The sequence below is a fragment of the Zingiber officinale genome, chromosome 7A, assembly GCF_018446385.1.
Source record: "Zingiber officinale cultivar Zhangliang chromosome 7A, Zo_v1.1, whole genome shotgun sequence".
Lineage (NCBI taxonomy): Eukaryota > Viridiplantae > Streptophyta > Magnoliopsida > Zingiberales > Zingiberaceae > Zingiber > Zingiber officinale.
This window is the reverse complement of record NC_055998.1, coordinates 67440363-67512451: the sequence shown is the minus strand read 5'-3', so window position 1 is coordinate 67512451 and position 72089 is coordinate 67440363. Positions and strand designations below refer to the sequence as shown.

General features: G+C 38.2%; 1 protein-coding gene across 1 annotated transcript; it reads right to left on the bottom strand.

Annotated features, from left to right (window-relative positions):
- Positions 1-19518: 19518 nt before the first annotated feature.
- Positions 19519-46417, bottom strand: LOC122001466 (small ubiquitin-related modifier 1). The gene is made up of 3 exons (XM_042556223.1): positions 46251-46417; positions 19785-19934; positions 19519-19698 (listed from the first exon to the last, which is right to left on the bottom strand). The coding sequence occupies exons 1-3, from the start codon at positions 46320-46322 to the stop codon at positions 19630-19632; spliced, it is 291 nt and encodes a 96-aa protein (XP_042412157.1). The 5' UTR covers positions 46323-46417; the 3' UTR covers positions 19519-19629.
- Between the last annotated feature and the right edge of the window lie 25672 nt (positions 46418-72089).

The following is a 72089-nucleotide window of genomic DNA, read 5'->3' as shown; positions in this document are numbered from 1 at the left end:
ACCAAGTTTCTTCTTTTTGTGTTAAATAGCACTTAATGGAAGAAATGGTTAAGTTGATGACATAGATGTTGTCTTTTCTAAAACCTTTTAGGCTTATGGTAGGATTATCTAGATGTTTGATTGAGCATTCTGTAGATAGAAACTTGATCTTATACCTAGCATCACACAATTGACTTATACTTAGAAGATTACATTTAAAGTTTTCAACAAGTAAAACATTTGTAATTATAAAGTCTGATTTTAATTCAATATTACCTATACCAATTACCTTGAGTTTGCCGTTGTTTCCAAAGGCAACTGTTCCTAGGCTTTTGTAAGTGAGTTGAGTGAACTTGGTGTGATCTCCAGTCATATGTTTGGAGCAACCACTGTCCAAAATCCACTTGGTTTCCTACAGTAAGTAGGATTTAAAGTTAGTCTTTTGAGCATGCATTAATTTAAGTTTAAAATTAAGATTTTGAAAATAATTTTTAAGTTTAAAATTAAAATTTTGAAAATAATTTTTAAGTTTAAAATTAAAATTTTGAAAATAATTTTTAAGTTTAAAATTAAAATTTTGAAAATAATTTTTTAAGTTTAAAATTAAAATTTTGAAAATAATTTTTAAGTTTAAAATTAAAATTTTGAAAATAACTTTTAAGTTTAAAAATAAAATTTTGAAAATAATTTTTAAGTTTAAAATTAATATTTTGAAAATAATTTTTAAGTTTAAAATTAATATTTTGAAAATAATTTTTAAGTTTAAAATTAAAATTTTGAAAATAATTTTTTAAGTTTAAAATTAAAATTTTGAAAATAATTTTTAAGTTTAAAATTAAAATTTTGAAATTATTTTTTTAAGTTTAAAATTAAAATTTTGAAAATAATTTTTAATTTTAAAATTAAAATTTTGAAAATAATTTTTTTAAGTTTAAAATTAAAATTTTGAAATTAATTTTTTTAAGTTTAAAATTAAAATTTTGAAAATGATTTTTAAGTTTAAAATTAAAATTTTGAAAATCATTTTTAAGTTTAAAATTAAAATTTTGAAAATCATTTTTAAGTTTGAAATTAAAACATAATTTTTAAGTTTAAAATTAAAATTTTGAAAATAATTTTTAAGTTTAAAATTAAAATTTTGAAAATAATTTTTAAGTTTAAAATTAAAATTTTGAAATTAATTTTTTTTTAAGTTTAAAATTAAAATTTTGAAAATAATTTTTAAGTTTAAAATTAAAATTTTGAAAATAATTTTTAAGTTTAAAATTAAAATTTTGAAAATAATTTTTAAGTTTAAAATTAAAATTTTGAAAATAATTTTTAAGTTTAAAATTAAAATTTTGAAAATAATTTTTAAGTTTAAAATTAAAATTTTGAAAATAATTTTTAAGTTTAAAATTAAAATTTTGAAAATAATTTTTTTTTTAAGTTTAAAATTAAAATTTTGAAAATAATTTTTAAGTTTAAAATTAAAATTTTGAAAATAATTTTTAAGTTTAAAATTAAAATTTTGAAAATAATTTTTAAGTTTAAAATTAATTTAAGTTTAAAATTAATTTAAGTTTAAAATTAATTTAAGTTTAAAATTTTAAAATTAATTTTTAAGCCTTATTCATCTCACCCGATCTATATTATCAATCAGGGAATTCTATGATTTTGTGAGATGAAATTGGTTTGATTACAGAGTTTTGGTTTAACTTGTGTTAGATTCAGACTTATCTTTGGTTTCCACAAATAGGCATTCTTCGGATAAACTTCTAAGCTTGGTGAGTCACAAGGACATCATTAGAAGTAACCAACCTTTCAAGGTTTTCCGAATAGTCCTATCCATAGAACTTAGTACTAAATCTTGGTCTAACTGGTTAGGATTCGTTTAAGGGTAGCTTCGGTCAGTTCCACTTGGCCAAATGCACCAGATCGAACCCATATCTTTCTAGACATGCGATGCCCAAGTTTCCTTAACGTACTATCATCCAAAAATTTCACCAATACCATGATTCAAGTTAAACTTGGTCTCTAATTCTAATTGCCCTGCCGGGTTTGTTAGTTTTGGGTTACCCTGTCGGGTAAGTTAGTTTTGGAGGTGCCAGCTATTCTGGAGCCTCCCCCTGAATTATTGGCCATTAATTTAAGTTTTGATTTTAGGCTTGTGTCGATTCTTTTTATAGTTATAGTTAACTTGGTGATAATTTTGTTGTTTTTTAAACTGTTTAGATTTTGAATTTGATTTAGGTTTGTATTTTGGATTTTGGTTTGGTTTATTTAATTTTATATAATGTATTTTTTCTTTAGGTATATAATATTGATTAAGTCCTACTTGCGTGGTCAAACACGCTTTCGGAACCCAAGCTAGATTGGTTGACTTGTATTGGGTTATTAATGATTTGAAGGTTTTATTTGAATTCGACTTATATCCTAGTCCGGTTTTATTATAACATGCTTTTTGATTATTTAGGATTAAGTCTAAATTTTTTGATCTTGTTGTGAATTTTTCTAACATCTCCTTTAAATTGTTTATTTCATTTTTTAATGATAAATTCTCCTCCTCAAGTGTTAGATCTTGAGTTGGATTTGAATTTTTTAATTGTTCCTTGAGGTTTTGATTTTCCTCAAGAAGTAATTTGTTTTCATTTTCTACTTTGGTTAATTTACTATTTAAACAAGAAATGATTCTAAAAAACTTTTTGTTTAAATTAAAATATACCTCATTCGAGCCTTCGGAAACGAGTACGGACTCGTGGCATCTTCCGACTCATTTTCTGTTTCGGCTTCGCGGGCCATCAGTGCGAGGTGGCTCTGATGTTTCTGCTCTTCTTCCTCCGATTCGTCCGAGGAGTCGTCCCACGTTGCTTTGAGTGCTTTCTTTTTGGTTGGCTTTGGTTTGTCGAACTTTAGTTTTGGGCATTCGTTCTTGTAATGTCCCTTTTTGTTGCAGCCGTAGCAAGTCACGTTCTTTTGTTCTGAGGGAGAGCTGATCTTTTGAAGATCCTTTTTGCTGAAGCTCCTCTTTCTCCTGGTGAACATTTTTCTTACCAAGTTCACCAGGTGTTCTTCGTCTTCGGAGTCTTGGTCAGATTCTTCTTCAAATTCAGGCTTGCTTTTCTTTTCTTTGGAGGACCCTGCAAATAGAGCTATACCTTTCTCGGCTCCAGCATTAGTTTGTTCGTGTAATTCTAATTCACAGAAAAGCTCATCTAATTTTAAGTTAGAAAGATCCTTAGAAATTTTGTAGGCATCCACTATTGATGCCCACAAACTATTACGTGGAAAGGCGTTTAATGCGTACCTTATTAAGTCTCTGTTCTCCATCTGGTGGCCTATCGCATGGAGCCCGTTGAGGATGTCCTTGATCCTCGCGTGTAGTTGATTCGCCGTTTCACCTTCCTGCATTTTTATATTAAAAATTTTATTTTGTTACCTTGGCGTCGCTCGTTCCCTCGTGCAGCTCGATCAACTTGTCCCATAGCTCTTTAGCGTTTTTGTGTGGACCGACTCTGTTCAGTTCTTCTCTTGTCAATCCGCATTGTAGAGTGTTGATCGCCTTATTTTCTGTTGATGCTTTTTTCTTGAGATCTGCTGTCCAGTCTTCAGGATCCACTAGATTCCCGGCGTTGTCCACTGGAATTTTGTAGGGTCTCGTGATGCTCATCCACTGGTCGAAGTCTGTTTTGAGGTAGACCTCCATGCGCTTCTTCCAGTAAGGGAAGTCGTCCCCGTTGAAGAGTGGAGGTCGCACTGTGCTGAATCCTTCTTGTTGGGACATTCTGTGCACAGGTAAATAACAAAAAAAAACCCAAGACTTGGTCTTGGATTAGTAGTGCGGGAAGAGAAAAATAGAAAGGAATCTAGATTCGTGTTGCACTAATTTAAATTGATTAGAGAAATATTAAGTTAACGAAACAACAGTTTTAAAGTTAAAAAAAAATTCACCCCCTGTCTGATTGGTGGTTGCACCAAATCAGAGCGGTACCTGCTCTGATACCACTTGTGGGACCGTTAGATTCGATAGAGGGGGGGTGAATATCGATTCGAAAAAGACGAGTATAAACGCAGCGGAAAAGTAAAATAGACACAGATGTTTTTTACTTCGTTCGGAGCCTGTGACGACTCCTACTCGAAGGCCCGTGGTCCTTGACCACTTTCGTTGGGCAATCACTAACAAGTCGAAATATGATTACAGAATAAGTACAGGAAATGCTAGTAATAATAAAGCAATACCGACAAAGAAAATTAAATAAAAACCGGAGGAGCACTTTTGTCGGAGCTTTGTTGACGTCGCACTTGAACGTCGAGCAGCAAGACCAGCAGTAGAAGAGTTCTCAGTAAAAATTGATTTTGAAGCTCCTGCCTGGGGCTTCTTTTATATGCTGTTCCGGGCGCCTGGATCCCTTCCGGGCGCCTGGAGTGTGACGTAACTGCTCAAACCAAGATGCTCCACGTGGCGACGACTTGGCTGGATAAAATTCGCCTTCCGGGCGCCCGGATCCCTTCCGGGCGCCCGGACCACCTTGTTCCAGAAAGACTCCTTTTTCCTGCAAAACAAAGTTAGTCCGAGGCAAATATACATCCTGTAAAATAAATTGTTAGCACAGTTAAAGTTCAACAGATGGATAAAAAGAGTATGACTTAGATTCCGTCTTTCCGAGACCGGAATCTAGTCACGATCTCGACTTAGACATCCGAAATGGATCTAAGCCGGATCGACGCCTAATGTCCCCTTCCCGGGAACGCGTCCTCACAGTCACTCCCCTCCAGTGACTTACCTCACTTACCTGCCAGACGTCCGGTCAGCCCGTCGACCCGTCTGGACTTCTCGCCAAGCGTTCGGTCAGCCCGTCGACCCGCTTGGACTTCTCGCCAGCTATCCGGTCAGCCCGTCGACCTAGCTGGACTTCTCGCCAAGCGTCCGGTCAGCCCGTCGACCCGCTTGGACTTCTCGCCAGCTATCCGGTCAGCCCGTCGACCTAGTTGGACTTCTCCTGCACACTCGATCAAAGTGTCAGACAACAACAAGACTAACTTAACATATTTGTCATTCATCAAAACCTAGGTTAAATCGTTAGTGCTAGCCGCACCAACAATGTATCCTTCGGAGATGAATCAAAGATTGAGGTAAAAGGCAAAGGTAACATTCTCATCCGTTTGAAGAATGGAAAACATGAATTTATCTCAAATGTTTTCTTTGTACCAAATATGAAGAGCAACATCCTAAGCTTAGGACAACTTTTGGCAAAAGGGTATGATATTCATCTAAAAGATGGTATGCTCATCTTGAAAGATCATATTGGTTGCTTAATTGCTAAGGTGCCTATGTCAAAAAATAGAATGTTCTTACTTAATATTCAAAATGATGTCATCAACTGTCTCAAAGCTTGTTACAAAGACATCACTTGGCTATGGCATCTTCGATTTGGACATCTGAATTTCGGAGGACTAGAACTGCTTTCAAAGAAAGAGATGGTGAGAGGACTACCTTACATCAAACATCCTGATCAAGTATGTGAAGCATGTCTACGTGGGAAGTAATTTAGAAGAGGTTTTCCAAAGGAGTCAAGTTCAAGAGCTCAAAAGCCTCTTGAACTTATACATACAGATGTTTGCGGTCCGATAAAGCCAAGTTCACTTGGTAAGAGTAATTATTTCATTCTTTTCATAGATGATTTTTCTCGAAAAACTTGGGTATACTTCTTGAAGCAAAAATCGGAGGCCTTCGGCATATTCAAGAAATTTAAAGCTACCATAGAAAAGGAGAGCGGTCTCGAGGTCAAAGCTATGTGTTCCGATCGAGGAGGAGAATTTACCTCAAATGAGTTTCAAGAATTTTGTGAAGCCAACGGAATACGACGACCCTTGACAGTTCCAAGATCCCCTCAACAAAATGGAGTGGCAGAAAGAAAGAATCGAACCATCCTTGACATGGCAAGGAGCATTCTCAAAAGCAAGAGGCTACCAAAGGAACTTTGGGCAGAAGCGGTTGCATGTGCAGTATACTCATCCAACCGATCACCAACTAGGAGTGTGTGGGGCAAGACACCACAAGAAGCGTGGAGCGGAAGGAAACCTGGAATTTCTCATCTAAGAGTTTTTGGGAGTATAGCACACGTTCATGTGCCTGATGAAGCAAGAAGCAAACTAGATGATAAAAGTAAGAAATTTATTTTTATTGGCTATGATACTAACTCAAAAGGGTATAAGTTATACAATCCAGATACTGGGAAGACAATCATCAGCCGAGATGTCATATTTAATGAAGAAGAAGAATGGAATTGGGAATCTCAAAATAATGATTACAACTTCTTCCCATACTTTGAAGAAGAAAATGTGGAGCAACCAAGGGTAGAGCAAACAAGAGAGGAGCCTACTGTTGGTGCAACCTTAGGTCAAGGTTGACCTGGTTGACCTGACTCGAGTTGACCTGACTCGAGTTGTGTTTTGATGTTTGACGATGTTTGACGAGAAGAGAGTTGTATTCTTGATGTTTGACAAGAATAGGTGTTTGGGAGATTGTAGGTGCAACCTTAGGTCAAGGTTGATCTGGTTGACCTGATTCGGGAAAAGTCCAAGTACGGAGACTTGGCACGGGGAAAAGTCCAAGCAGGTAGCTTGGCACGCGGAAAGTCCAAGTATGGAGACTTGGCACGGGGAAAGTCCAAACAGGGAGTTTGGCACGGGGAAAAGTCCTGGTGAGTGAAGCCAGGCAGTCGGAGAAGTCTTGGTGAGTGAAGCTAGGCAGTCGGGAAATCCTGGTGAGTGAAGCCAGGTGAAAATCCTAGTGAGTGAAGCTAGGTGAAAGTGGAAGTCCTGGTGAGTGAAGCCAGGCAGTGGGAAAGTCCTAACTGGGATGTTAGGCAGTGTGGAAAGTCCTGGTGAGTGAAGCCAGGCAGTGGGAAAGTCCTAACTGGGATGTTAGGCAGTTGGAAAGTCCTGGTGAGTGAAGCCAGGCAGTGAGAAAGTCCTAACTGAGATGTTAGGCAATGTGGAAATCCTGGTGAGTGAAGCCAGGCAAGGGAAAATCCAGATGGATCAGGGATGATCGGACATCCGTGTTGAGGAAAGTCCAAGTAGGTCAAAGGGATTGACCGGACACTTGGCGGGGAATTCTAGTAGGTCAAGGGAGTGACCAGATGCTAGGAATGAAGTACCAACAGGTCGAGGTTGACCGAATGTTGGTTAGGAAGGCTTGGGACTTAGTTTGGGCAAAACCAAGTCACTAGTTATCTGATCGGTCCGGTGACCGATCAGTGTGCTACTGTCTGAATTTCCGGAAGGGGAAATCAGAAATTCTGATTTCAGTGGCTGGATCGGTCCGTGGACCGATCCAGGGAAGCTCTGATCGGCCTGCGGACCGATCAGTGACGATCCAGTGCGATCGGTGAAGCGTGGATCGGTCCGTGGACCGATCGAGGGAAGGTTAGGGATGGATCGGTCTGTGGACCGATCCACATGGAGCCTGATCGGTCTGTGGACCGATCCAGGAACTAGCCGTTGCGACGCAACGGCTAGATTTCTTCTGTGTTTCTTCGCTTTCTTCGCAGGATATAAAAGGAGGGCTGCTGCTGCGAGCCTCTCCTCTTTTCCTTCTCCTTCTTCCTGTCCCTAAGTGCTGTTGTGCTTGAGCTTTGTTGAGCTCCTCCAAAGCTTCGTGTGAGCTTCCGGCTGGATCATCTGCTGTTGTAGGCGCTTGGAGCTGTTGCTTCTTCCAGTCGACGAGAAGGCAAGATTGCTTTTACACTTGTATTGTCTTCTGCGTTCTTGTATTTCTTGTACATTCATCTTGCTGTTGCAAGAGTATTGTGGCGAGGTTTCTCCACCCATAATGAGTTATTTTTAGCCGGTTTTCCGGGGACTCATCCACCGACGGATTGACTGGACTCGTCCACCTTACGTGTAACGACCCGACTCCTGGGTACCAGGCTGTGAGCCGGATCGCTACATTAACTACTGAAGCTACTGTACGGAAAACTGGGTAAAATAAAATTTCACTAACTGACTCGGTTAGTCTGACAACTGATACACCCATGCTGTTATAAGGAAGGATTCAAGACCCTTTCCTGTTGGTGTACACGTGCTAAGGAGAATACTTGATCTCCCATCTGAGCTAGGAACTCAGAATTTACTTCCCAGCTAGCTGCTGATCGATCCACGGATCGATCAAACTTACTACAATTCTGTGCCTTGCTGGATCGGTCTGCGGACCGAACCAACAAAGGCTGGATCGGTCGGTAGACCGATCCAGGTGTGTCTGGATCGGTCTGCAGACCGATCCAGGAACCTGGAAATCTCCTCCGAGGCTACTGTATCGAGCTGGATCGGTCGGCTGACCGATCCAGGAGGATACAGTAGCATACTGTATCTCTCTGGATCGGTCGGCTGACCGATCCAGTGGCACAGCTCAGACCCTGATCGGTCTGGGGACCGATCAGTAGCTGATTTCACTCGAGAGTTCTGATTTCAGCACTTTGGCGTGCCAAAACATCACACAATAGTTCTAAAACAATGGAAACACATATAAGCACATAAGTACCAATGTTCTAAACGTGATAAGCTAAACCAAACATAGTTACTAAGCTAGAACAATTAGTAACAAGACTAAATATGAAACTAGACATGTTAAGTACTAAAACTGAATTAAAAGCGTGTAGATCCCAAGGATCTTTATTCCAGACCCCTTGCACACACACATCATTGTAGCATCGCCCTCCAGCCTCCGCTAGTCCACTTTTCTTTTACCTGTATCTGCAGTATAAGAAAAGTAGTACCTGTAAGCTTAAAGCTTAGTAAGAAACCATCTACCTCACTAAATCATGCATACGATGCAATTATGATTTTAAATCATGTTGTTTGAAAAAAACATACTGAACATGCAAGCATGGCATGGCATATCAAACAAAGCATAAACTGGAACTGAAACATGGCATAACATATAAACTGAGCATGAAACTGAACTAGTCATGCATATGTCTAAATCTATACATGAACTCAAATCATGTAAATTGAACCTGAACTGAACTGAAAGCTAAATTAGTGTTTTCATCACTGGTTTCAAATTTGAAAACTATACATATAATAGATGAAAATACTAAACATGCTGCTGGGGCCCTGGCAACTGTACTTACTGTGCGCGCATCCCTACGAGACCCGGGATTGCAAGTTCCGAATCCAGCAGGGTTACTAGGTTATCTGAACCTAGGGACGACTGTGGGAGTCCAGCCCATGGATATCTGATCCAAGCACGATGCCAACTGAATAAAAGTAAAATACTGAATACTGTTTAATTTTACTTTGTTCTAGGTTATCTGAACCTAGAGCTAGGTTATCTGAACCTAGAGGCTACTGTGGGAGCCCACCCAATGGATATCTGATCCATATAGCTGTAATAACTAATAATAAACTGAATAAAATGTTTCTATTACATTTTATATGCTGTTAGGACGCCTATTGGTACATCCTTCTGAACTGGGCATTCTACCGAATGCTTGGTGTGCACTAAAAGCATGCCCTAAAACTGAAAACTATAAAATTACTGAACTAACGCCAAAACGAACAAGCGAGAGCAATTATACGGCAGGTGAGGGTTTCTTACCTCAATCGTAAGGTTTCTTACGATTCTATTCGCTAGGTGTTTCCGGAAAACTGTCCGCTCGACGAACCGCTTCCGTCCTCGCGTTCCTCTTCGTGTTGGAGTCGTCGCCGGAAGATGATCCTATGGACCCTTGCCTTGGTGTGCCGTGCGTGAGGAAGAGGAGAAGAAGGGAGAGGCGGCGGTGAGGTTTTGGAAGGGAAAGTGTCGTGAGGTGAAGAGGTGCCGAACCAAAATAAACCAAACCCCACTTAAGTTTATTATTTATATTAAGTGGTTTAATGAACCCAACTCTAATATAAATATATTTGGTTCTCCTTCCTTTCAGCACGGCCCTGCTGGGTTCAACTGGTTACTAACATTATCCCTTACACCATAGGTCTCGGGTTCGATTCCCGCCTAAGCTATTTTGCGACCTATTTGTTTTTTGCTACTCCCGCTACTCGGAAAATTCCGGAAAAATATCTAATAATTCCAGAAAAATCATAGAATAATTCTAAAATAAATTTGGGAATTTTTCGGGCTTTACATTACGGACACACCGAGGAGTAGGAGCCCTAATCTCCGAACCTCATTACATCGGTTTGTTTGAGGTTTGTTTTTTCTTCTCCTTAGTTTCTTCCTTGTATTTCCGCTGCGACTAACCCTAACTGTTGGAGATGGGAGAATTTGGGGCGGCTATTCACACCCCCCCCTCTCTAGCAGTGTACGAACGATCCCAATAAGTGGTATCAGAGCGAGGCCGCTCTTCGACGGATCAACACCCGGGGGAGCACGGGCTAGAGATGGATCTCTATGGAGAAGATTTCACGATTCAACCCTTCTACGAGTCTCACGACAACTTCACATATTGGAAGGTAAGGATGATGTATTTTCTTAGGACTAATATGTTAAATTGGTTTTGTGTACAAGAAGGGTTTTCCCCTCCGATGGATGAGGAAGGAAAACCTATCAAGAAGAAGGAGTGGACGAAAGAGCAAATCCGACAATCCGAAATCAATGACGAGGTAACAAAAATTATTGAATTTGCTTTACCTAATAATGTTTTGTGCAAGATAGATAGGTACAACAACGCCAAGGAATTGTGGAACAATTTGGCAAAATTCCATGAAGAGGAGCCTAGTGAGCCAAGTAGCTCACATCATGGAGGAAGCGAATTGGGAGTTGAGGGCTACTCAACATCCAAGGAAGAAGAGGAGAGCTCTTGTTCAAGATCGGAGCAAGAAGAGGCATCTACCTCCGGAAGGGATGAAGAAGAAAGCTCATCTACATCCACAACCCTAGGTAACTCAAACACTGTGATTTCAAGCAAATTACACATAATGTGTTTTGAGTGTAGGAAGTTTGGGCACTACAAGAGTAAGTGTCCAAAGAGGGTTAGAAAGACTCCACCGGCACCAAAGGTCAAGGAAGCCGGAGTCCTGACATGCAAGAGCAAGAAGCACGTGGTGTGCTTCCAATGCAAGCAACGGGGACACTATAGGAGTCAATGTCCAAGGGGGAGGCAACCTCACAAGGACAAGAGGCCAAACACGTGTAAAGGGGGAGCTAAGGCAAACCCTAAGGTAACATTTAAAGCTCATTCTTGCAATTCTAGTAGGATGCATGCTAGTAGTCTTATTGCCATTGTCAATAATGATAAGCATGTTAACACTAGAAATCGATACATGTGCTTAGGAGCCAAGCATGTTGGCCTAGATAAGAACAATTCTAGAAATGCTAACCCTAGAATTAACTCATCTAAGGCTAAGGAAAATCTAGGTAGAAACCCCAAGACAACTAGACATTTGCCTAGGAACACCTCAAGAAAGAATGATAAGTTAAAACTTGAGGTTTTAGAGAAAGAAAATCAAGTCTTGAGGTCAAGACTTAACACTCTAGAAAAGGCCCTAAAGAATTTAGAGAAGTCAACTCTAGGGTCTAAGGGTCAAATTTCAAAGCCCAAGGACAAGAAAGGTTTGGGTCACAAACCTAAGTCCCAAATGGTCAAGCCCACCTATCATAATGTTCCATTCGATTATGGAACAAAAACTAGGGCTAGGGAGACCACCACCAAGGTCACAAGGGGAGTCACCCCTAGAGTTGATCTTGATGAGTCCCAAATGATCAAGGCTTTAAAGCCTAGGAGGGTCATTAGGAGGGTTGCTAGGGAAGTTATCCCTAGTGAATATTTAGTGAACCCAATGAGCTCTAATAGGTATTGGGTTCCTAGGAGCATCTTCTCTACCCCATAGATGGGTTAGAGAGCGTCAACTCCGATTAGAATGGTAGTTAACCCAACTTTGAGGAAATTGACACTCAAGGAGCATTTTCAAGGTTTTTGGGAACCTTTGAAAATGAAATGAAACAATCATTAATATTTACTCCTTGGAAGAGTAAAATGTGTCATCATGGAAAATGATGATGTTAATTTCAATTGGCACAATTTGGGAAAATCTAGAGAACTCTTGAGGAAAAATGAAACATGCCAAGATTTGAGGATAAATTTGATCTTTAAGTTGCATGAATGAATCTAGAGTTCAAGAAGCGTCAAAATTAGGATTTTGGCATATTAGGGCAATCAAGGGTTAAAGCTTAAGTATTAGCTAAGGCTAAGGATACTTAGATAGGTAATCTAGGTATGTCTTATTCATGCTAAATCTTGCCATGATTGTTTGCCCTCACATGTCATGACATTATATTTAAGTTTATCTTTTGAAATGTCATGATAATGCTTAGGTTAGTTTTATGTCATGTTTATTTAAGTTTCAAACTTTATGCCATGACATCATGACATTGGCACATGCTTCTATTTATGATATTATTTCATGTCATGTCATCATCTCTTGCATTAATGATCAATTTAAATTGATTTAAGGATAGAAACACAATTTGATATTGAGATCAAATTGATGTTTAGAAAATGCATGAGAATCTAGCCTAAGATAACCTAAACCCATATCTCACATCAAAATTGACTTGGATGTGTTTGATACACCTTAGATGTGTGTGAGATATTAGGATCATGAGTTAGGATCAAGGTACATAGTTCTTGTACCTAGATGAGACTAATTCAAGAAGGAGGATCATAGGGAAAACTTGTGTACAAGTCATGTACATATAGTCCTAAGATTATGGTCCTAAATTAAAGGGTTTAAAATCATTTTAAAATTGATTTGAAAAACCTTGATGAAGCTTTTCTAGTAATAGCATTCATCATTGAGCAAATTGATACAAAGTTTACTTAACTTTGAACTATTTCAAAGTCTTTTGAACTTTGTATCAAGATTGAAAAATGGAATCTATTTTCATAGAAAACTATTTTTCCTTGATAGTATATGTTATGAGGAATGAATCCTCAAAATTTCACAATTTTTGAAATTTTCTGGGATTTTCTAGGAGTTTCTGAATTTCTCCCGGGGAGAAAAATCAGAAATCTCTGATTTCAGAGGCTGGATCGGTCACCGGACCGATCCAGAAGGCCTGATCGGTCCGGGGACCGATCCAGAGGGGTCCTGATCGGTCCGGTGACCGATCAGGCGTGCTGGATTTGCTGAATTTCGACTGTGGTCTGAAATTTCAGCTGTGGGAGTTGAGTTTCGGGTTTCTAAAGGTTTGAAACTCTCCAAGACATTGTTGGTGCAATGGTCAAGGGGGAGTTGACCTTTAGGGGGAGTCTTAACTAATTGTCAAGGGGGAGTTGACTTTTATGGGGAGTTTTTACTCCTTAAGACTTTTGAGGATTAGTGACATAGGATTGTCACTAAGTTGATTGTTGAGTTTAGTATCAAGGGGGAAATTAAGAGTTTCAATGAAAGGTATGGGACTTTCATTAGGAAGAAACTCTTGACCTTGATTCCCTCTTTTTGATGTGTGTCAAAAAGGGGGAGAGATGTCCCAAGGGGGAGAGTGTAGGTTTTGGAAGAATGTTCAAGGAAGAACATTGGAAAACCTAAGTTAGGTTATCGGGTTAACCTAACTTGATTTTGGATTTTGTCAAACATCAAAAAGGGGGAGATTGTTGGTGCAACCTTAGGTCAAGGTTGACCTGGTTGACCTGACTCGAGTTGACCTGACTCGAGTTGTGTTTTGATGTTTGACGATGTTTGACGAGAAGAGAGTTGTATTCTTGATGTTTGACAAGAATAGGTGTTTGGGAGATTGTAGGTGCAACCTTAGGTCAAGGTTGATCTGGTTGACCTGATTCGGGAAAAGTCCAAGTACGGAGACTTGGCACGGGGAAAAGTCCAAGCAGGTAGCTTGGCACGCGGAAAGTCCAAGTATGGAGACTTGGCACGGGGAAAGTCCAAACAGGGAGTTTGGCACGGGGAAAAGTCCTGGTGAGTGAAGCCAGGCAGTCGGAGAAGTCCTGGTGAGTGAAGCCAGGCAGTCGGGAAATCCTGGTGAGTGAAGCCAGGTGAAAATCCTAGTGAGTGAAGCTAGGTGAAAGTGGAAGTCCTGGTGAGTGAAGCCAGGCAGTGGGAAAGTCCTAACTGGGATGTTAGGCAGTGTGGAAAGTCCTGGTGAGTGAAGCCAGGCAGTGGGAAAGTCCTAACTGGGATGTTAGGCAGTTGGAAAGTCCTGGTGAGTGAAGCCAGGCAGTGAGAAAGTCCTAACTGGGATGTTAGGCAATGTGGAAATCCTGGTGAGTGAAGCCAGGTGAAAGTCCGGGTGAGTGAAGCCAGGCAAGGGAAAATCCAGATGGATCAGGGATGATCGGACATCTGGTGTTGAGGAAAGTCCAAGTAGGTCAAAGGGATTGACCGGACACTTGGCGGGGAATTCTAGCAGGTCAAGGGAGTGACCAGATGCTAGGAATGATGTACCAACAGGTCAAGGTTGACCGGATGTTGGTTTGGGAGACTTGGGACTTGGTTTGGGCAAAAACCAAGCTCTGGATCGGTCCGGTGACCGATCAGTAACAATCAGGCGATCATGGTTCTGGGGCTATTGATCGGTCTGGGGACCGATCAGCATGGAGCCTGATCGATCCCTGATCGGTCTGTGGACCGATCAGGAGGTTCCCTGATCGGTCCATGGACCGATCAGAGACGGAACAGAAGCAAAGGCTAGGGAATGGATCGGTCTGTGGACCGATCCACATGGAGCTTGATCGGTCTGTGGACCGATCCAGGAACTAGCCGTTGCGACGCAACGGCTAGATTTCTTCTGTGTTTCTTCGCTTTCTTCGCAGGATATAAAAGGAGGGCTGCTGCTGCTAGCCTCTCCTCTTTTCCTTCTCCTTCTTCCTGTCCCTAAGTGCTGCTGTGCTTGAGCTTTGTTGAGCTCCTCCAAAGCTTCGCGTGAGCTTCCGGCTGGATCATCTGCTATTGTAGGCGCTTGGAGCTGTTGCTTCTTCCAGTCGACGAGAAGGCAAGATTGCTTTTACACTTATATTGTCTTCTGCGTTCTTGTATTTCTTGTACATTCATCTTGCTGTTGCAAGAGTATTGTGGCGAGGTTTCTCCACCCATAAGGAGTTATTTTTAGCCGGTTTTCCGGGGACTCATCCACCGACGGATTGACTGGACTCGTCCACCTTACGGACACGCCGAGGAGTAGGAGCCCTAATCTCCGAACCTCGTTACATCGGTTTGTTTGAGGTTTGTTTTTTCTTCTCCTTAGTTTCTTCCTTGTATTTCCGCTGCGACTAACCCTAACTGTAGGAAGAACGCGAGAATTTTGGGCGGCTATTCACACCCCCCCCCCTCTCTAGCCGAGTACGAACGATCCCAACACCTACTACTCCACTAGTAACACCAACATCAAGTACTCAAGAGAATTTATCTGCATCAACTTCAAGTGAAAGAGTACCACGCTTTAGACGCTTACGGGAAATTTATGAGGTAACTGAAAATCAAGATAATCTTACTCTATTTTATCTCTTTGCGGATTGCGAGCCTATAGATTTCCAAGAAGCTATAAAAAGCAAAAGGTGGAAAGATGCAATGGATGAAGAAATCAAGGCAATAGAGAAGAATGACACATGGGAGTTAACGGCACTTCCTAAAGGACATAAGGCGATTGGTGTGAAGTGGGTGTACAAAATAAAGAAGAATGTCAAAGGAGAAGTTGAAAGATATAAAGCAAGATTGGTGGTAAAAGGCTACAGTCAAAGATCTGGCATTGATTATGATGAGGTATTCGCTCCCGTTGCTCGATTAGAAACTATCAGACTAATCATTGCTTTAGCAGCTCAAAATAAGTGGAAAATACATCAAATAGATGTAAAATCTGCTTTTTTAAATAGAGTTCTTGAAGAAGAAGTCTATATTCAGCAACCATCAGGTTATGAAGTTAAAGGACAAGTAGACAGAGTTCTAAAATTGAAGAAGACTCTCTACGGGCTAAAGCAAGCACCAAGGGCATGGAATAGCCGAATAGACAAGCACCTGCAAGAGAAGGGCTTTATCAAATGTCCTTATGAACATGCATTATACATTCAGAGTAAGGATAAAGATGTTTTAATTGTATGCCTATATGTCGATGACTTGATCTTCACAGGAAGCAATCCAAGTATGTTTGGAGAATTTAAAGAAGTGATGACTAAAGAGTTTGAAATGACTGATATTGGGCTCATGGCATACTATCTGGGCATTGAAGTGAACCAAAGGGAAGATGGAAGCTTCATCTCACAAGCAGGTTATGCAAGAGAGATATTAAAGAAGTTCAGGATGGATAACAGTAAGTCTATAAATACCCCAGTAGAATGTGGAGTCAAGCTATCAAAGCATGATGAAGAAGAAAAAGTTGATCCAACATTTTTTAAGAGTTTGGTTGGAAGTTTACGATACTTGACGTGCACAAGGCCTAATATTCTTTATGCTGTTGGACTTGTTAGTCGCTACATGGAAGATCCAACTACTACCCACCTTAAGATCGCTAAGAGAATTTTGCGCTATATCAAATGTACGATAGATTTTGGATTACTTTATTCAACATCTAACCACTTCAAACTTGAAGGATATAGTGACAGTGATTGGGGTGGAGATATAGATGATAGAAAGAGCACTATAGGATTTGTGTTCTTTATGGGAGATGCAGCTTTCACTTGGATGTCGAAAAAACAGCCTATTGTCACACTTTCTACTTGTGAAGCAGAGTATGTGGCTGCGACTTCATGTGTTTGTCATGCTGTTTGGCTCAGAAATTTATTGAATGAGTTAAGTTTACCACAAGAAGAGGCAACCAAGATACGAGTTGATAACAAGTCTACAATAGCACTAGCAAAAAATCCAGTCTTCCATGATAGAAGCAAGCACATCGATACGCGCTTTCACTATATCAGAGAATGCATTACAAGAAAAGAGGTGCAAGTGGAATACATAAAGTCTCAAGATCAAGTTGCTGATATTTTTACCAAGCCACTCAAATTTGAAAACTTCATCAAAATGTGATATTTGCTTGGAGTCACAAAATTAAGTTTAAGAGGGGGTGTTGAAAATTAAACTTGATTTTTTGTTGATAAAATTTTATGGAGATAAAATGGTGATGTGGCAAGTCTTGACTAGAGATATGATAGAGATAGAACTTGATGAATTGATAAGAGTTCGTGGAAATAGAATTTATTTATTATTTTTTTTAAAATATCATGATTATCTCATATTAGTGCTTATCCAATAAGCCTATAAATATGTACTTCTTTTTCATGAATGAACAAGTTGAGTTTTCTATTTTCTTCTACTCCTCTTCCACATAGAGTTATTTCTCCTCTTCCACATTTTCCCTTCTATAATTCTTTTTTTTCTTCTCCCATAATTTCTGTTTCCAACACTAAATACCCGGCATTCGCAAGAATTAACAAGACGGCATAGAAGACACTCACAATCATCCAAATCTGCTCCACAAGTTCAAAATCCATCAAGGAAAACATACAAGAATCAAATCGCTATATGTAAATCTTCCAAATCCGGAGCAGAAAACCGGAAAAGAAAAACTTCCTGAAGTAACAAAAACATCATCGAAATCATCTTGCACCCCTATGCCCAAACCATCTCCCGGAAACCAGTACCTACAGTTGGGGTTATACTTGCCTTCCTCTTGCCACTGACTGGAGCTCTAGCCCACAAGATAACGCGTCGACAATGAAAAGTGGTCTCGGAAATCTATGACCAGTGGCAGTGCTGATCGAGAAGTTCGCCGACGTGGTGGCGACTGTTGGCCGGCTTAGGGCACGGCGGAGGGCTCGAGTTGAGGCGGCAACAATGAGAGGGGGAAAAAAGAATCAGGAGGAGAAGAAATGAGGGAATGAATAGGAATTAGTTTAGACTTATATATTTATGTTAATTAACCTCCATTTAGATTAATTGAATCTATTAACTCTTAAATTAATTGATATTTAAAACATGTTCCCTCAAAATTTAATAGATTTATCCTTAAAAATTTCTGACAATTCTACCAAATAATTTCAGCTTAATGCACGGATATTATTTATATTTTAACCTTGTTCATGGCCCAATCTCGCTTCCCTTCGTCATTGCATTACCCTCGTCCTAAGAAACATTAAACTAATCAAAGAAAAATTTAAATTCCCAATTTAAACATTCAACGCTAGAGAGACCTTACAGTCTAAAAGGCATAGAGACGCCTGTATCGACCTATAAAATGAGGTCTCGAGCGGTGGCAGATATGCAACTTTCAATATGAACAAACTCTGTGCTACTTCGAACTTCGACCATAATGCTGCAATGTTACTTCGACAACTACGTCTTATTCTAGATAATTTATTTTTCGGTATATTTTATTTAACACAAAATTTTGTATCTTCATATTCAAACTCTGTATTATTCAAATTGATAATAAATTACCTAATAAAAAAAACGATCAACCATCACAGGTCTCTTACACGCTTTCTGTAATCCTACATTAATCGTCCCACGTAAGATGTTAAACAATCACATTTATCCTTAATTGTAAGAAACTTAAATTCATGCATGTAAATGAGCATGAACATGCTCCGAATGAGCTTCACAAACAAAAAGTACTATCATGGTATGAATTGCGATGGCATGGCAATTATCATGACATGCAAAACATGATAAATAGAAATAAAAATGACATGGTAATTTAATCTAAACATCATCATCTAACATTATACAAAATACAAAATTTGAGATAAGTGGACCAACTCCGTAGCATGTGTCAAAATCCCAAGCTTGAATACTTTAGACTCTATCCTACCGTGTCAAATTTTGATCCACTTATGAATTAAATTTTTGTTGACACAGACTAAAATTTTCAAGATAAAATTTGAAGTTATATATATATAAGTTTTTATCTTTAAAATTTAAGAGTTAGATAATAACATTAAATACATAAAAAGTTTTAAAATGAAAAAAATTGAGTGGGCACATGATGCCTAGGATAATATCAAAATTATATATATATAGTCAAACGTGTCAAATTTTAGCATAATTAGATTAACTATCCTTTCAATCGATGGAGCTCCTTGAATGTACTTGAGAGATAACCTCGTAATATACTTTTTCGAATTAATCATATTAGTCTCAATCAATACTAGTATGTTCTCCCTTACAATCTTGACTTAAACTTTTATATCTACATTGATTCCACAATTAATTTTTATGAAAGTAACTGCTGCTTGGCATAATAACCTGGATTGCTCTAATTTTATTTCGAAATTACTTATCCATTGTTTTTAATGTGCCATTTATTTGAACTCGCGAACAAGCTTCTTCAACCATTATGGGAAGAAAATAATTGAATTAAAAGATGCATTTGGAGTTAGAAAATATCGTGTTTTTTTTTCTTTGTTCGAGCAAATCAAGTTCTTCATGCTACAAAAGTTTCCCTTTTCTTTAATTAATAATAGCAGAGACTTTCAAATTTAACGTCCAAGCATAACAAAAAAATACAAAAAGATAATTGCATCTATGATCGAATTTATTGTCTTTTTTAAAAATTTATGAGTTTATAATAATTGATTTTAGGAATTCAGACATGGACTTCCAATTTTTCATAACTACCATCTACCAACTAAAATAGTCTTAAATAGTCAATTCACAGGCAAAGCATCTTGTGGCGATACAACTGATCGATCCATAATTCGTTACAAATACTTGACAGAATCTTTAAACCTCAAGTCCACCCCCTGTTTGGTGCAGCATCGCATCAATCTCGTCCCCTTCTTCCATCTCAAGCTGGAAACAAACAAAACAACAGAAATACAATCTAGATCGCAAACAAACTTAAAAAAAAAATTAAAATTAAAATAATGCTTGGTTACTTCGTCTGGAGTTTGCTCCCCTCGCAGCCGACGGCCATCAAACAGGAAAGCAATAGAATTGATATCCACCGACTGACGATCGCAGTAGGCATTCATTAGCTTCCGCAGCTGAGTGCTGCGCTTGATCCTAAAGAACACCTCATTCCCATCCTACAAAACACAAACAGTAGAAAAATTGTAGCAAAAGGATACGGGCAATAAACCACTCGAACATTTTTAAAAAAAAGACATTTTATTATTTACGGTCTGTTGTAAGATTAATAAGCAAAATTTAAATCATAATATTAGGCATCAATTTCCACAGATACTACTAGAAGATCTGACTGGAAAAATCATTAGGAAGTTCCCTTGACATAGCATTTTACATTATCATTCTGGTGCAAAAGTAAACTGTGCTTTTCAAAAATTACACTCTCAGAACCAATTAATGGCCAGAGCTTAGTTGGACGAATTGAACAGATTGAAGATTAAAATGTGAGGTGTATAGGAAGACCAACAATCGCTCTAGTTGATATAAGAAAACTATAGTTGATATAATTAAAACAGTTTTAAGAAATTTAAACCATACTAATGTAGTATGTAGGATCGAAAAGTGTGATAGAGGGAGGTGAATAGCGCGAGTCGCTTTTTCACTTTTTCTTAAAACACAAGAGAACGCAGCGAATAATAAGTAAAGAGAAACAATCGCTAATATTTTTTATTTTTACTTGGTTCAAAGTCTTTAACGACTTCTACTCTAAGGCATGCACTCGTTGAATGCTTTTATTAGGCAATCCAATAATCGCTCAAATGATTACAAATAATTTATAATTGGGCATACAATTAAAAGCAACAATTATACCAACAATTTAGAATAAAAAGCTTAAGTGCCATCGTCGAAGCAGCATATCGGCGTCGTAAAAATCTTTTCATAATACAAAAGTTGCTTGGAATGAGGTTGACATGGCACCCCTCGGCAAAACTCTATCCGCCAAAGTTTATCTTGACCCAGGCGCATGGGCCACTTCTACGTACCTGGACTCTGACATGTGCCGGCCAACAAGAGCGTGCCACCTCATCTGCTCACTTAGTTGAATGTTTACTCATACGGGCGCCTAGAATCCGAGCGTCTAGACCCTTCTCGAGCACCTGGAAGTCCCTTTTTCGGACAACTTCCAGCTTCGATTTCCTACATCACAATTAGAAAAACATGCATAATATAGATTTGGACAATCTCGAGACTGTCCGATTATGGCTTTGGATTTTGCTGAAATCTTAGGTGGAATCGACGTCTACTGTTCCCTCAACAAGGAACACGTCCTTACCTATTTCTCTCAAAAGAATTTATCTTTTGCCAAACATTCATCCTGACCTATTTGGACTTTTGCTCAGCATCCGATCTTGACTTCGGGACTTCCCACTAGACGTTTGATCCTCGACCGACCTAAACTTCTGCTTGATGTTCGTGACCCCAGGGCTTTTGCCAGATGTCCTAAATTTGCCAAAACTTCTATCCAGTTCACTTGACCAGGACTTCGTGCTCACTCCCCTTGACCAGGACTTCATGTCCAATCCTCTTAACCAGAACTTCTTTGTCTAGCCTCAACTAGGACTTGACTACATACTTAAGTAAGTTTGTTAGATCACAATAACTCTTAACTTTAAACCTTTGCTAATATCAAATTTGATTAGCTTAGTGTTTTCAGCACCAACAATCTTCCCCTTTTTTATTTATGACAACCTAGTTCAAAATTATGTAAAATAAGTAAAAATATCTTCAAGTAAAACATTCTTTTGAAAATGTTTTTAAAGAAAACATTATTTTGATAAACATTTTCAAAGTTAGCAACAATTTTAATGAGTAGAAACATTTTCAAAGTAAGTATTTTATTTATTTGAAAAATATTTTCAAGTTTAGAAAAATGCTCCCCCTTAGTTAATGCCATGCTTTTTTAAACATTTCCAAGTTTTTTTAGAAAAAATGTTTCCCCTTAGTTAAGGCTCATCCCCTACAACCAAGGATTTTTACTTTAACTTTTAACTCAACTCTTCTCTCCCTTTGACATATATCAAAACAAAATTTTCTTAAAAATAAATCAAGTTTTTGAAAAGAAGAATACTTGTCCAACAATTCAAGTATTAATTCTATAGTGTAAGCATGTTTGAAAAAAAAATTATACATTTATCTTCCTTAAAAAAAAATGTCTAACTTTAGTTACTAACTAACTATCAGAAGATAGTAATTTTCGCTTAGTTAGTCAAGCTAAATAAAAATTGTCTAGTTAGGTTTACTTAGAAGGATTACTTAACTTGATCGATGTTAATTGATATTTTTCTGTCCAAATTTTATGTTGATGCACATCAATAAGCATCTGAAAATCCAGGTAAAACCCTAAACATCTTATACCATTCTAAATGTTTTTCAATACATAAATAAGGTATTTCTAGTGTGCTTGTGAGCTGTTGGCTGGCTAAAATTATAGGATCATGTTTTCTCGAAAGAAACCTAGTTTAAGCCAATGTTTTAAAAACAAGGACGCAACCTAGAATTCAATTTTGAAAGTAACTTGAATTTTTGTTTTGAACAAAATAGGTATAAAAAATAAGTTTAAACATAAGTTATAATCACTTCCTATCTTACTTAGCATTTAATAATGAATCATGAGGAATGCGTAAGTCAAAGTCAAACTTAAGTAGAAACCAAAATGTCAATTACAGTCACACATCACAACCAAGTCAGTGTATCTATAAATACAAATCACTATCAAGACATTAAATCTGAAAGTCTACTGAGAAGATGGGCCTGAGCTCCAAGATCTGAGCATATATCAGCTAGAGGTGTATAGTCTACTTCTCTCTAAAATTATATATCTCCTGTCTAAGACCGGTCACAGACTCCTCAAGTCTGGTGGAGGACTCCTCAAGTCTAATAACTCTATCTTCTAGGATAGGAGAGGTTGAAGGTGTAGGTAGGTGGCGATGATCAGCAAGTATATCATGCAGGTCCTCCGCTGCTGAGGTTGGATCTAGGTCAGGCTAAGGCTGGATCTCAGGGTCAGGCTGATGTGGGTCCTCTCTCCTCCATGACATGACTCCATTATCATCTATATGAGCATCAGCTAATGATAGGTTTCTATCTCCTGCTATGTCAAACTCATTTAGGTATCCGAGGTAATATCAATCCCTAAGGATGCCAACAGTGATGTCAGACTGTGGCAATAAGACATAACCCTCCCATAGTGCTAATAATGGCAGAAAATATGATGGCATGGAATATGTGGAGATTGTTATCTAAGTCAAGCCTATGATAAAATGCATAGAGTAGAAATGCATAAAATGGCCGCATCATGGTGGCATCTCCAGTAGTAAGGGGCAAAATGCAAATTACTAAAACTTTATATAGAATGTAGTCCTAAATCCTAAGTGTGACTGATCGAAATTGAGTCACAGTGGGTACCCTCTGTCCCTAAAAAATACAAATACATCATATCTAAGGTAATGTGGGAACAAAGATCACCAAATGATAGATCTCTAAGAGGGTAACATAAGAATGTAGATACTAAGGGTCTGAGTCCAAAATGATCTCTAACGAGAGTAGGTGACCGTCTAATTTCCTTACCCGTCTACTCTAATGTAGGTGAAGTCATCAACTTTAACTAAGTTATTGTATAGTTCGGCAGACATTCCTGTGTTAATCAAGGACTAGAACAATAGACAAGATTTTGCAGCTGGCAATAGTTGATTACCTCAGCTAATGGAATGCATAAAGAAGGTCAGATATCTAGAGGGAAGAGGAATGAATCTAGTAGATAAGAACCTAGACCTATGTTCAAGGGTAGGGAATCTAGGGTACGAGCCTCCATATACTTTCTCTTATTCCTAAAATAAATGTCATTAATTAAGCCTTTTCTTTAAAAAAAAAAACAAAACTTCAATTTTAGAGTATTACCGAGGCATTTTTCGGAAGATTATATAAGAAATGACAACCCTGATTGATTGGCATTGGACTGGGCTTGAGAATGGGGAGAAAAAACCAACTTGATCTTGATTTAGGACACCTGGAGCTGAAGCTTCGGGTGCCTTATATAGGCGAGGTTCAGGCGCTTAGAGACGGATCCAGGCGCCGCGATTTTGATTTTTGCGGGACACCTATAGGCCTATACATGCGCACTAATCCCAAGTCTGTGGGCAATTTTTTGAAACCGTGGGCTACCTGGATTTAATACTCGAGGCGCCTAGATTTAATCCAAGCGCCTGATCCAAGCAAGGTGGCAGTAATTGATTCGGTAAGGTTTTAATTAATTTGAGATTAAGTTTTAATTAATTTACTAAGTTTTAGATTAAATTAAATTAGTTGGTTAGGTTAAATTGATTAAGTAGATTAAGTAAGTTTACTAATTTCATTAGGAATTAATTAAGTTAAATTAATTAAGCATGTTAAGAATTTAAAGGTTTTAATTTGATTAATTAATTTAATTAATAGTATCAATTAAGTTTGATTAAGTAGAAAAGTTAGTTTGATTAAGCGATTCTAGTTGTATTTAATTAAGTTGAAATTAAGTTGATTTCAATTAAGTTTATTTAATTAAATTTAATTGAGTTAATTAATTAAGTTAGATTATGTACATTAATTAATTAGGTTGATTCAATTAAAATAAAATTATTGATGTTAACATCTTACCCATTCTAAGTTTTCTCAGTTTTCAAGCAAAAAATTTTATAAGTATTGTGAGATGTTAATTAATTTAATCTTTATTAATTTAATTTGAAATCTAAGTCAGTCAGTTAAATATACATTTCAAAAATAAACTTTGATGTGTACAATCCATAAGTGCACGGTGGTTGTCAAGTAATAAAAGATATCAAACCCATAAGAATTAGATATAAGCACTAGAAACCAATCACAGCAAATTAGCTAAACTATTGAGATTTGAGAATTTGTGCACTTAAAATAGAGAGAAGTAAAATAGGAAGAAAGAAAGAGCAAGAAGAAAAAAATTGATTGAGAAAACTTAGTCGAGAGAAATATTCTAGGAGTTCGATTTTGTTGTGATGCTAATTGATGTAATTAGAATTACCTATTACTCTTTTTCTATCCTTTTGTGCATATAGGAAGTCTAATTCAATACCAACACTATCCCACAACGGTTGTGACGGAGTGCAACCTCTATTGGTATCTAATGCTACCGAGTATAAGTGGTCACTAATGAAATCTGGTTAAAGGGTTACCCTTACCACCAGAGCCCCAATCAATACATTCACAATGATACACTAAAGACTTAATAACATAGATCTAGAAATAATTCATTAAGTCTAATTCAATACTTGTAAAGAATTATCCTCCCTTTCGAGACGATATTATAGATGTCCGGTTAAAGGGATACCCTTGTCACTAGGGTCCCCTGATCATACGATCTAAAGCATCCCATCCACGGGGTGAACAAATCAATACGATCATTCAATTAAACATAAGATTTAAGCACAAACACACCACACGCATAAGATGAAATTGACAAATTCAATGAGTATGCATTAATCACACATCACAACTACTCCCTTAATCTTAAAATAAAGAGATCTACTCCATGACAAGAGGAAAAGAATCCAAAGACATTGAAATTACAAGCTTAAAACTCAATTTAAAGAAAAGTGGGAGAAAAGCTTATCTAAAACGACGAGAGGTTTTCAGATCCAATCTAAGCTTCCGGAGTCGTAAGAGACGACGAATACAACTTCAGATCTTCAATCGGGGCACAAAAAGGGTATAGATCTAGACCAAGATGAATCTCCCAAGAGGGAGAACCTTACTCCTCTTGAAAAGGAAAAGACTCCCCTTTTATAGAACAAAGCACGACCATGGGCACGATTCGTGTCACGGCCATGCCTTTTGAGTGTGAAGTCATTCGGGTGGAATGGCATAGTCGTACCAATTGGCACGGCCACACCTTGATTTAGCTCTGAATGTTCGGCACAAAGGCACGGCCCGACTCTGCTTCGACTCTAGAAATCTGGCACGGTCGTGAGAAACCACCCGGCCTAGACTTGCTTGTGCTCTGGTGGAGTGGCACGATCGTGGTCTGCATGCCCACAGTGTGGAACCACGACCATGTGGAAACACACAGCTAGGCTCTGCTCTTCTTTAATCTCTCCAAAGCACGTCTTAACTGTTGGATCGCAACGGCCGGCTAGAAGGGAGGTTGAATAGCCTGTAAAAATAAAAACACAATCCTTCTCGACTTTCCTTAAACTAACACTTGCAAAATAAATTAACTAAACAGAACAGAAAGAAGAGGCAAGAGGATTTTTACTTGGTTACAACCGGGGAGGTTATTAATCCAAAGAAAGTGTAACACTAAATACTCCTTCAAGCGGAGAAGTCTCTTACAGCAGTGAAGCGCAAAAACAGCGAAGCTAATCTAAAAATGAAGCGTGCAAGTGTTGGAAATGAATTGCTTGAGTTGATTGTAAAACTTCGGGGCCAAGGTTGTATTTATAGCCTTGGTCGGGGCGCCCCGAAGTGTTCCGGGCGCCTGGGGGGATAAAACTTTATCCCCAACGCACATATCTCGGTTGGACCGAGATCTGGATATAATTTCGATCCGAGCGCCTGGAAGGGTTCCGGGCACCCAGAAGCCCAAAGTCAACAGGAGTTGACTTTTTTGGTCCGGGCCCTCTGCTCCGGGTCCGCTCGCCTTGGTCCGGGTCTTCCACTCCGGTTCCATTCGCTTGGGTGATCTCTACCATCCGGAATAGGGCTCACCCGAACCCAACTTCTAGTCTTCTCGAGCAGGCTTTCGCTCCGGCTTCTCGTCCCTTGGAATCGTCGCGTGCTTCCTTCTCGTCCGCCAGCATACTCATCCGCAGTCTTCGTCCCTCAGTCCCACCCCGTGTCAACCTTCTCGCTAGCTACGTCTCTTGCTCCCCGAGCAGTCTTCCACTCCGGCTTCTCGTCCCTCGGAACCACAGCATGCTTCCTTCTCGTCCGCTAGTGTACTCTTCCGCAGCACCTCGTTCCTCGAACGCACCGCGTGCCGTCATTCTCGCTAGCTGCGTCTTCCGCTCGACTACCTGTGCTCCTAAGCTCCTGCACACTTAGACACAAGGTTAAAAATACACAAGACCTAACTTAACTTGTTGATTACACCAAAACAACCTTGGAGTTCCAACAATCTCCCCCTTTTTGATGTGAGCAACCCAAGTTAAGATAGAGTAAATAGACATAAAAAGTAAACTAACTTTGCAAATAAAGTGCAAAAATATAGAAAATTTAAATTTTGGTCTTCCTCCCCCTAGACTTATACTTTTCCTCCTCCCCCTTTGATTACATAAAAATTGAGGTTCCGGAAAAAATCTAAGGGTTAAAATTTAGAAAATTTTAAAAATAATTTCAATGTTTAAAAATTTCTAAATTAGATAAATTCTAAGTTAGAAAATTTACAAAGAAAATATTAAAAATTTCTAACTCAAATTTTTGAATTTTCTAAATAAAAACTTTAGGTAAGAAAATTTTCTGAGTAAACAATTTTAAACAATAATTTCTAATTTTCAGAATAAATTATAACTTAGGCAAAAATAATTTTTTTTTGAGAATTTTTCTAAGTAAACAAATTTTACGCACGAAAATTTTTCTAAATATAAAAATATTTTAGAAAGATTTCCAAAAAATATTTTAAAAACTTGTTAAAGCACTTATTAAATTTTAATGTTTTATCAGAAAGTTAATTAAACATTTTATTTCAATATTTTGACTTTCAGATCGTGGCGAGACACTAGACTTTTTTAGTTATTGGAGCAATAACCACTACCTTAGACAAAGCCTCATAAAGAAACTGATTGTTTAATTTCCTCACTGAAAGCGCTAAATCCGATTAAAAGTTCAATTTAAACATGACTTTAGAACCCAATAAAGGTTCCAGCCTACTGGATTAACTAAAAATTTCTTAGGAACATACTTTTTTGAAATATTCCTAATTTGTCCCTGGTGATATCTAAAATACCAATTTAAATTATTAAATCTTTTAAAATTTGTATTAGATGAGCATGCATGATTTTTTAAGTTATCTACTTTTAATTTTTCATTTTCTAATTTAATCTATCGAATTCTTCTATTGGGCAAGATTTAGCTAATATTATTTTTAAATTCTTAATTTCTTTTTCTAATTTACAACAATCCTTAGTTAACAATTTAATAAACTTAAATAGTTTATCGGGAGGAAAAGATCGTACCTAATTTATCTTGTCGATCTCGTTGTTCGTTTCTCCCCCTGAATTGCTGCTATCTTCCGACGTGGCTCCCCATTCATCGATGCTCATTTCGGAAGAGCTTGACTCACAGTCGTCATCTTGATGACTTGCCATTAGTGCAAGTCCGGAGAAGGCTTCGACTTTCGATTCGGACGACGTATCGTCCCACGTCACTTTTAATGTGTTGCGTTTTTGAACAGGCTTCTTACGTTTATCCGTGTCCTTATTCCTCAGCTTGGGACAATTGTCCTTGCCGTGTCCTTCGTTGCAATGGTAGCAGCGGATCGTCCTTTTCTTTCTACCTGCAGATGGTTAGTTTTTCTAAAGTTACATAACTTCTTAAATCGCCTTACCATCATTACCATTTCCTCATCGTCAAAAGAGGACTCTGACTGATGTGAACCCAACGAGAGAGATATCTCAAGAACCCACAACGAATTGAAAACAGAAAGAAGGAAGGTCTAAGTCGATAAGATGGATGAAAAGAAACCTCGACCCAATGCTTAGAAAAGCACGAACCTTGGTATAGAAGATGGAAGACGCCACAACCTTGGGATTGAGGTTGATAAGTCTTCGAACGCCACAAGGAGATGCCTTGATAAGGTCAAGTTCAATGAAGAAGCAACAAGCGAGAGCCTCACCGTGTTTTAGATTGAAAAATATATCAAAGATACATGTGTAGTCGTCACCCCCTTTATTTATAGCTATAAGGTGACCAAAAAACCCTAAAAGGCCAAAAGAAAGCCCATTTAGTAAAGGTCCATATAAAAATGAAAAATTGTATGCTAACCTTCAAAAATGTTCTTTTTGCACTAATCAGATAGAGTTTCTTGGTTATATTGTTAGTGCTAAAGGAATAGCGGTTGATGAAGAAAAGGTTAAGGCAATACGTGAATGGCCAACACCAAAAACGATAACTGAGGTACGTAGCTTTCATGGGTTGGCAAGTTTCTACAGAAGGTTTGTTAAAAATTTTAGTTCTATAGCTGCACCCTTGACTGATGTTGTTAAAAAGAATGTTGGGTTTCGTTGGGATAGTGAACAAGTTTCAGCTTTCAACTTACTTAAGGAGAAGCTAAGTTCAGCACCATTACTTGCATTACCTAACTTTGCTAAAACTTTTGAAATTGAGTGTGATGCATCAGGAATAGGTATTGGAGCTGTGCTAATACAAGGAGGTCGACCCCTTGCTTATTTTAGTGAGAAACTCAACGGAACAGCTTTGAACTATCCAACTTATGACAAGGAGATGTATGCATTGGTGAGGGCTTTAGAGACTTAGCAGCATTACTTGTGGCCCAAAGAGTTTGTTATTCACACTGATCATGAATCGTTGAAGCATTTGAAGAGCCAAAGTAAGTTGAATAGACGTCATGCAAAATGGGTAGAATTCATTGAATCATTCCCTTATGTGATCAAGTATAAACAAGGTATGGAAAACATTGTTGCTAATGCTTTGTCTCGAAGGTATACCTTGATCTCTACTTTAAACACTAAATTGTTAGGATTTGAATACATTAAAGATTTATATTCTAATGATTCTGACTTTGGAAATGTGTTTGAAGTTTGTGAACATACTGCATTTGGGAAGTTTTATAGACATGGGGGGTTTCTTTTTAGAGTGAATAGGTTGTGTGTGCCTAATTGTTCATTAAGGGAATTATTAATCCAAGAATCTCATGGTGGGGGACTAATGGGACATTTTGAAGTTAAAAAAACTCTAGAAGTGTTGGTAGAGCATTTCTTTTGGCCACAAATGAAACGGGATGTAGTTAAATTTTGTGAGAAGTGTATTATATGTAGGCAAGCGAAATCTAGATCTTTACCTCATGGACTGTATACACCTTTACCAATTCCTAGTGAACCTTGGGTTGATATTTCCATGGATTTTGTTTTAGGACTACCAAGGTCTAAACGAGGTATGGATTCTATTTTTGTGGTTGTGGACAGATTTTCTAAAATGGCTCATTTTATTCCTTGTAGGAAAACAGATGATGCTAACCATATTGCTGATCTATTTTTTAGGGAGATCGTGCGACTTCATGGAGTACCGAGGAGCATAGTTTCAGATCGTGATGCAAAGTTTCTAAGCTACTTTTGGAAGACATTGTGGGGAAAATTAGAACAAAGCTTTTGTTTTCCACAACTTGTAATCCACAAACAGATGGACAAACTGAGGTAGTAAATCGAACTTTATCTACTTTGTTGAGAGCTATCATTCAAAAGAATTTAAAAGGTTGGGAAGATTGTTTACCACATGTTGAATTTGCTTATAATAGATCTATGCATTCTACTACTAATTTTTCTCCTTTTGAAGTGGTATATGGGTTCAAACCTTTAACTCCTTTAGATTTATCGCCTTTGCCTATCTCTAAGCGTGCCAGTTTAGATGGTACCAGAAAAGCTGAGTTTGTGAGGCAACTGCATGAGAAAGTTCGATTGTAAATTGAAAAGAGGACTGAACAATATGCTGCGCAAGCCAACAAGGGACGAAAGAAAGTGATCTTTGAACCCGGAGATTGGGTTTGGGTTCATATGAGGAAGGAAAGATTTCCAGCTAAACGTCGTACTAAGTTGCATCCACGAGGAGATGGTCCATTTCAAGTCATTGCTCGAATCAATGATAATGCATACAAGCTTGACTTACCAGGTGAGTTTAATGTGAGTGCTACATTTAATGTTTCTGATCTTTCTCCTTTTGATGTAGGTGATCAAGATTCGAGGACGAATCCTTTTGAGGAGAGGGGGAATGATGGAATAAATGAAAGAGAACAAGTTGTGCAACAAGCTAGTGATATGGGTCATGCTCAATCCACTCCAGATATTAATGATGATCCATTATGCATCAATGGAGGACTAATTACAAGGGCTAGGGCTAAAAAGATGAAGGAAGCACTTAATGTACTAATTGAAGATGTGAAGGCCACCAAAGCTACTATTGAAGAAGGTTTGACCAAGAGCAAGTCATCCGGCTTAGTCAACCTAATTCAAGCCTTAGATGAGCTAAATTAGTATTTAAGTCTCATATCTATGTAGTATGGATATGTTGGCTCAATTTGGACTCATTGTTACCTTTATTTGGATTGTAATAATGCCATATGCTTAAAATGACTAAGTAGTCTATATGGGCCTTTACTAAATGGGCTTTCTTTTGGCCTTTTAGGGTTTTTTTACAATTTTTTTTTTTGCCGATTTTTTTTTTTTAAATGTCAACTCTTTTTTTTTTTACCGAAAATAATTTGCTAGCACCAAGACGAATAAAACTCACTAGGATTGAGATGATAATGATAAGCAAATAATTTAGAACAAATTGGCAAAGTTTCAAGCACAAAGAGAAAAGGATAACAAAATCGATTTAGAAAAAACTTGGCTCTAATACCAAATGATGTAAACCCAACGAACGAGATATCTCAAGAACCCACAACGAATTGAAAACAGAAAGAAGGAAGGTCTAAGTCGATAAGATGGATGAAAAGAAACCTCAACCCAATGCTTAGAAAAGCACGAACCTTGGTATAGAAGATGGAAGACGCCACAACCTTGGGATTGAGGTTGATAAGTCTTCGAACGCCACAAGGAGATGCCTTGATAAGTTCAAGTTCAATGAAGAACCAACAAGCGAAAGCCTCACCGTGTTTTAGATTGAAAAATATATCAAAGATACATGTGTGGTCGTCACCCCCTTTATTTATAGCTATAAGGTGACCAAAAAACCCTAAAAGGCCAAAAGAAAGCCCATTTAGTAAAGGCCCATATAGACTACTTAGCCATTTTAAGCATATGGCATTATTACAACCCAAATAAAGGTAACAATGAGTCCAAATTGAGCCAACATATCCATACTACATAGATATGAGACTTAAATACTAATTTAGCTCATCTAAGGCTTGAATTAGGTTGACTAAGCCGGATGACTTGCTCTTGGTCAAACCTTCTTCAATAGTAGCTTTGGCCTTCACATCTTCAATTAGTACATTAAGTGCTTCCTTCATCTATTTAGCCCTAGCCCTAGCCCTTGTAATTGGTCCTCCATTGATGCATAATGGATCATCATTAATATCTGGAGTGGATTGAGCATGACCCATATCACTAGCTTGTTGCACAACTTGTTCTCTTTCATTTATTCCATCACTGACTCAGGTTCGTCTCTCGATATTTTGAGAGCGATGTTGTGCTTGGGCTCCTTCGTACCTGCACATCTTGATTCATGCACTTCAAATGTGGAAAAAAATTCTTCTAATGTAATTTTTTCTAAATCTTTCGAAATATAAAAGACATATACTAGTGATGCCCATTTTGTATTTCTAGGAAATGAATTAAGGGCGTACCTTAGCGAATCTCGATTACTTACCTTTTCTCCGAGATTCGAGAGTCCGGTGATAATTTCCTTAATTCTTGAGAGCAGATGCGCAACTGTCTCGTCTTCCCCAAGTCACAGGCTGGTGAGCTGGTTGCGGAGTAAATCTCATTTTACGAGCTTGGATTCGGACGTTCCTTTGTGTAGCTCAAGGAACTTCTCCCAAAGTTCTTTCGCGGAGTCGTAGTTGCCGATCTGGTTGACTTCTTGTGGCGAAAGAACGGTTAGTAGATGGTACTCTGCTTTGCCGTTTGCCACGTAGTCGGCCTGCTCCTTCTTCGTCCAGTGGTATTTCTCCTTACCTTCCGATGTTGTAAAACCGAATTCCATAATTAACATTAAATCAAAATCGATTTTAAAAAATACCTGCATTCGCTTTTTCCAGCTAGCGAATTCTCCTTCGAACTTCGATGGATAAATGTTTTGTCCGGTCATTATTTCGTTGCTTCGTTCGGCGATTATACCTCCTGAAGCGCCTTGGCTCTGATACCACTTGTTGGATCGCGACGGCCGGCAAGAAGGGGGTTGAATAGCCTGCAAAAATAAAAACAAAACCCTTCTCGACTTTTCTTAAACTAACACTTGCAAAATAAATTAACTAAACAGAATAGAAAGAAGAGGCAAGAGGATTTTTACTTGGTTACAACCGGGGAGGTTGTTAATCCAAGGAAAGTGTAGCACTAAATACTCTTTCAGGCGGAGAAGCCTCTTACAGCAGTGAAGCGCAAAAACAACGAAGCTAATCTAGAAATGAAGCGTACAAGGGTTGGAAATGAATTGTTTGAGTTGATTTAAAGCTTCTGGACCAAGGCTGTATTTATAGCCTTGGTCGGGGCGCCCCGAAGTGTTCCGGACATCCTTAGGGGATAAAACTTTATCCCCAATGCACATATCTCGATTTGACCAAGATTTGGATATAATTTCGATTCAAGCGCCCGGAAGGGTTCCGGGCGCCCCGGACTGTTCCGGGCGCCCGGAAGCCCAAAGTCAACAGGAGTTGACTTTTTCGGTGTGGGCCCTCTGTTCCGGGTCTGCTTGCCTCGGTCTAGGTCTTCCACTCTGGTTTCGTTTGCTTGGGTGATCTCTGCCATCCGGAATAGGGCTCACCTGAATCCAACTTCCAGTCTTTTCGAGCAGGCTTCCGCTCCGGCTTCTCGTCCCTCGGAATCGTCGCGTGCTTCCTTTTCGTCCGCCAACGTACTCATCCGCAGTCTTCGTCCCTCAATTGCACCCCGTGCCGACCTTCTCGCTAGCTGCGTCTCTTACTCCCCGAGCAGTCTTCTGTTGGGGTTGCAAAGTTGCAAACATAGTCCCATATTGAAAACACATGGAAAAGATCATGGGTTTATAAGAGAAAGATATCTCCATTGGTATGAGGCCTTTTGGGTAGAGCCCAAGAGCAAAACCATGAGGGCTTAGGCCCAAAGTGGACAATATCATACCATTGTGGAGATATCTATATTCTTTTCGATCCTACAATTGGTATCAGAGCCCGGACTACCAGAAGGTTTAACCGCCGACTGTGCACAAGAGCTATGGTCTGATTGAGCCATGTGAGTACAATATTAACCTTGAACAAAGAAAGTGGGGTTCATGTTGGGATCAAGAGGACCGGACACAGCGGAAGTCTGGTAGGTCGAGGGACCGAGGGGGAAGTCCAGTCTGCAGCAAGGAAGTCTAGTAGGTCGGGTGAGGGGGACGGGAAGTCTAGTAGGTCGGGTGGACGAGGTGAAGACACAGTAGTCGAGGATCGGACGTGGGAAGCCCATGGTCCTTTGTTTGAGGGGGGGATTGTTGGGGTTGCAAGGTTGCAAACATAGTCCCATATTGAAAACACATGGAAAAGATCATGGGTTTATAAGAGAAAGATATCTCCATTGGTATGAGGCCTTTTGGGTAGAGCCCAAGAGCAAAACCATGAGGGCTTAGGCCCAAAGTAGACAATATCATACCATTGTGAAGATATCTATATTCTTTTCGATCCTACATCTTCCACTCCGGCTTCTCGTCCCTCGGAACCACCGCACGCTTCCTTCTCGTCCGCCGATGTACTCTTCCGCAGCGCCTCGTCCCTCGGACGCACTGCATGCCGTCCTTCTCGCTAGCTGCGTCTTTCACTCGACTACCTGTGCTCCTAAGCTTCTGCACACTTAGACACAAGGTTAAAAATACACAGGACCTAACTTAACTTGTTGATCACACCAAAACAACCTTAGGATTCCAACATTAACATTATTTTCGCTCCGAAAATACATAAAAGCGAACAAAGAGCATACCTCCAACAAAGAGAATAATTATGCTGAAAATATAATAAAGAAGACTGAAATTGCATAGAACATATACAAAAAAAAAACAAGTGAATATGCGTGAAAACATACATAAAAGTATATATAATCTACGCACATCACACCCCGGACTTAAAACCTTTGCTTGTCCTCATACAAAATGCCGCAATCTAGATTCATGTGCTCATATAATACATCATAATCTCTAGTGCATAAATCCAACTCTATCAACTATTTTCATTAGTGAGCATGAACGAAAAGTAACCTAAGTCTAGTCTAAACATAAGTTTTCATGCATAGTGCAATAAGCAACCTAAGCTCTTCAAGTTTCAATCCCTAATCATAGTCAAATCGTTCTCTAAATGAACTCCTTGCGTTCCAGTGATAGACATTTACCTGCCGCACTTGGTTCATATTTCTTAGTCTACCCAAGATCTCAAAGGTATACCAAAATCAAGAGAAACATAACATTTATTTTCCAGTAACATAACTCGGTCTCAAATGGATAATTTGCTAGTTTCCACTTGCGAAACTGTTTTTTATATCCCTTATTTTTTTCCCTTAAAGTAATTACAATGTGCAACATTTAAATTTATCACAAAAATTTTTTGATGCTTTAGATGTAGCACTAACAAATGTAGGGATATTTTAATTTTTCTAAACAAACTTATATGATACGAGCATCATCAGTAACCGAAATGTAGTCTAAGAAATCACCATGGAAACCCAGGTACTAAACAAATTGGATGAATCATGACTATTCTAGAGTTATCTACTATTTAAACTTAAGCAAATTGAAAATAAAATCCTTAAGATCAGGCCAACAGTTAGGGGGGCGTTTGGTTCTTTTCTAGGAATAGGAATCAGAATGGGAATCATTATATTATGGAATGGGAATGGGTATGAGCATGGATATCACTCTTAAAAGCAATGTTTGGTTAGTTACATATTTTCTATCGAAATAAATCAAAATTTCCTTTTTTACTCTTAAAGGAAAATAAGGGAAAAAATTAGATGTGAGAGAAAGATGAATGTGAGAGAAAAATATGATGAAAGAGAATGATGAGAGAGAAAATATGATGAGAGAGAAAGTATGATAAGAAAGAATGAAGAAAGAGAAAGTGTGATGAGAGAAAATGAGAAAAGATAGTGTGATAGGAGAGAGCATGATGAGAGAAGATGAGAGAGAAAATATGATGAGAGAGGATGAACAGAGAGAAAATATAATGAGAAAAAATGAGGAGAGAGAAGTGTTATGAGAGATATTGAGGAGAGAGAAAGTATGGTGAGAGAGGAAATATGATGAGAGAGAAAGTGTGATAACAAAAAAAGAGAACAGTGAGTGTGATGGGAGAGATTGAGGAGAGAGAAAGTACGATGAGAGAGAAAGTGTGTTGAGGAAAAAAAGAGGGAGTGTGACAAGAGAGATTGAGGAGAGAGAAAGTGTGATGAGAGCGAAAGTGTGATAAGAAAAAAAAATAAAAGAAAGTGTGATGGGAGAGATTGAGGAGAGAGAAAGTATGATGAGAGAGAAAGTATGATGAGAAAAAAAGAAGAGAGTGCGATGGAAGAGATTGAGGAGAGAGAAAATATGATGAGAGAGAAAGTATGATGAGAGAGAAAGTATGATGAGAAAAAAGAAGGAAGAGATTGTTATGGATGAAATTGAGGAGAGAGAAAGTGTGTGATAAAATGATGAGAGAGAACAAAGAAAGAGAAGTGATATGAAAAAATAAATAAATAAATTTTGATATTTGATATTAAGGGAGAAAATTTAGTTTTAGGTCAAGGGTATTTTTGAAATAAGGGAATATTTTGATTGATGAAAATAGGGTAGGGAGGTACATGGGAATTAGTTATTACCCAATTTCAAGGATACATTCTCTTATGTGTATTTCTATTTCTATAATCCAAACATTAACAATGACAATCAATGATTCCTATTCTCATTCCCCACTTCTATTCCCCTAAACCAAACGCCCCCTTAAATTTATCTCATTATAATACAATACTTAATTTGTGCTACTAGAGATAGAGAAAAGAAGTTCACCAAACATACTAACACTATATCTCACAACAACATGAATAAAGAAATAAACGTGCTAATAATTTTGCTATTGGACAAGTCAACAGCAAGGTGAAGATTGATATTCTCAAAATCCCACAAAAACAACCAGCAAGAAGAAAACTAAAGAAAAACTACACTCCAGTAAAACTAATCTGAAGACAAGCAAGATGCAACTAAAATGAATTATAATGTAAGGAAAAATAACACTATGTATAACTCCCTAAACTTAAATTTTTCATCGTCCCGATAAAATCAATATGGAGGTGGAGGAGGGTAAGCAAGGCCTCGAGGGGATGGGAAAGGGTAGGAGTGAGGCAAATCTCTATGCCGAGTAGGTCCAGGAGGGAATCTAGGCATTTCAAGCAAATGGCCAATGTACCCATGGTACTGGAAAAAGTAACCACCTGTTGTCTAGTTATGTCCATGTAACGTTTAAAATCTTCCATCTTCTCCTAATCAGTGTCATAATCATGGATAAAATCAGCCACCTGGCCTTGGAAGTTCCTTGTAAACGGGAAATGATCACGTACCTCATGGAATTGATCATCAGATAATTTGAAGTGGCCCTCCAACATTTGTTGCTGACACTTTGCTTAATATGAAGCGGATCCAAAGAAGTATGAAAATCTAAGAAATCGAATATGGAGGGACCCGTGTCATAGGCAAAAGAACGCATAAATGGTTCTGAGTGTCCGGACGGCTGCGGGTGTCTAGATGACGAGGGTTCATGATACTCTAAAGGAATAGAGGCAAATTCAGGAGTCATATTAATAATCACCCAATTGGCGGGGTTGCGATAGAGGTAATGAAAATACATCCCTCTTAGGAAAAACAAAACCGTTCTCATCTAGACATATTATTCTTATGAGTAACTTCCAAATTTAAGGCATGTATCAATATCGATTTTATAATTACTATGAGTAACTTCCAAACCATCAAGTTCGCAATCCAAATTTAAGGCAATCTAGGTTATCATCTCGCTAAAAACAATTGATCCCGAAGTTGCCTTCTCGGACTCTACAAGTGTTTGCAGAAAATAGAACCTAATATTAAAGTCAACTTTATTTAGCATCGCCCAAAATGAATAAAATTCCACTTTCCGAACTACCCCGTCGCTTTCTCCTCTACTAAAGGTTTGTATTTAGCATCGCCCAAAATGAATAAATTCAATTTTATTTAGCATCACCCAAAATGAATAAAGCTCGACCCCATCTCAGATCAAGTCAAAGTTAAATCTATAAAGGGACGACTTTTCCCTCCTAAGGTATATATTTCTTATTCAAAGTTAAATTCAATTTCCTGGGCATGTTATGTGCTTCCACATGATTGGCATACTCCTATAATTGTGTTCATCGTGTTGGTCCCCATAAACTCAAATTTCTTTATTAAGGCATCCATTTTTGTTGACAAAAGACATATTGCATGAACGTCATATTTTTCGGACACCTTAATCGAATTTATAGGAAAAGAGCTTCCGCTTTTTTCTGATGCCCTCTGATGATGATTAACAGCCACACTTTCTATTATTTCTTCGACTTCGTCAAGATTCTAGTTCTTGAGTGCTCCTCCAGTAGCAGAGTGATACCTTCGTATGATAATTGATCTCACTATAGAATGTGTGGATCACTAACCATTTTTCTAAACTATGGTGAGAGCATGATATGAGCATATTTTTAGATCTATCCCACGCTTCATAGAGAGATTCAGTGTCAGAAAGCTCGCAATTAAATTCCTCATATGTGTTGCTTTACTTGGTGGGTAGAACTTATTAAGAAATAGCCGCTCACACTGTTCCCAAGATGTAATACTGCTTGCTGGTAAAGATGTGAGTCATTGTTTTACCCTATCCCTGAAAGAAAAGCCAAATAGTTGTAATCTGATTGCTTTGGCTGGTACTCCATTCATCTTCATTATCCCACAGATTTCATAGAAAACCTCTAGGTGTTGGTAAGGATTCTCGTGTGGTCCTCCCCCAAACTAATGTTGTTGTACCATAGTTATTGATGCAGAGTTTGTCTCAAAATTATTAGCTTCGATAGATGGTCTGATGATGCTAGACCGGAGTCCTCGAGTATAAGGCACTGTATAATACTTTAAAGGTTTGTTTGTCATTTAAAATGTTGCTTGTTCTTCTTGTTGCTTCTATATATTTCTTCTTCTCCAAAAGATTCTATCAATTTCAGGACCAAGGGGCAATAATTCTCATGCAAGATTAGATCTTTGCATACAAGAACAAGATTAAATTCAAAACCAAATTTGCAAAAATTGAAAAATGTAGAAATTAAATTGCAGAAAAGCAGAATGTAGGAATTGGAAACAAAAATCACAATGTAGAAAGGATTTTAAAGGAATAAAAATATAAAAAATGCAAGGTAAATGCAAAACGAGATTTACAGAAAATATTTATAAAAAGGAAAAGAAAACAATGTCATATTAATACCCCTATAGTTTGTACAATTTTGTATGTCTTTTTGTTCTTATATAAGGGAACTAGAGTACTTATCCTCTATTGATTAGGCATTTTTTTTCGTTTTCAATATCATGTTAAATAATTTTGTAAGTCATTGAATACATTATTTCCCTAAGCACTTCCATATCTCTATCGGAATATAATCTAGTCCAACGACTTTTCCATTACATATCCCATTTAAAGCTTGTTCTACTCTAAAGTTTGAATTCTACGATAAAAATTTAAATTTCTATGCTCATTTGACCTACTTAAATTATCTAAGTTAAGTTGGTCATCTAAATCTTCATTAAAAGTTGATGAAAATACATCTTTCACCGTTCTTTTATTTTTCCATCGTTTACTAGTACCCTATTACATTTATCTTTAATATATTTTATTTGGATAAAATCTCTTGTCTTCCTTTCTCTCACTTTAGCTATTCTATAAATGTCTCTTTCCCTTTCTTTTATATCCAATATTAGATAAAATCATTCAAAAGTTTCATTTTGCTTCATTCACTACTTTCTTAGGTTCTTTTTTAGCTATTATATATTTTTTAAGTTTTCCTCGTTCTTACAAATATATAATTCCTTATAAGTTATTCGTTTTTCCTTTACTTCTCTTGTACTTTCTCATTCCACCACCAGGATTCTTTATTTAGTGGTGCATGTCCCTTTAACTCACCGAGTACACTCTTAGTTACTATTGTCAACTTTGATACCATCTTATCTCATGTCGTATTAGAATCACCGTATATTTCACCGAATTCTTGTACTCTTACCTTCTCCTTAAATATATTTTGCTTCTCATCCTTTAACTTCCACCACTTAATTTTAGGAGTCATATATATTTTCTTTCTATTGATATTATATTTGAGGCGTATATCCAACACTATTAACCTATATTAAGTAGTTAAGCTTTCTTCGATGATGACCTTGCAATCTTTACAAATCGTTCTATCCTTCTTTCTAGCCATAAAAAAATCAATTTACAATTTATTATTCCCAAACATGACTAAGTGTTCTCTTTTCTTAAAAAACATATTAGCTAATATAAGATTATATATTATCACAAAATTTAATATAATTTTTTCTTCCTCATTTCTCGTTCCAAACCCATAACCCCCATATACCCTCATATTCCTCATTTTTCACTCCGACATGCTCATTTAGATCGTCTCCTATTAAAATCATTTCATTTAGCAGAATGTTTTGTAATATTTCATTTAAGTCATCCCAAAACCTTTAATTTGATAACTTCATCTAATCCTACTTGCGGTGCATATACGCTAATTATATTCATAATTTTTTCGTCACTATTATCTTAGAGGTTATAATTCTATCCCCTTTTCTAACTACTCCTACAACTTTATCCTTTAACAAACTATTTATATTAATACTCACTCTATTTCTTTTCTTACTCTTTCCTATGTACTATAACTTAAAACCTGAGTTCTTTATCAGTTTTGCCTTCTCACCTACCCATTTTATCTCTTGTACACACAAAATATTAATTTTTCTCATAATCATCGTATCTATTACCTCTATTGATTTACCAATAAATGTTCCTATGTTCCATGTTCCAAATCTTAGATTATTAGTTTTCCTATCATATGTATTCTTATCCAACCTATGGTGTGAGAACTCTTGCCTATTTAACACTACACCCAAGTTCTCATAGAAATATAGCGGTTATTGTTAATACGTTACAGTCGAACCCTACAACGCGAACTCTTGTATATTTAACACTACACCTGAGTTCTGGAGATGTAGCGTTCCTTCCCGAGGCATTACAATCGGACTCTACAACGCGTTCCTTCCGGGGAACGACCTAACATTAACACAGTTTAATAGATCCATTCATTGAATATTTGTCGTAGTTTTAAAGTTGTCTGGCAACCTAACGCAACCCTCCTCCATTATCCGAGCTTGGGACGGACCATGACTAGTTCATCACGGACAAGTTTGACCCGAATATTAGACTTTAGCTAATTTTCGCATCAAACAATTTATTAGATTATACAAGTGTTCAACTATAAGAAAGCATATCTCACTATTTGGGTCGTATGAAACGAATACAGATTTGTGGCTTCTCTCGGACTCGACTTCGGATTCGGATCTAGTTTCAAACTTGGACTCAGTTTCAACCACTTGTTCTCGTGTCAGTAACGCAAGCAAGCTAGCTTAAGCTTGTTCCTCTTCTTCTGAGTTTTCCAATGAAGATTCGTGCCAAGTAGCTTTTAGAGTCTTCTTCCTATGCTTCTTTTCTTCTTTTATGTTTGGACATGCTGATTTAAAGTGTCCCCTCATGTTCCAACCGTAACATATCACTTCTGACTTCCTTTTTAGATTCTGACTTGGTTATGACTGACTTCCTTTGGTTTGGATTGCCTTCTAGATCTCACGTTTGGTAAATCCACTCTTCTTTTTGTATAATCTCCAAACTAGATTAACTAGCTCAATAGTGATCTCGTCGTCGTCTTGGAAATCTAACTCGTCTTCGGACTCGAGCTGGAATCAGGACTTGTGCTTTGGTTCTTTTAACTTAATTTTTTCTGCAAGCAAGGCAATTCCTTTCTTGGACGAAGTAGAGTTGGACTGTTCATGCAATTCAAATTCTGAAAAAAGTTCATCTAACTTAACCTTTAAAAGATCTCTTGAAACTTTATAAACATCTACCATAAATACCCACAAAGTGTTTCTCGGAAATACTTTCAAAGCATACAGAATTATATCTCGATTTTTGACTTGTTATCTAATTACGTGTAATCCATTGAGAATATCTTAAATTCTAGTGTGAAGTTGTTGGTTGATTCTCCATCCTACATTTTGATATTATACAGTTTATTTAAATATAAACCACGCTTACTTATCTTCATGTCGGAGGATTCTTCGTGTAACTCGATCAGCTTCTCCTATAGATCCTTGGCGCTATTGAAAGGACCAACCCGATTCATTTCTTCTTTGGTTGGGCCGCACTAGAGAGTCTGAGTTGCCTTGACATCGAGCTCGATCTTTTTCTTTGATGGTGCGTCCCACTTGTCATAAGAGATGGGCACTCCATCTTCAGTGGGGAATGTGAATCTAGTTTAGATTATAATCTATATTTCCACTATGTCTTCAAGTAGTACTTCATTCTGCCCTTCCAATAGCTGAAGTCCACGTCGGAGAAAAGAGGCGAACGAGCAGTACTGTAGCCTTCTTGATGGGTTATGTAGGAAAGAATATCTCAGAAAAGAAAACAAACAAAAAAATGATGTCAAAATTTCGAGTGGTGTTGTACCAATTTCGAGCACCGAAGAAATTCTCGAATAAAAAAATATCAGAAGGGGTAATTGCACCGATTCTGATTAATTACGAAAAACTAAAAAAAAATGCTCGAAAAGGTGGTTACATCAATTCATAGTGACCCTGTTCTGATACCAATTGAGGATCGAAAAATGCACTAGAGGAGGGTGAATAGCATGAATCACTTTCACTTTTTTTTAAAATACAAGAGAACGTAGTGGAAAATACAGTAAAGAAAAACAATCGCTAACACTTTTGATTTTCACTTGGTTCAAAACCTTTGACGATTTCTACTCTAAGGTCCGCACTCGTTATGTGCTTTCATTGGGCAATCTAATAATCACTCAAATGATTAATAATTTATAATTAAACGTACAATTAAAAGCAACAATTATACCAACAATTTAGAAGAAGCTTAGGCGGCGACGGCAATGGAGAACTTTTCAGAACAACACGCGCAAGTATGAAACTTGCTTGGAATGATGTGTTCAAGATGTTGGTCGAACCCTCTTTTTATAGCCATGTCTGGGCGGCTGAACCGGCCTCGGGCACCCCCATCAAGTTGATGTGGTGTCTCCTCGGCGAAACTCTATCCGCCAAAGTTTATCTTGATCTGAGCGCCTTGATCTGAGCATCTTTAAGGCGCCTGGAATCCGTGCACTTAGATCCTTCCCAAGCTCCTGGAAGATCCTTTTCCGGCCAACTTCCAACTTTGATTTCATGTAGATAGAAAAACATGCATAATATAATTATTTGGCCACTCTCAAGACTGTCCAGTTCTGACTTTGGATTTCGCTAAAATCTTAGGTCGAATCGACGCCTACTGTTCCCTCAACGAGAAACATGTTCTTACCTACTTCTCTCAAGAGAATTTACCTTTTGCCAAACATTCAGTCCTCCTGAGCTGTTTGAACTTTTACTCAACATCCAATCTTGACTTCGAGACTTCCTATTAGACATCCGATCCTCGACCAACCTAGACTTCCGCCTAGTGTTTGTGACTCCCAAAGCTTTTGCCCGATGTCCTCGATCTGCCAAGACTTCTGCCTAGTCCACTCGACTAAGACTTCATGCTCAATCTCCTTAACCAGGACTTCGTGCCCAATCCTCCTAACCTGGACTTCTTTGTCTAGCCTCAACTAGGACGTGTCTGCATACTCAGGTAAGCTTGTTAAATCACAATAACCCTAAAACTTTGAGCATTTGCCAATATCAAAATATATGTTTGATTAGTTTAGTGTTTTCAGCACCAACAACTAATAATACAACATTGTGTAAAATACAAAAGCAAACTCCAAATGGTTGAAGTAATATGGCTTGATGATGATGGTGAATGTCTTAAATGAAAAGAAAAGCAAATCTTGTATCTGTTTTAGTTGTTGTCTGAGATAATTGCAAAAAGAAATGTAATTTAGCAAGAATGTGATAGGTTCAGATTACAGATTGCAAGAATCAGAAAGATCTTGTATCTTGATAAACCTAATGGCAACGTAAGCTAGTCCTATGGCTTTATCCCAAGAGGACATTAACTTACAAGCTTCTAGGGTTGCATGTAATATATTATGAGGTGTCCGTGCTTTCTTATCTTCAATTAGTAAAGTGGGTCAGGAAATGTTCAAAGTGATTATGTCATTTGGTTGCATGCAAATGAAATTATGCCTTGAAAATGGAATTCTAGTGGTTATAGGTATAAGTTAAGGGCAATAAAATGTCCTAAAATATACAGCAACTAATGACTCCACCCTCACCGATCATTTAAATTGAAGGTGATGCAAGCATCTTCAGTTTGTATTGCACATGATCAAAGATGATCGATGATCTGTCATCACAAATGTTTCTGGATAATTGAAGTCTAATCAGACAGCACACCTAGCCCAAAGGATGATTTACACAAACTTAGAATGAAGAGATATCTACAATACACCCGCCAATATAAGGATTTTCAGATTAACACCTAATGTCATATCAGTCAACCCATTGAGCTATAGGATGATATTCACAATTCCATAGGATAAGAGGACAAACATAAAATCAAATAATGCCATTGATAACAAGTGATAGTTCAATTTGAGACAAGGAATGATAACATAGCTGGTAAGATGGAGACAATAGCAAACAACATCTAAACAATTTTGATTAACTAGTGTATCATAAGAGACCTCACCATTGAAATTAATTAATTTGAGGGGTATAAATTGCAGCCAAATTTGGCATACCAAAGACCAAAGTGAGGGCATTCTAGTTTTCTTCAATCAGTTCACAGACTTTGCACATGCATTGAGAAGACCAAAACAACGATGAAGATCAATGCATGCCATGATCTCTCACACTCAAGAGATGAGCACCCAAATAAGAGAATCCTCTCCATCTTAATAAGATTCTGATTCCATTGCATCTAGAGAAGGAGAATTTGGTGGGATGCAATAGGTGATGGCCAACACAGATTGCATGTGATGGAAATAATGACTAAAGAAGGTTTGCAAGGAGAAAGGAAGATGAGGAAGACCAGATCTTAGTTGTGGAATCACATCAAAGAGAAGGTCACATTTGATGATGCAGTTCTGCAGTTGCAACATCTAGAGAAAAAGGTTGTACTGTTCCAACAGAAAAAAAGGTTGTAGTGACAAGATCTGGAGGAAGAGGGGACAGGAAAAGATAAAAGAGGACAGCAGCATTAACCGATGCACTAAGCAGAACTAAACACCTAACAACGATAGGACTCGTAGTTGGTATGAGTATTGAAGTTTGCTTTGCATGGTGTCTTTGGTACATGATTTAAGATATGAGTGGAGGAAGGGGAGATTTGGTGGCAGCTAGAGATATGGTGACAAACAGTATATCTCAGCATTGCAAATGTAGACAGCTGCAGAAGTTTGGGTGGCTTCATCGGCATGGAGGAAGGGTCATAGTTGGAGAGGTTGGCTAGCTGCAGTTTGAGACTGATCTAGTAGAGGGGTGGGACTTGGTCTTGTGCTCAGTGAGGCGACTTGCAGGAGAAGAAATGGAAGGAAGACGATGTCAAAATGGAAAGATGTGACTGCAGTGCCAAAAATAGTGTTTCTAACCAAGGAGCAAAAAAGAGACAACTTTGATACCATGTAAAACAACAAGATGTTGGTTGTATTACTCTGGGATAATCAACCTTGTTTATACATATGTTGAATACAACGAAGCAGGAAAGAAACAAGTGTGAGTAAACTAGCAATTCTACTTATAAATTAAGAGAAGGGAAATACTACATCCAGGACATCTCTCAGATGCTAACAATTTATGAGACTGCGAATGCATGTACAGTTGTATACTATATTTATTACAGATATAACACAATTATTTCGTTTCATGCATCCAATATTTTGCTTGACGAGTTCTGTAGACAATATAAATATGATTGAGTTTAGGTGTTATTTCCGTTTTGGTAAAAAAATGATATGTTGGCCAATTAGCTGAAGAAGAATGCAAATACTTTCACCCTTTATCAAATCTGAAGTATCTGGTAATCTACTCGACTTCGTTTTAGTAAACATGAATCCAACTAAAGAAAGGTCAATAAAACCACTATTTTCCAAATTATCTCGATCAAGCTCAAAAAAAAAAAAAAAAAGAACAAAAATGCTAACTCTAAAACGCAAAACATTCATAAAAGAGAGGGAATTGAGCCAAAATCCATCGATCTAGGATTATACCCTTACCAGCAGTGAAAAAAAAGAGCTTTTACATGAAAGAACAAAGAGGACAATAGATCCAAACCCTACGACACGAAGAATCAGTGATGGAGTAGTAGTGAGAAAAAATCGAACCTGTCCCTTGACCTTAAGATTGATGTGGGCGCCCTGATCGGCCGGCTTCTTCTCCTCCTCCTGTCCCGACATGGCTCTTTCCTCTAGTTCTCTCCGATCAGGCGGTTTTCTAGGGTTGATCTTGTCCAAGACTGAGGTATTTAGTAATTCACGATGATGACTTTTTCGCAGTATTGTTATTTTCGGAATAAATGATAAAATTATGATGATGAAAAATCCTTTTACTTTTAAAGAATATTATTAGAACTAATGCATATTTTACACTTACAAATTTATTAGGGCAACTGTTAAAAAAAAATCTAAAATTGATTATTATCATTTCCCCCTATTTTATAAAAAGTTTCTAAATAGTCTCGATCTCTTAAAAAATAATTAAAATGAATAAATTTACTAGCTGGATCACTTGATCCAATAGAAAATAGAAATTATGAGCATCGTCTATTTACTCTCTTTCGTTATACTTGAATTGTTCAATCTAATAGAAATTATGTATATAGTTACTATCAATGATAAAATTTTATAGTAAAATTGATGATCATAAATTTTTAAAAACAATATTGATGATATATATATACATACATCACAAATTTTCATGTGTTATTACGATTGTAAAACAAATATAAATATTCTATAAATAAACAATTAAATAAAAACTAAATAGGTGTTTCGGAAGTTTGGGGAGGGGCCAAAATGAGGCAGCACGAGTCTCACTTAATTAATGGTCTCAATCCAACAGCAATAGCAGTGATGAGTTCTTCCATTTCTTCTATTAAAGTCATTGAATTCGATCAAGACTAGATTATTTTTTTTTATTATTCTAGATATGCATACCCTTAGATATTTATGACCCAATTAATCCCAAAATGGATGGTCTTTTCTTGATTCACCTATCAAATGAAACTGGAAGTACTTGTGATAGTGCACTTATTACTTGTGATAGTTCACCTATCATGGAGTTTGTTTGTTTATAGGTTATCCCAGAACAACGAAAGGTGATTTGTTTTATAGTCCTAAAGATCATAAGGTCATTGTTAGCATGAATGCCTGATTTTTAGAAGAGAACTATGTAATGAACTATAAGTCTATGAGTGAAATTGTTCTAGAAGAAATGAGAGAGAGTACACCTACTTTAGTACCAACAGTGTAAGATGAAATATCACAAGAAATTACAACATATATCACAAATGATACACAACTACAGACAGTACCTCGTCGTAGTGAAAGGATTGTTAGGCAACCTGAAAGATTCATGTTTTTGGAAGAGTCGTCGGACTTGATCTCAGATAAACATGAACCTGATCCCCGTACATATGATGAAGCACTCCAAGATAAAAATGCAGCATCTTGGCAAAGAGCAATGAATTCAGAAATAGAATCTATGTATTCTAACAAAGTCTGGGAGCTAGTAGAACCATCAAATAGTATAAAAGCTATTGGATATAAATGGATCTACAAAAGAAAAAGAGAGACAGACGGGAAGGTGGAAACCTTCAAATCAAGGCTTGTTGCGAAGGGGTATATTCAGAAAGAGGGAATCGATTATGAGGAAACTTTTTCGCCGGTAGTTATGCTTAAGTCTATCCGGATATTCTTATCTATTGTTGCTCATATGGATTATGAGGTTTGACAAATGGATGTCAAGATAGCTTTCCTTAACGGAAGTCTTAAAGAAAACATCTATATGAACCAACCAGAGGGGTTATTGTAAAGGGCAAAGAGCATCTAGTATATAAGCTCAATCATTCTATTTATGAACTGAAGCAAGCTTCAAGGTCTTGGGGCATCCGATTTAATGAAATAATCCAGTCGTATATATTTATTTAGTATCCAGAAGAGTCTTATGTATACAAGAAGTATGATGGAAACATGGTGGTATTTTTTGTACTATATGTAGATAACATTTTCTTAGTTGGAAACAATATTGTTGAACCCCGTGGTTGTTTCGATGTGATCAACCAAGTTGGTTAGGTCCTGCTTTGTGTTTGATCCTTGTGTCGTTTAGGAGCGCAGGAAGTCGAGCGGAAGACGCAGCTAGCGAGAAGGACGGCACGGGAAGGGAGTCGATGGGCTCGGTGCGTCCGAAGGACGATAGAGCTGTGGAAGAGTACACCGGTGGGCGAGAAAAACGTGCACGGCGTTCGAGGGACGTTAAGCCGGGGAGGAAGACTGCTCGAGGAAAAGGCCGGGAATTAGGTTCGGGTGAGCCCTATTTTGGTTGGCCGCAATCACCAAAATTATCGGAGCATCGGAAGCTGAAACAAAGTCAAAAGGAGCTAAAGAGCGAGCTATAAGCGCCTTAAAGGAAGTGCTGGAGGCACTTGCGCAGTCCTCCACATTAGAGGCACCTTCGACAAGTGTTGAAGGCGCCTTCAACAATGGAGGCTCAACACTGTTGGAGGCGCCTCCAAGCTGGTAAAAATGACTGTTCGAGTACAGGATAGAATTTTATCCACTCACCGAGTTGGAGGTGTCTTGAACCTTATTGGAGGGGCATTGGACCCTCGGGATAGACTTTCCAGGAGCTATATAAAGGCCCCTGGAGCTAGGAAATAACCAACAACTCAAGCAATCAACTGTGTAGTCTTTCCTAGCAATAGTTCTAAGCTTCCAAAGTGTAAAAGGTTTCTCCGCCTTCAGAGAAGGAGATTCTTCAGTGTGTTTTTTCTTACTGCTTTGGATTAACAACCTTCTTGGTTGTAACCAAGTAAATAGTTGAGTCCCTTTTTCGTTTCTGTTAATTTATCTGTTATTATTTTACTATTGCATTTTTGAGTTGAAATCACGAGGAGGGTATACTTTATTTTTTCAGGCAATTCACCCCCCTCTTGTTGGCCTTCGCTGCACTAACAATTGGTATCAGAGCCCAGACCGCCTCAGAAGGAATAATCGCCGACTAAAGCACAACGATCAAGACAATGGCCGGAGCAAATATTCATCCCCCAAAGTTCGACAGAGACTTTGCGATGTGGAAACGCCGGATGGAGGTATTTTTCAAGACAGAATTTGATATTTGCTTAATCATGAAATATGGCTATGCAATTCCAAAAGATAAAGAAGAAAACACGTAGAGCAAGAAGGAGCAAGCCGATTTTGTCGCCAACGGAAAGACAGAGTTCTACCTGCTTAGCGTGCTGCCACCACAAGAGGTAAGTCGAATCGGAAGCTACGACTCCGTGAAAAACCTCTGGGAGAAATTCCTGGAGCTTCACGAAGGTACCTCGGAAGCTAAGCTAGCGAGGCGCGACATCCTCCGGACTCAGTTAACGAACCTTCGGATGAACAACTACGAGAAGGTAGCGCAACTCCAAGCAAGGATTAAGGAGTTAATAACTCAACTAAGCAACCTTGGAGAAGAAGTAATGAACCAAGACTCAATCTGGTACGCGCTCAACGCCTTCCCAATAACTCCAGAATGGGCGTCCTTAGTAGATGCGTACTACATCTCTAAGGACTTCGAGGTAAGTACTTTAGAAAATTTATTTTCAACTTTTGAACTTCATGAATCTCGAGTTGCAAAACCCAATGGAGTAGTGAAGACTAGTTAGAACATTGCCCTAAAGGCAAGATCAAATGATTCTGACTCCGAGGCCTCGATCGACGAATCTGAAGCTGGATTAATGGTAAGACGATTTAATAAGTTTTTTAATTCTAATAAATTTAGATCACAGACAAAGAGACATTAACAAAGAAAAAGAGCGGTTCGTTATTACAACTGCAATGAAGAAGGGCACATCAAAGATGACTGCCCAATATTAAAGAAAAAGGAGAAAGAGAAGGTAAAGACAAACTACAAGAAACCAGAATCCTCTAAGCACAAGAACTTGAAAGCCACTTGGTCAGATTCGTCTTCTTCTGAATCAGACGTCGAAGCCTTCTCGGGGTTAGCGCTAATGGCTAACCATCAACTAGAAGAAGAGTCAAGCTGCAGTGATTGAAAGCTGCAGTGAAGGGGGAACATCACCAAGTCAGGTAAGTAAGGTACGTGCTCTAACCCCTACTCAGTCGTTTCAATTTATCAAATCTCTTTCAAGAGATTTAGTTAAATTAGAAAAAGAGAATGTTGACTTAAATAGAATCTTAGATAAATTGAAATCAGAAAATGATAACTTAAAATTAGAAATTGACAAATTGAAATCTGATGCATGTTTAAAAACAAATATTTTTCAGAAATCAAAACTTAAGATTTATGGAAAATTAAACTGGTATGTTAAACATCATCAAGGTCAACTTAAGCAAATTCCTAAAACTTATGTACCCCCAGATTTTTGATTAATCCTGTAGGAAGAAATCTCTATTGGGTTCCAAAATCTGTGCTAAATTAATTTTTTTGGGGCTTTCAGAAGAAAAATTAAACGTTAAAATTTCTTTATGAAGCTTTGTCTAAGGAAGTGGTTGTTGCTCAATAACCAAGAAAGCCTAGTGCCTCGCCACGACCTGGAAGTTGAAATATTGAAATAAAATGTTTAATTAACTTTCTGAAAAAACATTAAACTAGAATTAAATAATGCTTTGAAAGTTTTTTTTTACATTTTTTAAAAATTCTAAAAATTAATTTTAACTTAGAAATTATTTTGAAAAATTCTAAAAATTTAAGTTACTTAGAAATTTTTTTTAAAACTCTAAAAATTCATTTTTACTTAGATATTTTTTTTTAGAAAATTCATCTTGATCAGAAATTTTTCTAATTTAAAATTTGCTAAATATTTTTCTGAATCATATAATTCTTACCCCATTTTTGTTGTGATCAAAGGGGGAGAAAAAATACAAGTTGAGGGGGAGAATTTTTCAAAACTCTGAGTTTTAAAAATATTTTTGAAAAATTCTATTTAAACTCTTAATTAATTAGTTGTAATTTTATTTATTACAAATTTATGCTTAACATGTTAGTTTAATAATTTTCTTTAAAATTACTATTTGTCTATTCGTACCCTAACTTGAACTTGGGTTGATGCACATCAAAAAGGGAGAGATTGTTGAACCCCGTGGTTGTTTTGATGTGATCAACCAAGTTGGTTAGGTCCTGCTTTGTGTTTGATCCCTGTGTCTGAGTGTGCAGGAGCTTAGGAGCTTAGGAAGTCGAGCAGAAGACGCAGTTAGCGAGAAGGACAACATGGGAAGGGAGCCGACGGGTTCGGTGCGTCCAAAGGACGAGAAAACTACGGAAGAGTACACCGGTGGGCGAGAAGAACGTGCACGACGTTCGAGGGACGTTAAGCCGGGGAGGAATGTTGGGGTTGTAAGGTTGCAAACATAGTCCCATATTGAAAACACATGGAAAAGATCATGGGTTTATAAGAGAAAGATATCTCCATTGGCATGAGGCCTTTTGGGGAGAGCCCAAGAGCAAAACCATGAGGGCTTAGGCCCAAAGTGGACAATATCATGCTATTGTGGAGATATCTAAATTCTTTTCGATCCTACAATTGGTATCAGAGCCCGGACTGCCAGAAGGTTTAACCGCCGACTGTGCACAAGAGCTATGGTCTGATTGAACCATGTGAGTACAATATTGACCTCGAACAAAGAAAGTGGGGGCTCCTATGTTCGGATCAAGAGGACCAGACACCAGGCAGGAAGTCCTAGTTGCGGCTAGGCAAGGAAGTCCTAGTAGGTCGGGTGGACCGAGGGGCAGGAAGTCCTAGTTACGGCTAGGCAAGGAAGTCCTAGTAGGTCAGGTAGACCGAGGGGCAGGAAGACCTGGTGGGTCAAGGATCGGACGTGGGAAGCCCATGGTCCTTTGTTTGAGGGGGGGATTGTTGGGGTTGCAAGGTTGCAAACATAGTCCCATATTGAAAACACATGGAAAAGATCATGGGTTTATAAGAGAAAGATATCTCCATTGGCATGAGGCCTTTTGGGGAGAGCCCAAGAGCAAAATCATGAGGGCTTAGGCCCAAAGTGGACAATATCATTCTATTGTGGAAATATCTAAATTCTTTTCGATCATACAAGGAAGACTGCTCGAGGAAAAGGCTAGGAATTGGGTTTGGGTGAGTCTCATTCCGGTTGGCCGCAATCACCCAAATTATCGAAGCATCGGAAGCTGAAACAAAGTCAAAAGGAGCTCAAGAGCGAGCTGTAGGCGCCTGCGCAGTCCTCCACATTAGAGGAGCCTTCAACACTGTTGGAGGCGCCTCCAAGCTGGTCAAAATGACCGTTCGAGCACAGGATAGAATTCTATCCACTCACCGAGTTGGAGGCGCCTTGAATCTTATTGGAGGCGCCTTGAATCTTATTGGAGGCGCCTTGGACCCTCGGGATAGACTTTCCAAGAGCTATATAAAGGCCCCTAGAGCTAGGAAATAACCAACAACTCAAGCAATCAACTGTGTAATCTTTCCTAGCAATAGTTCTAAGCTTCCAAAGTGTAAAAGCCTTCTCCACCTTCAGAGAGGAGATTCTTCAGTGCGCTTTTTCTTACTGCCTTGGATTAACAACCTTCTTGGTTGTAACCAAGTAAATAGCTGAGTCCCTTTTTCGTTTCTGTTAATTTATCTGTTATTATTTTACTATTGCATTTTTGAGTTGAAAGCACGAGGAGGGTATACTTTATTTTTTCAGGCAATTCACCCCCTCCCCTCTTGCTGGCCTCCGCTGCACCAACAAATATCAAAGTGTTGTCGGAAGTAAGGGTATGGTTGTCCAAGCAATTCGATATGAAGGACTTGGGAGAATGTGTACATATTCTCGGGATCAAAGTAATAAGGGATCGTAAGAAAAGAATGTTGTGCTTATCCCAAGCTTCATATATCGATATGATCCTAGCTCGTTTTAGCATGCAAGACTCCAAGAAAGGTTTTCTACCTTTTAGGCATGGAGTATCTTTATCTAAAGAGATGTCTCTGAAGATATCAAAAGAGATAGAGGAAATGGAGGCAGTTCCTTATGCTGTAGGAAAACCTAATGTATGCGATGCTATGTATGAGACTGGATATCTGTTTTATCGTGGGCATGATTAGCAAATATCAAAGTAACCTAAGAAAAGGACATTGGACTGCCGTAAAGCATATATTAAAGTACCTGAGAGAGACTAGAGATTATATGCTAGTTTATAAGGCAGATGATTTGCTCCTTGTGGGTTACACAGATTCAGATTTCCAATCTTATAGGGACAATAGTAAGTAAACCTCGGGATTTTTGTGTTACTTTAAGAGGTGAAGCCATAACTATGGAGGAGTGTTAAGCATAGGTGTTTTTCTGGACTCTACTATGGGAGATGAGTATATGACAGCCTCTGAGGCATCCATAAAAGCTATATGGCTCAAAAACTTCATGATGGACTTAGATATGATTCCTGGTTTGTCCAAAAATTATTACAATTTATTGTGATAATAGTGGTGCAGTAGCAAACTCGAAAAAACCATGAGTTCAAAAGGCAAGTAAACACATTGAGCGCAAGTACCACCTAATACGAGATATTGTATAAACAAGGAGAAGTTGTTGTCGCCTAGATTGCATCAAATGATAACCTAGAAGATCCTTTCACTAAAGCCCTTAAGGCAAGAGCTTTTGATGGGCATGTTGAAGGGATGAGAATCAGATGTATGGCAGCAAATATGACAATATAGTCTTTTCGTATAAGTGGAAGATTGTTAGAGTGTATACTAAAAGTCTAGCTTTTTGTAAACAATTATTTTGAAATAAGAATCACATTTGTCAAATGTCTACATTTATGCTAAGTGTAGTTGTCCGTTTAATTTATATTGTAGATAACATGGTGTGAGGAGACACACAGAAGTTCATATTATCAGTTTCTTATAAATTATAAACAGTTGCTCACAACCAAGATGGAATGAGACAAACCATTGGAGTGGTTGTAGTGTAATTAGGTATTAGTTTATCTTGACTAATAAATTACACTAGTACACTATGAGTTATTGAGCAGGATCATTTGAGGTTGTTCTTTTTATACTGACTGTAAAAAAGAACATGACCTCTGTTATTATGGAAGTGTGTACTCTTAATCATGATATAATAACAAGCACGTATACTTAATATTTATTTCTTTAATTTATTAAAGGGTGAGATTTAGTTCGTTAAATCAATAGGCCTGATAAGTTGGGAAATGATATTATTTATATGGTATGTTGTTGATTATAGAATGAAACTGTGTCCTAGTAATCTAGGTTGATGACGTCCCCTTGAGGAGCTCATAAGGATTGTCATGTAAACCCTGCAGGTGGACTTAGTCCGATATGACAATAAGGTTAAGTGGTATTACTCTTGAAGCTAGATATTAATTAAGTGAGTTGTCAGTAACTCATTTAATTAATGAGCATTCGATATCTTAAACACAGGGAGATTAACACACTCATAATAGGAAGGAGTCCATAATGTAGTTTGGGATTAGTGCGGTAGTTCAATAATAGCTCTTTAGTGGAATGAATTATTATTGATGAACTTGAGTTGAGTGTTCGGGGCGAACACAGGAAGCTCAAGTTCATCGGGAGACCATAACCAATTCCTCCTCTCGGTCCCTATTGTAGCCTCTTATATAAAGCTTTATATCCACCCAAAGCCTAGCCTCTTAGCCCATGCTAGGGGCCGGCCCCTATCCTTGCTTGGAGCCCAAGCAAGGGGCCGACCAAGCCAAGCTTGGATTTAAAGCTAGGGCTGGCCAAGCCTTGTTTGGTGCCCAAGCAAGGGGCCGACCAAGTGTGAAAGGGAAGAGGGATTTTATTAAAAATAAAATTTTGATAAAATCTTTCCTTTTATGTTTTTATCCATATGGTTTTAAAATAGAGTTTTAAAATTTAAGATCTTTCCTTTTATAGATTTTCTACAAAGGATTAAAAGAGAGATTAGATATCTTTCCTTATTTGTAGATATCTATAATGTTAAGAGAAAGATTTTAATTTTTAAGAAAACTTTTCTTTTTTGTAACCATAATATAAAAGGAGTTTTATTTTTAAATCTTATCTTTTATAGATATCCATAAAAGGATTTTAAAAAGAGAGATTTTAATTTATAAAACATTCCTTTTATACCTAACCACAAAAGAGATTTTTAAAAGAGATATTTTAATTTTTGTTTAAAATCTTTCCTTATTTGTTTAAACATGGTGTGGCCGGCCATAGAGAGGAATAAAAGGAAGTTTTATTTTTTTGTTATAAAACTTTCCTTTTTTGGATTCACCAAGGATTATAAAAGAGAGGGAGGGGGTGTCTTCATGAGACACACAACCTATTCTATTGTTCCTCTCTTCCATCCTTGGTGGTCGACCCTTCCTCTTCTCTTTCTTTTCTTCTTTATAGCTGGTGGCATCATCTCTTGTGGAGCTCTTGGTGGCTGGTTGCTTGGAGGTGAAGAAGTAGAGAAAGGAGGCATTGTTTTTCTAGCATCCCTTGGAGCATTGTGGTGGTGGCCGAAACTTGGAAGCAAGGAAGGCTTTGGTGGATTTCTTCTTGGTAGATCATCGCTCACACGACGTCCAAGAGAAGAAGAGGAATACAATAGAAGATCAAAAGGTTTTGTTAACAAAGAAAGGTATAACTAGTTGTCTTGTTTCGCATCATACTAGTTTTCTTTGTACGAATTTTGAATTACCAAACACAAGAGACTAACGATTCTAGTCAATTGAATTTATGTTTCAATTTTGTGTTTCTTTTGTTTTTTGATCTTGTGATTCGAATGTTCTTAATGGTTAAACCTAAGGTTACTATAAGGAGATTAAAATATTGAATTTCGTTGAAAGGCTTTGTCTAGGAAATGGTGGATGATCCCATACCTAAGAAGGCTTAGTGCCTCGTCATGTTTAACCTGGAAGTCAATCTTTGAAATAAATATTTAATCAACTTTGTAACATGGGTGGATTTGGATCAATAATGTTAAGCATCGTTTGCGATCCAAGTCAAAACCTCTAAGAACAGATAAGTTGAATTTGGAATTAATAATGTTAAGTTATGTTTGCAATTCCAAATTTAATTTCTAAAGAACACTATTCGGGACTTGTATAAAATTTTTGTACAAGGGAACCAGTATGATATTCCAAGTAACAACCAACAGTTCCCTTGTGCAACTTGATCAGCTTTTGCCATAGTTTTTTAGCGCTTGAGAATGAACCGATGCGATTCAGTTCCTCCTTCGTTAGGCCACACTAAAGTGTACAGGTTGCTTTGGCGTTTGCTTCTACTTTCTTTATGAGTGTAGCATTCAAGTTCTCACAGGAAATTGGTTTGCCAGCGTTGTCCATTGGAAGGTCCAGACCAGTTTTGATGATCATCCAGACTTCAAAATTTGTTTGGAGGTACGACTCCATCCGACTCTTCCGGTAGCCAAAATATGTTGGTGCAGTGGGGACCGGCAAGAGGAGGGTGAATTGCCTGAGAACAAAAATTATACCCTCCTCAAAGCTTTCCAACTCTTAAAATAAAGCAACAATATTAAATCAACTACAGAAATAAAAGGAGACAGAAATTAACCTGGTTACAACCAAGAGGGTTGTTAATCCAGGACAGTGAGAAAAGCGCAGTAAGAAAAACTCTTTCTCAGAAGGTGGAGAAGCCTTTTACACTTTAACAGCACAGTAGTTGCTTAAACAGAGATTACTAGAGTTGCTATTTCGTTCATATTCGTTGTAGTGTATAGCTGCTCGAGACCCTCTTTATATAGGGGTTCTAGAGCTTATCGGATGACCTGATCTTCGGGATCAGGTTTTGACTTGAGAGGGATCGGTCGACCGATCCCCAGGTTCGGTCGACCGAACCTGCTGTACCTGTCCAGTCTTCTGTCCAGGTGCAGTCTCTGTGGATCAAGCTTAGGTTTGGTCGACCGATCCTTTTGTTCGGTCAACTGATCGGCCAACAGTCTCAAGATGAGTTGGCCAGATCAAACTGCTCGACTTGGTCTCTGGATAAACTTGGGTTCAGTCGACCGATCAGTAGGTTCGGTCGACCGATCAGCTCCACCAACGGTCAGCTTCTGACGTGGCATTTGACGTGTCTGCTGCGGTTGGCTTTGGTTAATGAAGGGTTCGGTCGACCGATCAATAGGTTCGGTCGACCGAACTGTTGACAAGTCAACTCCAGTTGACTTGCTCCGGTTCGGCTCCTTGGGTGATTGCGGCCCACCGGAATAGGCCTCACCCAAACCCAATTCTCGGCCTTCTCCTCGAGCAAGCTTCCGTCCGGCTATCGTCCCTCGAACGCCGCGCACATTCTTCTCGCTCCACCAGAGTACTCTTCCACAGCTCTCTCGTCCTTCGGACGCACCGAGCCCGTCGCCTCCCTTCCCGTGCCGTCCTTCTCGCTAGCTGCGTCTTCCGCTCGACTTCCTGTGCTCCTAAGTTCCTGCACACTCAGACACAGGGGTCAGACAAAACGCAGGACCTAACCAACTTGGTTGATCACATCAAAACTACTACGGGGTCCAACAACCTCCCCCTTTTTGATGTGCATCAACCCAAGTTCAAGTTAGGGTTAAACAGACCTACGTAATTTTAAGAAAATTACTAAACTAACAGGTATAGCATAAATTTGCAATTAACACAGTTTAGAGAAGAAACAGATTAAAATTTTAAAATATTTCCTAACTTCCCCTAAAACTTGTACTTATATTTATTCTCCCCCTTTGATCATAGCAAAAACGGGGGCAAACAAGTTACAGAAGTTAAATTAGGTTTAACAAAAAAAATTTCTAAGTGCTAAAATTTTTTTTCTAAGTTAAGATGAAGTTTTCAGAATTTTCAAAGGATAATTTCTAAGTTAAAATTTCAAGAAACAATTTTTAAAAAAAATTTAAAGAGTTCCTAAGGATATGTTTAAAAACTTTTTAAAGCATTATTTAATTCTAATATTAATGCTTTTATTAGAAGGTTAATTAAATATTTTTATTTCGATATTTCGGCTTCCAGGTCGTGGCAAGACACTAGGCCTTCTTTGTAACACCCCTAGAAAGCCTAGATAAGAAAGTAAGGATAATGAGAGTTTGAAGGTAGTGAAAAGAAGGTGTAAATATTCTAAGTTGAATATTAAGATGGGAAGGATTTAGATGATTAAAACTTTATGAAAGAAAATAAAGTTGAGAATATAAATCATCTATATTTATAATACATGGAATTAATGTAAACAAAAGGAAGGAATATGAGATAATATATATGTGTATGAAATATTTATGCATAATGCATAATATGGTGATATATGAATTATTATGTACAAAAGAATATCAATAATATGTTAGAAGAGAAATAGGATTGAACCTTGGACCTCTTGTAAGGAACATGTATGGGATATCAAAGGGGATAGGAGAATTATTGATAAGGAGAGAAAGGACTAAGTAGTTAAGAATAAGAAAGGATTCTTTTTACTTAAAAGGAAAAGGAAGTAAAAAGAAGTAAAAATATACATAACCAAGTTTTGATCCTTGGTTCTCTTGTGGATGCATACATATGTTAACCAAGTGTGATAGGAGAGGATATTGTAAGAGGAGAGATAGGAATTTTAATTAAAGGAAAGAAAAGAGAGAAATTAAAGGAAAGAAAAGAGAGAACTCAAGAAGCATTTCTCTAGAATATTCTTATCATTAAAGAGGAGAAATAAATAAGGAGGATGAATCAAGTCAAGTTTTCCTCCCTCATTTTAGTATAAATAGGCATGGAGGGTGGCTTCATCCTCAACTCACTCTCCTCCTCTTCTCCTAGAGGTGCCGAGACACTCCTCTTTCTTTCTTCTTTTGTTGTCGAGCAACACAAGAGGAAGAAGCCTCTTCTTCCTCCTCCTCTCCACCAAAAGACCTAGCCACTTCTTCCTCCATTGGTGCCGAGCAAAGCAAGCAAGGAAGAAAGGTCCACAAGCAAGTTCTCAACTCTAGGAAACTTAAGCAAAGAAGGTAAGCTTCCCTCACCGTGGTACAAGGCTTTTATGTGATTTTCGGATTTATAAGGATTAGAAAACCTAGGAAAGAATTTAAGAAAATTCGGCTAAAGAAAAGGTTTTCAAATCTAAGATGATTTAAACAAGACCTCATTTCATGATAAGATTTTCTATGCTATGTAGAAGGATTCTTTTCCATGATTTTATACTGATATGATGTATGATCAGAGGAGTATCTAACCTTAGGATTTAACCAAAAATATTTTAAAGAGGCTAGGAAGATTATTGTCTAACCAAACTAGTGCAAGGTTCCTTCTATGAAATGCTAAGGACCTTTCTATGGTTTTCTTGCTTGGAAATTAATTGGAACCAAAAGAAAACTCACTTGTATGCTTCGGACCAGAAAGGTTAAGGGTTAGAAAGACTAAACATGCTCCTATGATAGGATATAAAGTTTCTTAAAGGGTGTTCACATTGCTAGAAACTCATGAACTCTTTTTAGGATTTTTCGGCCATGATAAAAGGGATAGCTTAGATTAGCCTAAACAAAAATATTAATATGCTCAAGACCTCTATGATATTATGATATGAAAGTTGATTAATGCTCTCATGTTTAATTGGAATGTAGAAAATTAGTTACATGATATAAGACATATAAGATCACAAGAGTCCTAGCTTGTTTATGATCCAATTTTGTGTATGATGTTCTTAGTAACTTTTGCCATGATATTTACTTAGGCTTTCCATGCTTTAGGCCACTTAAGAAACCTAGCTTAAGGACTGGTAGGTTTCGGCCATGAAGGAAAATAAAAGAAAAAGGGAATGAAACCTAGGAAATGCTATACATAATGAAAAGAAATGAAGTTATGTTATGATATGTGATAGCATAGAAAATGCTATACATAATGAAAAGAAATGAAAAAGAATAAATGCATGAAAGATTGTTAAGGACATGATATGATAGTTATGCATGATAAGTTATTTTTATGGTTTGTACCAAGGGTGGGCTCCGTAAACGCCCCGGGGTCGATGGAGTAAGACTCAGGCCTCGTCAGTAATGGGCCTTTGAGTGCCCTAGGTCGATGGAGTAAGACTCGGGCCTAGTATGTATGCATGGTAGGGCTCAAGACTTGCTACCTTGGACCTACGCATTATGTATGTGGTACAAACCGGGATCCCAAATGATGATGATATTAATTTCAAGTACTATTAAGTATAAGTTTTCAAATTCACGATGCATTGCCTACATTCATATGTGCTTGAATTATATGATGATATGATATAATGTCATGTGATATTATGATATGAATATGATGCCCTTGTATGTCTCATGCTTGTGATTTATTTGTTTTATGATATGATATTCATGCTTCTATGAAATGATATGTGAATAAGAAATATGCATGATATGTTTGAATAGAATGATATGTTATGTTATGATTAGTTGAGACAATGATATGTTGATCCATTCTTGATATACGATGATTCTCGGTTTTAGTGAGTAGGAAAGGAACTTACTGAGCCATGAGTGCTCATAGCTTACTTTCCTTGTACCGCAGATAAAAGAGAAAGCTGGATGTACAACGGAGCAGCAGGAGAAGCAGATAGTGATGTGTGTGGTGGTGGCTCGGCAAGAACGATTCGGACAAATTAATATTTTTAGTTATAAGTTCAATATATGCACATTTGAACAAATCAGAATATGTGATATTATGCTTAATAAATTAAATTCTTTAAAGTTTTTATTCTTCCGCTGTTATAACTAAAGCATGTACGTAAGTAGTATAAGAACGTAGCGCCACCTTTGGTTGGGTAAGAAGGGTGGGCGTTGCATTCTTGGTTATTGGAGCAATAACCACTTCCTTAGACAAAGCTTCCATAAAGAAACTCAAAGTTTAATTTTCTCACTGTAAGTTTTTTTTTTAAAAAAAAAAATTAATCAAGTACAGATTTTGGAACCCAGTAAAGGTTCCTTCCTACGGGATTCTTTAAAAACATAGGGGGTATATAACTTTTAGGAATTTTCCTAAGTTGACCCTGATGTTGTTTAATGTACCAATTCAATTTTCCATAAATTCTAACTTTTGATTTTGGAAATCTATTTAAGCATGCATCAGTTTTTAATTTTTCAATTTCTAATTTTAATTTATCATTTTCTGATTTTAGATGATCATACATTTCTAACGGGCAGCTCTTGCTAGGTTCAACTTTAGTTCAACATTCTCTTTTTCTAATTGATCTAACTCTCTAGAAAGAGACTTGATAAATTTAAAAGATTGAGTTGAGGTTAGATTGCGTACCTTACTTACCTGGTCTGGTGACGCTCCCCCTTCATTGCTGCTTTCTTCTTCTGATGTTCCTCTCCCTTCATCAATGCTCATTTCTGAGCTAGATGTTTCTTCTAGCTGATGGTTGGCCATCAATGCTAGTCCCGAGAATTCTTCGACTTCTGACTTGGAGGATGAAGAGTCGTCCCATATCGCCTTCAGATTTTTGTGCTGGGAGGAATTTGGTTTCTTGTACTTGGTCTTTGTCTTCTCCTTTTGCTTGCACTTCAATTTGGGGCAGTCATCCTTGATGTGCCCCTCTTCATTGCAGTTGTAGCAACGAATCATCCTTTTCTTTCATTGATGCCTCTGCGAGCTAAACTTATTAGTATTAAAAAATTTATTGAAGCATTTTACCAGAAGTGTCGCTTCTGATTCGTCGACCGAGGCTTCGGAGTCAGAACTGTTCATTTTTACCTTTAAGGCAATGTTCTGACTGGACTTCTCTACTCCATTGGACTCTGAAACTCGAGATTCGTGAAGTTCAAAAGTGGAAAATAATTATTCTAAAGTACTTACCTCGAGGTCCTTAAAGATGTAGTATGCATCTACTAAGGAGGCCCACTCTGGAGTTCTGGGGAAGGCATTCAGCGCATACCGGATAGAGTCCCGGTTCGTTACCTCTTCTCCAACATTGGTTAGTTGCGTGATCAGATCTTTGATCCTTGCTTGGAGCTGCGCTACCTTCTCGCCTTGGCTCATCCGGAGGTTCGTCAACTGGTTTCGGATGATGTCGCGCCTAGCTAGCTTCGCTTCGGAAGTACCTTCGTGAAGCTCCAGGAATTTTTTCCAAAGATCCTTCGCGGAGTCGTAGCTTCCGATCCGGTTTACCTCCTGAGGTGGCAGAACGCTGAGGAGGTGGAATTCCGCTTTTCCGTTGGCGACGAAGTCGACTTGCTCCTTCTTGCTCCACGTGTTTTCTTCTTTGTCTTTAGGAGCTGCAAAACCATATTTCATAGTAATTAAAATATCAAAGTCTGTTTTAAAGAATACCTCCATTTTTCGCTTCCATGTAGTGAAATTTCCGTCGAACTTCGGGGGATGGATGTTCGCGCCGGCCATAGTTATGATCTTTGCGCTTCAGATGGAGGTTAGTCCCTCTGAGGCTGTTGGGTTCTGATACCACTTGTTGGTGCAGCGGGGACAGGCAAGAGGGGGGTGAATTGCCTGCGAACAAAAATTATACCCTCCTCAAAGCTTTCCAACTCTTAAAATAAAGCAACAATATTAAATCAACTACAGAAATAAAAGGAGACAGAAATTAACCTGGTTACAACCAAGAGGGTTGTTAATCCAGGGCAGTGAGAAAAGCGCAGTAAGAAAAACTCCTTCTCAGAAGGCGGAGAAGCCTTTTACACTTTGACAGCACAGTAGTTGCTTAAACAGAGATTACTAGAGTTGTTATTTCGTTTATATTCATTGTAGTGTACAGCTGCTCGAGACCCTCTTTATATAGGGGTTCTAGAGCTTATCGGATGACCTGATCTTCGGGATCAGGTTTTGACTCGAGAGGGATCGATCGACCGATCCCCAGGTTTGGTCGACCGAACCTGCTGTACCTGCCCAGTCTTCTGTCCAGGTGCAGTCTCTGTGGATCAAGCTTAGGTTCGATCGACCGATCCTTTTGTTCGGTCGACCGATCGGCCAACGGTCTCCAGCTGAGTTGGCCCGATCAAACTGCTCGACTTGGTCTCTGGATAAACTTGGTTCGGTCGACCGATCAGTAGGTTCGGTCGACTGATCAGCTCCACCAACGGTCAGCTTCTGACGTGGCATTCGACGTGTCTGCTGCGGTTGACTTTGGTTAATGAAGGGTTCGGTCGACCGATCAATAGGTTCGGTCGGCCAAACCATTGACAAGTCAACTTCAGTTGACTTGCTCTAGTTCGGCTCCTTGGGTGATTGCGGCCCACCAGAATAGGGCTCACCAAAACCCAATTCCCGGCTTTCTCCTCGAGCAGGCTTCCTTCCAGCTTCTCGTCCCTCAAACGCCGCACACGTTCTTCTCGCTCCACCGGAGTACTCTTCCGTAGCTCTCTCGTCCTTCGGACGCACCGAGCCCGTCGGCTCCCTTCCCGTGCCGTCCTTCTCACTAGCTGCGTCTTCCGCTCGACTTCCTGTGCTCCTAAGTTCCTGCACACTCAGACACAGGGGTCAGATAAAATGCAGGACCTAACCAACTTGGTTGATCACATCAAAACTACCACGGGGTCCAACAACAAAATCTTCTCCGGTAAAGAGTGGAGGTCGGGCTGTACTGTAGCCTTCTTGGAGTGCCATAAAATCGACGATAAAACTTGCACACAAAATAAACAAAAAACTTGTCCCAAGAATAGATCCTGGATTAGTAGTGCGGTTTAAAATAAGAATAAAATACGATCTCGAGTGGTGTTGCACCAACTTTGAGAAAAATTTGATTACGAAAAATCTGATCGGAAGGCGGCAAAAATACTGACTCCGATCGACTCTAAAAAACTAAAATCACCATGGAAGAATGCTTGATTGGTGGTTGTATCAAATCAAAGCGACCCCGCTCTAATACCAATTGTTGAATTGAGCTACTGGTCGAGATCTTTATATAATGGTTGTTGAAGGTGCCTCAAAGCCCCTTGAGGGCGCCTCCATCACTGCCGAGTCAGCCGTGCGGATGAGTGCTGAAGAAGTCGTCGCTGATCCTCTTGAAGGCACCTCCATACCCCTTGAAGGCGCCTTTAAGCTTGTCCGAGGCGCCTCAAGCTTCCATGAGGGCGCCTCCAGCATTGCTGCGCGCACATCTTCTCCTTTGCACCCAAGGCACCTCCAAGCTCCATGAGGGCGCCTTGGGTACTATTCATCTAAGGCATAATGTGCTCTTTTGTCCTTGCAAAATATATTAGTCCACAAAACAACCATATATCCTATAAAACAAAGTTAGCACATAATAAATATGATAATAAAATATTTTGACAATCTTCGGACTGTCCGGTTCTGACTTCGGATTTCCGACCGGAAACCCTAGGCCAAACTGATGCCTACAGTTCCCTCTTCCGGGGAACGCGTCCTTACCTACTCCACTCAAGAGAGCATATCTGATGCTAGTCCGGTCCTTCAAACCGGCTGGACTTTCTGCCTAGGGTTACCACGCCCTAGGACCTAGGGTTACCACCCCCTAGGGTTTTCTGCCACCTAGGGTTACCACCCCCTAGGACCTAAGGTTACCCCCCTTAGGATTTCCACCACCTAGGGTTACCATCACCTAGGGTTACCACCTCCTAGGACTTAAGGTTGCCGCCCCTTGGGGCCTTCCTCCACGTAGGGTTACCACCCTCTAGGACCTAGGGTTACCACCCCCTAGGGTTTTCCACTTGCCTAACCGCAGTTAGGACATTCCTGAAAAACCTCATTCACACATGTTAGATAACAATTAACCTTAATTTTGAATCCCTTTACCATTATCAAAACTTGAGTTCGATCGTCGGATGCTTCCCGCACTAACAGCAGGGACTCCTCTAGGGCATGACAATAATATTATTCTAAAAATCCTTTAAAAATTACTTTAAAAATCTTTTAAAAAATTCTTTAAAAATTATTTTAAATCTTTTAAAAGTTATTTTAAAAATCCTTTAAAAGTATTTTGAAAAATCCTTTAAAAATATTTTAAAAAATCCTTTAAATATTATTCTAAAATTACTTTAAAAATCTTTTTAAAATTATTTAATTTTTTTTTAAAAGTTATTTTAAAAATCCTTTAAATATTATTCTAAAAATCCTTTAAAATTACTTTAAAAATCTTTTAAAAATCCTTTAAAAATTAATTTAAAAAAAAAAAAACCTTGTTGCTAACAAAGATAAGCAAAACGTGTTATATTAAGGGGGAGCAGGGACTTTAAAAATATGTTACACATTTTAACATACTCAAATCCTAGTATAAATTAAGGGAGAATAATAAATTAAGTTGGAGTAATAAATTAAGAGGGAGTATCAACTTTAGGAGGAGGATCAAAAATTTTTATTAGAAAATTATTTCTTTAAGTTTTTTTTGGATTTTTTATTATTCCTTATCAAATTTCTTTTTAAAATATTTTTTTTTAAAATCCTACCTCACTTTTGAGAAAAAAATACTTTAAAAATCTTACTTTCAATTATTTTTTTGGCAAATATTTTTAAAAACCTTATTTCAAAAATAATGTCTGATTTAGGGGAGGATTAATTCAAATGATTTCATACTTAGTAATACTATTTGTAACGAAATTATTTTCTTTTCTTTGAAAATATTTTACAAAATTATTTTTGAAAAGTATTTTTCATTTGTCTTGAAAATACTTTAGCAAAATTATTTTAAAATTGATTTAATTTTACAAACTTATTTGTGAAAATTAGCTTTTATAAACTTATTTTTGAAAATTTTATTAATTGTGCAAACTTGTTTTGAAAAATTACTCTGAAAATTAATTTAATTTTGTAAACTTATTTTAACTTACAAAGTGAGTCGATTTTTACTTTAATATTTTGAAAAATTATTTTAGAAAATATGTTTTTGAAAATTATTTTAGATGTTAAAAATTGTTTTGATATCGAAAGTTTAAAGCTTACATTTTTGCCTTAAATGACTTTTTCAACAAAATTTTCCAATAACTTATTTTTCTAAATTAAACTCCTTAAGGTCAACATGATAATTTTATTTTATCAAAATTTTCTGTTGTCAAATTTATCTTCTTTTACTTTGCCATTTTTCTTTACTTATCTATGCTTGCTATTTTTTATGAATGCAAAGTGGGAGGGTTAGGTGGTTTAAGTTAGTTAGCAACAAAAATATCAAACATAAAACAAGGCTAACTTAAAAACCATGTCATTGTTTATAAGTGCTTACATTTTGCATTTTTTTCACTAACTTAACTCAGGTTGTCATTGCATCAAAAATGGGGAGATTATTGGTGCGGTTAGCACTGACGGTTTAACTCAGATTTTGATGAATGACAAAATAGGCAAGCCGACTGAATAGCTGACACGAAGCCCGGTTAGGTCGACGGGCCGACCAGATAGCTGACACAAAGCCCAGCTAGGTCAACGGGCTGACTTGATAGCTGACACGAAGTCTAGACTAGTCGACGGGCTGACTAGATGTTTGACACAAAGTCCAACTAGGTCGACGGGCTGACCTGATAGCTGGCACGAAGTCTAGCTAGGTCAACGGACTGACCTGATAGATGGTACAAAGTCTAGATTGGTCAACGGACTGACAGGACATCTGGTAGGTAAGTTAAGTTAAGTCACTAGAGGGGAGTGACTTGGTGAGGACGCGTTCCCAGTTAGGAAACTTAGGCGTCGATCCAATATAAAACCATTTCGGAAATCTAAGTTGAGATCGTGACTAGATTCCGGTCTCGAGGAGATGAAATCTAATTACTACTCTATTTGATTATAAATTGTGTTAACTTTTATTTTGTCTTGGACAAACATTTTCTTGAGGGAAAAGGAATTTCTAGAGAATGGTGGTCCAGGCGCCCGGAAGGCAAAACTTATCTCGTCGCAGATTTGGAGCATGTTGATTGGCCGAACCTACGTCACGGTCCGGGCGCCCGGAGCATGCCTATATCAACAACAACTTCCTCTACAACTGCTCTGTTGCGCTCGACCCCTGTGACGCTGCGAAGCTACTCCAACAACTTATGGTTCAAGTTTTTTTCTCTTATTGTTGTCCGTATTTCCATTTAATAGTTCTTGTACCTTCTGTTGTAATGAATTTACAAACTATTAGTGATTGCCCAACGAAAGCACTCAACGAGTGCGGGCTTTGGAGTTGGAGTCAATGAAGGCTCCGAACCAAGTAAAACTGGTTTGTGTTAGCATTACCTTTCATATTTTTCGCTGCGTACTCGTTTCAAAATTTTCGATCGCTATTCACCCCCCTCTAGCGCTTTCATGATCCAACAGGGGGGGGGCACAACCATGTCATTTGGCACGATCTACCCATGAACCTTCTGGAATAGGTGGCACAGTCGTGCCATTTGGCATGACCTATCCATTGCTGATTCTTGGGAGCACTCTGTCACATGCTCTTTATCTAATTTTGCTCCTTATCATGCCCTATTAATAAAAACATAAAAAGAGCACATCTTTGAACAAATCAAGTAGCATTATGATAAAAAGATGAAAAGGAGTATAGTAACATAAATTAAATATAAGAAATGCAAGTGAATGTACGTTAATAATGGTCTAAATGCATATATAACCTCTGCACATCACACCCTCAAACTTAAACCTTTGCTTGTCTTCAAGCAAATATCTGTAATCTAAACCCATGTATCAATATAGTGCATCATAATTCCTAATGACTTAATTTAACTCTATCAAATAGTACCATTATTGAGTATGATATCAAAGTAATTTAAGTGTGACTTAAGAAGTTCTCCGTGTTCGATGCAATGAGTGGCTAATGTTTTTCAACTTCAAACTCTACTCCTAGTCAAGTAGTCATCTAATTGATTTCCTTATAATCCTAGTGATAGACATTTACTTGCCACACACTTGGTTCATCCCTCTCAAACTACCCACGATCTCAAAAGTGTGCTCGAAATCAATAGAATCTTGGCCTTTATTTCCCTAGTAATTTAACTCGGTCTCAAATGGGTAAATTAATATATTCTAGTCATGATAACTAATTTTTTTTTTTCATTTTTTGGTGCTTTTTAAGAGTGAAGCACTAACACAAATGCAAGTGTATATATATGCAATTGTAGGGATACAACTTTTTATAAATGAGTTTAATTGATCTGAGCCCTATCTAGTAACTAAAATGTAGTTGAGAGATCACTTTAAACAAAAGTACTAATAAATTATATGAATCATGACTATTTACAAAATTATCTATTGGATCATAGAAGTCGCTAGAGGGGGGGGGGTGAATAGTGTCAAAAATTCAAAGCGAGTATGCAGTAGAAAATAAAAATCACAACGCTAACACAAACCAATTTTACTTGGTTTGGAGCCTTCGTTGACTCCTACTCCAAGGCCCGCACTCGTCGAGTGCTTTCATTGGCCAATTACTAATAGTTCGCAAAGAGGATTACAATAATAAGTACATGAACTATTAAAAATAAAATACCAACAACAATAAAAAGAACTTGAGCCATAGGTTGTCCGAGAAGCGTCGTCGCGTTGTAGGAGCAGAGTGTAATAGAGTAGTCGCAGGAAGCAGTTGTTGTTTGTAGCTCTGGAGGAAGGATCCTTTTATAGGAGTGCTCTGGGCGCCTGGATCGTAACGTTGGCCCAACCAATCAGTGTGCTCCACGTTGCGACGAGGATGAGTTTTGCCTTCCGGGCGCCCGGATCCCTTCCAAGCGCCTGGACTTTCATTTTCTAGAAAATCATTTTCCTGTAAGAAAATGTTAGTTCAAGGCAAAAATATAATTTATACTACCCTACAAAATAAAGTGTTAGCACCATTATATTCAAACAGAGTAGTAATTAGATTCTGTCTCCCCAAGACTAGAATCAAGTCAAGATCTCAACTTAGACTTCTGAAATGGATTTAAGTTAGATCGACACATACTATTCCCTCGAATGGGGGACACGTCCTCACCAAGTCACTCCCCTCTAGTGACTTACCTAAACTTAGCTACCAGACATCCGATTAGCCCGTTGACTTGTCTTGACTTCGTGCTAGCTACCTGATCAGCCTGTCGACCTAGCTGAACTCCCCTGCAACACTAAGTTAGCATAATAGATAAGGCAAAATAGTGTTAACAGAATTCAAGTATAACCTAGGGTTATCTCCCCCTAGGGTTGCCTAGCTTCACTCACTAGGACTTCCATTGCTTGGCTTCACTCACCAGGACTTCCTCCACCTAGCTTCACTCACTAGGGCCCGACTTCACACACCAAGACTTCTACCACCTAGCTTCACTCACTAGGGCCTGGCTTCACTCACTAGGACTTCCACTACCTAGCTTCACTCACTAAGGTCTGACTTTACTCACTAGGACTTCCACCTTGCCTAACCTCCAGTTAGGACTAGTCACTCAGTAGACTTCTCATCTGCCTATCCTTTGGTTAGGACTTACATTTGCTAGTCATCTAGCCCTGACTAGACTTCTCTCTTCCAAACATCAAGTCTTGTTTGAATCAACCTTTGGTCAACTGACCAGACTTAGGTATATTGTTAAACATCGAAACCCTAGAGGTCGATTGCACCAACAATTTCTCCCTTATTTATGTTTGACAATTTTCTTAAGTTAGGCTTGGGTCTTTAAGGGTTGATTATTAAAGTTTGAGAGTTTCGAAAAGTTTAAGAGATAAGAAATGTGTTAACTTTTCTATACGGTAAGCTACTGTTACGCTCCGCAAGTGTACGGAAATGTCGCAAGTAATATAAAAGATTATCGTATCTACAGGGACTGGAATAAGCACTAGAAATGTCTCAATGCGAATTAGCTAAATAACTATCCAATTGTTTCAAATGCAAAGTGAAGGTAAACAAATCTAATATTAAAGATCATCAAACAAGCGTTTAGTGTTTTGGGTTATGATAAAGGGAGATTCTAGGAGTTTCGGTTTCTTTGTAAGATTTCTTGAATGTAAATGGTTCACCAATTCTTATCCCTCAATTGCCAAACACTTGTAGAAAGTTGCCGGTTCTCTCTTGCAATAGATAACCGGCTAAGGACTGAGAAATGTATCTAAATATGATCAATTAGACGTGAACCTACGTTGTCCTTACACAGAAGCGCACCTATTACTATGCCTTCCTCGGATATCAACATAGAAGCCCACAACTTATTAATCTATCAAGATACAAGAAACTAATCATAAGATCCATCATACTCTCTTGAATATTCCTATTTCCTCTTCAAGATTATCTCTCAAACGTCCTTACATGGGCTTGCACCTGTCACGTGGATCCCTCGGATGATCGAGTGAGAGTTTATCTTTACAAAGTCCATAAGAAATCCAAACAATCAATCAAGAATGAGAATTAAGCACAAATCACCATTAATCATTCAAGATCTAATTGATACAAGCAAGACAATGTCATTGAAACAAGAAAATGGCAAATCCATAAGAGATTACATCAATCCATCATACAAATACTCCCTTAATCCTAGAATACAAGATCTATTCCATGAATCGAGGAAGAATACCCAAAGAAATAAAGATTACAAGCATTTCTTAAATCCCCAATCCGAGAAACCAAGAAAAGGGGGAAAGAGAAAACTTATCTACGAAGAAGCCTCGTCTTCGGATCCAATCCTCGCTCTGGAGTCGAAATCGTCAAGAACTCCCCTCGAATCGCCCAGAAATCCTCCCAAGAATGGGAGGAAACCACCAAATCTTGCCTTCTCCCAAAGGGGAAGAGATCCCCTTTCAATTCATGAAGGAGGGTTTAAATAGAGGAGGAAATCGGGCGCCACACGACCCCATGACACGGCCGTGTGAGATTCACACGGCCATGTCCAGTTCCTTCTCTGCCAAAGCTGCACGGCCGTGTGACTCACACGGCCTAGCTCTCTTCTCTTTAAAGCAACCAAGCACGGCCGTGTAGCTGCTTGGCCTCTGGAAACCTCACACGGCCGTGTAGATCTACACGGCCATGTAAGGCATCTGCTCTAATTTCTTCAAATCAAGACACGGCCGTGTGAGATTCACACGACCATGTCCTCTTCCCTTCCTGTTAAAACTACACGGCCGTGTGTGGTACACGGCCTGATGCTCTCTCCCTTCAATTCCTTCCAAGCTTGCCCGAGGACGCATAATCTTCACCAATTTCGACTCCTGTGTATAGAAAATGCACAAAAAGCAGATCTCCAAACCAAAAGAGTAAATATGCTAAAAGGAAAGCTGGAAATATAAAAGTGCATAGATCAAGCATGCTCAAAGTATGTAAATATGCGTAAAAACATGCATAAAAGAGTATATAATCTACGCACATCAGCTACCACTCCAATCCTCTCCAAGATCCGGAAAGACCCAATGTATTGTGGAGCTAGTTTACCTTGGAGGTCAAATCTTTTCACCCCTTTTGTGGGTGAGACATTCAGAAATACATGGTCGTAAGTAGAGAACTCCAGGGGTTTCCGTCTCCAATCAGCATAACTCTTCTGGCGGTTCTAGTAGCTGGACCTTCCCAACCTCCTCCCAGAGGGTGGGTGTCCGACAAGATCTACCATACAACGCTTCACACGATGCCATCTAGATAGTTGAATGATAGCTATTGTTGTAGGCAAATTCCACTAATGGCAAATGGTCCTCCCAACTGCCTTCAAAATCCATAGTGCAAGACCTTAGCAAATCCTCTAAAGTCTGGATATTCCGCTCTGACTGTCCATCTATCTGGGGATAGAAAGCTGTACTGCAACTGTAACGCCCGCCCCTCCCATGCTAGTACTACTCTAAGAAGGGGCGGGTGTTACTTGGACTACGTGACATACATATGTATATGAAGTCATGGCAGCAGAAGGTGTATTTAAAATTTTCTAATTTATCATATGCATTGTACTAAACATGACATGTGAGTAATATAACCATATAACATAATGGATATGCTACATACTAGTATTCATGCATAATACTTGAACATGATTCATAATTCCATAACTTAAGCATAGGCATACCAACATGAAATCAAAACATGGTTCACATGCAAGTTTAGACATATATAGGTTCTAAAACATAAATGGATCTATTCCACCATGTCATTTCCACACACATCATCATTGTCTTTCCTG

Coding starts and splice junctions, on each gene's coding strand:
- LOC122001466 (XM_042556223.1), bottom strand. CDS start 46,322: ATGTCGGGACAGGAGGAGGAGAAGAAGCCGGCCGATCAGGGCGCCCAC. Junction 19,935..46,250: donor ATCTTAAGGTCAAGGGACAG/GTTCGATTTTTT, acceptor TGTGTTTTGTAG/GATGGGAATGAGGTGTTCTT. Junction 19,699..19,784: donor GGGAGCAAACTCCAGACGAA/GTAACCAAGCAT, acceptor GTTTGTTTCCAG/CTTGAGATGGAAGAAGGGGA.